The sequence below is a fragment of the Hyperolius riggenbachi genome, chromosome 8, assembly GCF_040937935.1.
Source record: "Hyperolius riggenbachi isolate aHypRig1 chromosome 8, aHypRig1.pri, whole genome shotgun sequence".
NCBI lineage: Eukaryota > Metazoa > Chordata > Amphibia > Anura > Hyperoliidae > Hyperolius > Hyperolius riggenbachi.
The window spans coordinates 59,117,228-59,189,316 of record NC_090653.1 but is presented as its reverse complement, the minus strand read 5'-3'; the positions used below and the strand labels follow the sequence as shown (position 1 = coordinate 59,189,316).

Sequence of the window (72,089 nt, the reverse complement as noted above, 5' to 3'; positions counted from 1 at the left end):
ATTGAGTTACATATAGTGTATTAACTACTGCATTATCAATGTAATTCTTTCCATCTGTCACAGATGAGATAGAATCTCTTTAGTGTACCTTGGTGTGAGTATACCAGTTTTTTATGTGGCAGGGAGTTGTTCACATATTTGATCCAGTTATCAAAGGAAGGTGGTGTAGGAGCAAGCCATCTACTAGCCGGATATTGAACAACACCTTTGTTAGGAATGTTTTAAGATAGGTTTTCCATACCTTCATCCTGTATGAGACCTAGGAGGGGCAGTACTGGGTCTGTATTCATGGGGCAGCCCATCTTATCATGTAAGAATATGATAATCTGACACCACCGATGGACATTAACATAGAAGATGGAAAAATGAGTGAGAGGGAAGTTGGCATTTAGGGCAAGAGTCAACTGCTGAGGATTCATCTTTCTCGTGGCCTCCCCGACTGAATTTATTTAGCTTAGCTGCCACCTCAGACATTCTCCCTCTGGTCATCTTGGTATTTTTGAAATGTGGAGAATCTGCAGAATGCAATAGTGCAGTCACCGCTTGTATTTACTGGGTAATTGCACAGTTTTTTCAGAATGTTATGGTGTCAGTGGCAGTGCAGGAGCTCAGCGGCAATGCTTCTTTCCACCAATGGTGGATGACCAAGGTAAGGCGGAGTTATAAAATGCTTTCTTTGCTTCTGTCTTCACAAGGGAAACACCACTGTTGCAAATTACAGATGCAGAAGAGTCTCAATCTTTCAAATGTAATATTAAACACTTAACACAGGAAGAAGTGAAGGCAAGACTGAATAAATTAAAAATATACAAGGCACCTGGCCCGGATGGCATGCATCCTCGAGTCCTAAGGGAATTAAGTTCAGTGATCGATGAACCCCTTTATCTTATCTTTTTTGACTCTCTTTCAACTGGCAAAGTCCCAGTGGATTGGCGTACAGCCCACGTTTTCCCATTATTTAAGAAGGGCAAAAAATCAGATCCAGGAAATTATAGACCAGTAAGCTTAACATCAGTTGTATGCAAACTATTTGAGGGGTTACTAAGAGATACTATACAAGAATTCATAGTTGAAAATAATCTTATTTCTCAGCATCAACATGGGTTTACTAAAGACAGGTCCTGTTTGACTAACATGCTCAGCTTTTATGAGGTAGTGAACACTAATGTGGATATTGGGAATGCTGTAGATGTGATTAAAGATGGCCCGAACCTCCGATTTTCGGTTTGCGAACTTGCAAAAAAGTTGCAAACCACAATAGACTTCAATGCGCAGGCGAACTTGAAAAACTACAACCACTGTTTCTGCATGGGAGACAAGAGGTTACAGAGGCTCGGGAGGGGGGACCCCGCACCATTTTTGGGGGGAAATTTCCCACACTCTGAACATAACAAAAAATTAAATTTAAAAAAATAAATCAAATTTTTACATTTTTTAAAATATTGTTTCCCACTATCTTTTAAACATATCCTGCAAATTTGGTGTTGCTAGGATGTAAGGGGCCTTTGCTATTAACTGCTAAAGTCGGCGGGAATTGTTTCCCACGATCTGTCATTGACCGGCATTTAAATGTACAGTGGTGTAAAAAACTATTTGCCCCCTTCCTGATTTCTTATTCTTTTGCATGTTTGTCACACTTAAATGTTTCTGCTCATCAAAAACCGTTAACTATTAGTCAAAGATAACATAATTGAACACAAAATGCAGTTTTAAATGATGTTTTTTATTATTTAGTGAGGAAAAAAAACCTCAAAACCTACATGGCCCTGTGTGAAAAAGAAATTGCCCCCTGAACCTAATAACTGGTTGGGCCACCCTTAGCAGCAATAACTGCAATCAAGCATTTGCGATAACTTGCAACGAGCCTTTTACAGCGCTCGAGGAATTTTGGCCCACTCATCATGTAATTCAGCTTTATTTGAGGGTTTTCTAGCATGAACCGCATTTTTAAGGTACACAACATCTCAATAGGATTCAGGTCAGGACTTTGACTAAGCCTCTCCAAAGTCTTCATTTTGTTTTTCTTCAGCCATTCAGAGGTGAATTTGCTGGTGTGTTTTGGGTCATTGTCCTGCTGCAGCACCAAAGATCGCTTCAGCTTGAGTTGACGAACAGATGGCCAGACATTCTCCTTCAGGATTTTCTAGGAAACAGTAGAATTCATGGTTCCATCTATCACAGCATGCCTTCCAGGACCTGAAGCAGCAAAACAACCCCAGACCATCACACTACCACAACCATATTTTACTGTTGGTACGATGTTCTTCTGCTGAAATGCTGTGTTACTTCTACGCCAGATGTAACGGGACACGCACCTTCCAAAAAGTTCAACTTTTGCCTCGTTGGTCCACAAGGTATTTTCCCCAAAGTCTTGGCAATCATTGAGAGATGTATTTTTAGCAAAATTGAGATGAGCCTTAATGTTCTTTTTGCTTAAAAGTGGTTTGCGCCTTGAATATCTGCCATGCAGGCCGTTTTTGCCCAGTCTCTTTCTTATGGTGGAGTCGTGAACACTGACCTTAATTGAGGCAAGTGAGGCCTGCAGTTCTTTAGATGTTGTCCTTGGGTCTTTTGTGGCCTCTCGGATGAGTTTTCTCTGCGCTCTTGGGGTAATTTTGGCCGGCCAGCCACTCCTGGGAGGTTCATCACTGTTCCATGTGTTTGCCGTTTTTGGATAATGGCTCTCACTGTGGTTCGCTGGAGTCCCAAAGCTTTAGAAATGGATTTATAACCTTTACCAGACTGATAGATCTCAATTACAGTACTTTTGTTCTCATTTGTTCCTGAATTTCTTTGGTTCTTGGCATGATGTCTAGCTTTTGAGGTGCTTTTGGTCTACTTCTCTGTGTCAGATAGCTCCTATTTAAGTGATTTCTTGATTGAAACAGGTGTGGCAGTAATCAGGCCTGTGGGTGACTACAGAAATTGAACTCAGGTGTAATAAACCACCTTTAAGTTATTTTTTAACAAGGGGGGGCAATCACTTTTTCACACAGGGCCATGTAGATTTGGAGTTTTTTTTTCTCACTAAATAATAAAAACCATCATTTAAAACTGCATTTTGTGTTCAATTATGTTATCTTTGACTAATAGTTAACGGTTTTTGATGAGCAGAAACATTTAAGTGTGACAAACATGCAAAAGAATAAGAAATCAGGAAGGGGGCAAATAGTTTTTCACACCACTGTATATGCTTTTTCCTTTGAACTTTTAAAATCGATTTTCTCAAAAAGTATAAGGTCTTTTTGAAAAAAAAAAATCCCCACTGTTCTTCTTAACATCCCCATGCAAATGTGGTGTTTCTGGCATTAACCTCCTGAGCGATAATCCCGAGCTGAGCTCGGGGTATGTCGCGCAGGAGGATTTCTCAGGCCCCGCTGGGCCGATTTGCATAATTTTTTTTTTGTTACACGCAGCTAGCACTTTGCTAGCTGCGTGTAACTTCCGATCGCCGCCGCTCGCCGCTGATCCGCCGCTACCCGCCGTTCCGCGCAGCCCCCCCCTCCCCAACCCCTTGCGCAGCCTGGCCAATCAGTGCCAGGCAGCGCTGAGGGGTGGATCGGAACTCCCTATGACGTCACGACGTCCATGACGTCGGTGACGTCATCCCGCCCCGTCGCCATGGCGACCAGGGAAGCCCAGCAGGAAATCCCGTTCTGAACGGGATTTCCTGCTTACTCTGATCGCCGAAGGCGATCGGAGTGGGTGGGGGGATGCCGCTGCGCTGCGGCTATCATGTAGCGAGCCCTGGGCTCGCTACATGATTTAAAAAATAAAAACAATTTAAAAATAGTGCTGCGCCACCTCTTGGGCGATATAATTGTATCGCCCAGAGGGTTAAAGGGGGCTTTGCTATTAACCCGTTAAAGTCGTCTGCGGTTGGAACATTTCCCACACTCAGTACAAGATCTTTAAAATTGATTTTCTCAAAAAGTATAACGTCTTTTTGAAAAAAAAAATGTTTCCTCTTGTAGTCACTGACCCCTTCCAGGTGTTTTCCATCACTTTTGTGGCCAGAAACAGTGTTTGTAGTTTTGAAAGTTCGCCTCCCCATTGAAGTCTATTGCGGTTCGCGAAGTTCGCGCAAAGTTTTTGTGGAAGTTTGCGTTCGAGGTTCGAAAACCTAAAACCGGAGGTTCGAGCCATCTCTAATCTCCCTCAGTCAGGCAATACATCTTTACTAACCTCCCTCCTGGAACCACGATCTCTGCTCTTCTAATTCCTAAAGGTATGGCACCCCTCATCCCGTCACTGTTGTCAAACATTCCTCCCCCCAACATCCATGCCTTGCTTACCTGTTTTTTATTGGTGGTAAGTGGCATCACTGTCTACCCACTTCACTATAAAATGACACACTATAGGCCACATACATTCTCGATACTGACAGGTAGAAAAGCCAATATGATTCGATCACAGCGAAAGAATCTGTCAGTAAAAATTGATGCATGTATGGCCAGCTTTAGATTTAATTGTGAGGGTAAGATGGGGGGACAAAGTAGAGAGTGACAGAGGAGAGAAAAGGGGAGAGGCAGAGAGGGGAGAAATGCTGAAAGAGAGGAAGATATTTGCCTTGCCTGGATTGCACTTATTTAGCTTTCCTGTATGACAAGCAGACACAGCCAGCCAGCTGTAGGGGAAAGGGGGGAAACAAAGGTGAATGAGGGAGAGAGACTGAGGATAGCATGAGATGGAGCAGAGAGCTTAGCTGTATTGTAGCCATATCACACAGAGGATACTTGCCTGTAATATGACTCCTGTCCCTGCCAATCTCTCACACAAGTGCTGCAAGCTACCCTTCTGGAGTCTAGGGACTGTCTGCAAGCAGCTCTCCTGGAGTCTAGGGACTGTCTGCAAGTTGCCCTTCTGGAGTCTAGAGACTTTCTGCAAGTTGCCCTACTGGAGTCTAGGGACTGTCTGCAAGTTGCCCTTCTGGAGTCTAGTGACTGTCTGCAAGCAGCCCTTCTGGAGTCTAGGGACTGTCTGCCAGAAGCCCTTCTGGAGTCTAGGGACTGTCTGCAAGCAGCCCTTCTGGAGTCTAGGGATTGTCTGCTAGCAGCCCTTTGGGAGTCTAGAGACTGTCAAATACTTTTCAATCAGGACAATACCTTATGTACAGTAGCTGTGCACATATAGGGCTTGATTCACAAAAGAGTGCTAACTGTTAGCACGGGCGTTTTCACGCGAATTTTCGCATTGCGCGCGCTCGCGAATTTTACCGTGAAACAATAACGTTTTCGCACGAAAACGCGAATTCGAAAATTCGCGCTTGCGCGCGAAACCGTTATCGTTTAGCGCGAAAATTCGCGATCGCGTGCAATGCGAAAATTCGCGCGGAAACGGCCGTGCTAACAGTTAGCACTCTTTTGTGAATCAAGCCCATAGTCACTTTAACAATGGTGAGAGACCAGATAGATGTTTTCAAATGGACCCTGCAGGCAAGCCTCTGCTCTGCATCATGTTCTGTATATTTACCAACTTGTCCATGCTTTAATTGCTCTGTAATTAGGAGTTTATTTCCCTCAGTCAGCCTGGTGGTTCACATTGCCTTATACACATTGCCTTCAACGAATGCACCAGGCACTAAACCATTAAATGAGAGGCAGCCTGGGGGGAAATCTCCCCCCTTCCCCCCTGGCCAGTCCTCCCATGGGAGTGTCACACACAGAGAAATGCAATAGTACCTCCAGAATACAATGAAATAATAATGCACTGGAGTGGTATGGGCGTGCAACTTAATGTAGCAACAGCAGTAGTGGGCACACAGTTTTGGGTGTCAGTGGGCTGTGAAGTGTCACACACACACAAAAACCACAGGAGACCAATGTGCTAGCCCTCAAAAGGACTGTTTGGGGTGCTTTCACAGCAAGCAAGGAACAAGAACACAGGCCTAGCTAATGCGTTCCCTACCTATCTGCAGCAAGTCTGACCCTGCTCTCACTAACAGTCAGCAGCCATCAGAGAATGAATCCAATATGGCCACCACAACTGCTTTTTGTAAGAGGGGTGGGGGATCCAGGAGGGGGTGCTAGCTGATTGGCTGCCATGTGTCTGCTGACTATAAGGTAAGGGGTTAAATTTTAGCTCAATGATGCTGTATAGGGGGTGGTTCGACCACACCAAATATTTGCTGCTTGCCGCAATTGTGAACAGCGGAAGTTCGCAGAATACTGTCCGCCAGTACTGTCAGTTATTACTAAAAGGACAACCGATGAGCAAGGTAACATCCATGTTTCCGTATGGCTAAAGTGAGTGATATTACAGTTTAACAATGGGCTGACCCGGAAGCTGTTATAAGGTCATCACCATTTTTAAAATGCAGGATGGAGAATTCTACTGATCACAGTGGAAAAACAGGACGCAGAAGAGGAGAAAGAGAATGATGAGAAGACTACATGAGAGGTAAGTATGACGTGGGTATGTTTATTTTGACTTTTCTGTTGCCACAACCAGTCCATTGGAGTTTTTATTTAAAGGCTTCTGCTGAGGAATCCACAGCAGCTCTGTGACAGGATTAATGTCACATGCAAGAGTTTTTCAGCATACATAACATAACTTGTTTAACCATTTAAGGATGATGCTAGTTGAAATCTGTGTCCTGTTTTGATGCTGTTGTGGCTGCTAGGGCATATATTTTAACTCACCGCGGTCGCCGGTACTCATCGATCTCGTCACTGTCTCCCCTGTCTCCCCACCGCAGCTCGCTCTCCCTGCTGTCTCTATAATGGCAGAGCCCTGTGAGCGGGCCAGGAACTGATTTCATTGGCTTCTACCCTGTCTATCAACGTAAGAAACTCCCATTTGGCTTACATTGATAGACATAGTCAGGAGCCAATGAAAGCGGCTCCTGACCGGCTCACAGGACTCTGCCCTCATAGAGATGGCAGAGTGGGTGGCCTGAGGATCCCGACATGCGGCATGGACAGCTGTTGTGGTGGGTATGTACAGCAATTTTTTTTCAGTATTCCCCGGGTTCTGGTACCAGCGGTCTCTGGTCCTTAGAGGACACCCAAAGCGAAAATGAACTAATGAAATAAATGATTGACTATCTTCCTTCTCCTAAAAATGACTTTTTAAGATATATATTTATTTTATGTTTAAATCTACTTTTTAAGTTTTTAACTGTTTTATTGTTTTTACTCAATGACACATTTATTGAAGTATGACAGAGCTAAAATCTATCAGCTATTGACACTTTATATCTCTTTCCTGCTCTCAGAAGCCATTTTCTGCTAGGAAAGTGTTTTCTAGTTGGAATTTCTTATCAGTGAGGGTCACCCTGTAGTCACTTACATACCTGATATTTTACTCTTTCAGGCAGAGAAAGAAAAAAAGGAACCCAGCATAGTTATTAGTGTGCTTGACCCTATACACCCATGTCTATCTCATCATGTCACACACCACTCTGGGTATCCTTTAAGGGGGCAGAGACCGCTGGTACTTAAGTGGTTCAATTACAAAGATGACATGGTTGGCTTTGGAACAGTATAAGCAGAGCCAGAGGTGGAGACGTTCTCTGGTACTTGCCTACATGTTATTTCTGAATTCATGCTTTGTGAAATATTTCTCTTGGGGAAACTTACATGTGCATGCAAATGGGGTGCTGAAATTCTGCAAGCTCTATTCACGTCAAAACTAAACAAGAACCGCCTGCTATGTTTTGATACAGAGGAACCATTATTTTGAAGTTCTTATTGATCCATTATTATGTTTATTTGTTATTCAGACTGTATAGAAGGAGGGATTCATGTGGCATCCTCATTAGCTAATTGCATATTCAGAAACCTTACCTTTCTGAAGTTAGGACAAACAGGATGTTTTGATTCACCTTTCTATCTGAAGATGTCATGGGATAGTTACTAGACTGTGCTAATGACTACTGAAGTAAGCCTGAACCCATATGCAATTCCATTTTCCTCCTGAGTTTTCTCCTAGGAGATCATTTTTCATCTTCTCTTTCAAATGCCCTACCATTAACAGTGTAAGAATGGCTGCAGTTTACATTTTCTCAGTGAAAAATGTGTATTTGTCTCCGCCCACATTTTGGGTACAGGGATGAAAAGTATCCTATATGTTATTCCAGGTAATGTACTATGTGTGTGCCAAATTTCATTCAAATCCGTTCAGCCATTGTTGCGTGATTGAGTAACAAACATCTAAACATTCACATTTATAACTACTTGCCGACCGCTCCACGCCGATTGGCGTGAACACATCTTCAGCCCCAGGACAGCTCCACGCTGATTGACGTGAACGGCTTTCAATGGGGCTAGCAGGAGATCGCGCAGAAGGCGGAGCTCCGCTTGGAGACTGGTAGATGCCAAAACCGCCATCTAATAAACCTGTACAGATCTAAGACAGCTCTGTACTGGGGACAGCTGTTTAACAAGGCTGTCCCCTCTGTAGTCTAGGAAGGGATTGCCTTTCATAGGCTGATCATGCTGATTGGCTGGCGGGGGGAGGGAGAGAGGGAAGGACGGGCACAAAAATAAATAAAAAATAGTAACATTTAATAGAAAAAAATCAGACCCCATTGACAGAGAGCTCTGTTGGTGGGGAGAAAAGGGGACGGGGATCACTTGTGTGCTGAGTTGTGCAGCCCTGCAGCGAGCTCTTAAAGCTGCAGTGGCCCGATTTAAGAAAAATGGCCTGGTCTTTAGGGGGGTTTAACACCTCAAGTGGTTAATTTTAGTGAGATTCCTGATCTGGAGGACCAAGCTTTTTGATGGACTTTGACCATCTTTGATGGTTATCTAATAGCTATTTATGTTCTCTAAATATGTCACAATTTTATAGCTTTACAGTACATGTGAAGATTCTAAACAAAAGGAAGTCGATTTTGAGAAAACATTTCTGGAAAGTGCTGGTCCTGGAACCATATACAGTGGCTTGCAAAAGTATTTGGCCCCCTTGAAGTTTTCCACATTTTGTCACATTACTACCACAAACATGATTCAATTTTATTGGAATTCCATGTGAAAGACCAATACAAAGTGGTGTACACGTGAGAAGTGGAACGAAAATCATACATTATTCCAAACATTTTTTACAAATCAATAACTGCAAAGTGTGGTGTGCGAAATTATTCAGCCCCCTGAGTCAATACTTTGTAGAACCACCTTTTGCTGTAATTACAGCTGCCAGTCTTTTAGGGTATGTCTCTACTAGCTTTGCACATCTACAGACTGAAATTGCAAAACAGCTCCAGCTCAGTCAGATTAGATGGACAGCGTTTGTGAACAGCAGTTTTCGGATCTTGCCACAGATTCTCGATTGGATTTAGATCTGGACTTTGACTGGGCCATTCTAACATGGATATGTTTTGTTTTAAACCATTCCATTGTTGCCCTGGCTTTATGTTTAGAGTTGTTGTCCTGCTGGAAGGTGAACCTCCGCCCCAGTCTCAAGTCTTTTGCAGACTCCAAGAGGTTTTCCTCCAAGATTGCCCTGTATTTGGCTCCATCCATCTTCCTATCAACTTTGACCAGCTTCCCTGTCCCTGCTGAAGAGGAGAAACCCCAGAACATGATGCTGCCACCACCATATTTGACAATTGGGATGGTGTGTTCTGAGTGATGTGCAGTGTTAGTTTTCTGCCACACATAGCGTTTCGCATTTTGGCCAAAAAGTTCCATTTTGGTCTCATCCGACCAGAGCACCTTCTTCCACATGTTTGCTGTGTCCCCCACATGGCTTGTGGCAAACTGCAAACGGGACTTCTTATGCTTTTCTGTTAACAATGGCTTTCTTCTTGTCACTCTTCCATAAGAGCCAACTTTGTGCAGTGCATGACTAATAGTTGTCCTATGGTGAGATTCCCCCACCTGAGCTGTAGATCTCTGCAGCTCGTCCAGAGTCACCATGGGCCTCTTGAATGCATTTCTGATTAGCGCTCTCCTTGTTCGGCCTGTGAGTTTAGGTGGACTGCCTTGTCTTGGTAGGTTTACAGTTGTGCCGTACTCCTTCCATTTCTGAATAATCGCTTGAACAGTGCTCCGTGGGACGTTTAAGGCTATGGAAATCTTTTTGTAGCCTAAACCTGCTTTAAATTTCTCAATAACTTTATCCCTGACCTGTCTGGTGTGTTCTTTGGACTTCATGGTGTTGTTGCTCCTAAGATTCTCTTAGACAACCTCTGAGGCCGTCACAGAGCAGCTGCATTTGTACTGACATTAGATTACACATAGGTGCACTCTAATTAGTCATTAGCACTCACCAGGCAATGTCTATGGGCAACTGACTGCACTCAGACCAAAGGGGGCCGAATAATTACGCACACTCCACTTTGCAGTTATTGATTTGTAAAAAATGTTTGGAATCATGTATGATTTTTGTTCCACTTCTCACATGTACACCACTTCGTATTGGTCTTTCACGTGAAATTCCAATAAAATTGATTCATGTTTGTGGCAGTAATGTGACAAAATGTGGAAAACTTCAAGGGGGCCGAATACTTTTGCAAGCCACTGTATTTATTTGTTATTCAGACTGTAGGGCTTCATGTGGCATCCTCATTAGCTAAATGCATATTCAGAAACCTTACCTTTCTGAAGTTAGGACAAACAAGATTTTTTTTATTCACCTTTCTATCGAAAGATGTCATGAGATAGTTACTAGACTGTGCTAATGACTACTGAAGTAAGACTGAACCCATATGCAATTCCATTTTCCTCCTGAGTTTTCTCCTAGGAGATCATTTTCATCTTCTCTTTCAAATGCCCTACCATTAACAGTGTAAGAAACAACAAGTCTTTCTACAATGCCTTGGCATGCTCCTGATGATGTTGCAGAAGGTCTCCTAAAGGGATCTCGTCCCAGACCTGGACTAAAGTATCCACTAACTCCTGGCCAGTCTGTGGACTGCAATGTAGCATTGGTGGATGGAGCAAGACATGATGTTGCAGACTCGCAGATGTGCTCAATTGGATTCAGGTCTGGGAAAAGGGAGTGCCATTCCATAGCTTTAATGCCTTTGTCTTGCATGAACTGCTGACACACTCCAGCCACATGATGTCTAGAGTTGTCTTGCATTAGGAGGAACCTAGGGCCAACCACACCAGCGTTTGGTCTCACAAGGGTCTTAGGGTCAGTCTGGCTACATCTGGCGATGTGACACATCATTACTGACCCATTGCCAAACCGGTCATGCTGGAGGATGTTGCAGGCAGCAGAATGTTCTCCACAGTGTCTCTAGACTCTGTCATAACTGTAACTTGTGCTCAGTGTGAACCTGCTTTCATCTGTGAAGAGCACAGGGCTCCAGTGGCAAATTTTCCAGTCTTAGTGTTCTCTGGCAAATTCCAAATGTCCTGCATGATGTTGGGCTGTAAGAACAACCCCACCTGTGGACATTGTGCCCTCATACCTCCCTCATGGAGTCTGTTTATGACTACTTTGGCAGACACATACACATGTGTGGTCCACTGGAGGTCATTTTGCAGGGCTCTGGCAGTGCTCCTCCTGTTCCTCCCTGGATAAAGGCAGAGGTAGTTGTCCTGCTGCAGGGTTCTGGCCCTACTATACCTCCTCCACATCTCCTGATGTACTGGCCTATCTTCTGGTAGCGCCTTCATGCTCTGGACAGACACAGCAAACCTTCTTGCCACAGCTCGCATTGTTGTGCCATCCTGGATGAGCTGTATTACCTGAGCCACTTGTGTGAGTTGTAGACTCTGTCTCATCCTACCACTAGAGTGAAAGCACCACCAGCATTCAAAAGTGACCAAATCAGCCATAAATCGTAGGAACTGAGAAGTGGTCTGTGGTCACTACCTTAGCAAGACATTCCCAATAAAGGAATGGTTAACAAATTGCATATAATGTCCATCTGTTGTCTTTTCCATTTGCACAACAACATAGGAAATTGTCAGTTTTGCTACCTAAGTGGACAGTTTGATTTCACAGAAGTGTGAATGACTTGGAGTTACGTAGTGTTTAAGTGTTTCCTTTATTTTTTGAGCAGTGTACTTAAAGTAAAGTTAAAGTAAGTAAAATAATTTTGATTGCACTTTTTACCAACTTTTAGGTGTGTTTTTGTAAAATGCTTAAAAGTTATTTTACAGAGAATATGAGAAAAAGTTAATTGCATATGGGTGTCTATGTGGTACTGATGGCACTTTCTGAATTTAGTTTGAGTCTGAGCCTATCTGCATGGAGTTTGTATGTTAAAGTGGACCCAAATTAAAAATTCAAGATTTCAGAAATATAATCTATTTTCTAACTTATAATAATAAATGGCAGCCTTTTTTCAGCTGCATGATGACAAATATAAAATATTTTACATTTATTGGAGGAACCTCTTCCTTCCTTTCCGGCAAACTGGTGGAGTAGGTGGTGTCCGGCAAAGGAGGAATTGCTAATGGCTGCCCCCTGTGTAACCCTAGTTATGCAAAGAGAAGGGTGAAAAGCATGCACTGAAATGCTCATAGGCTTGAAGTAGTGTTTATTTGTCTTTGTATGTGTCAGAGTGGTGCCGCTAAATATTTTGAATTAAAAAAATGTTTGGTTTGGGTCCGCTTTAAGTTAATTTGCTGCCCCTAAAATTGGCCTCAGACTATGCTAGGCACATATGGCTAGGGTAGAATTGGACTGTGATCCCCTCAGTCAGTCAGTGACAGGACTATGTGCTCTGTAAAGTGTTGCAGAAAATGTCAGTGCTATATAAATAATTAAATGAATAATAATAATATGTCAGGGCATTAGACTATGTCTATGATAGGATTAGATTGTAAGCTCCTCTGAGGACAGTCAGTGACATGACTATGTAGTCTGTAAAGTGTTGAAGAAGACAAAAGAGGTCAGTGCTACATACAAATAAATTATTATTATTATTATATGGTAGGACATTACATTATAACTATGGAACTATTAGAGTGTGAGCTCCTCCTGAGGACAGTCAGTGATATGCCTATGTACTCTGTACAGTACTGCAGAAGATTTCAGTGATATATAAATACATAATCATATGGTAGGGCATTAGACTATGACTATGGTAAGGATTAGATTACTATGTACTCTGTAAAGAACTGCAGAAGATTTCAGTAAAGTAATCTAGCAGGAATGGTGTTTTTTTACTAATCCTTGTAGTATTTACAGTTGAATTGAAAGCATTGAGGTTTTTGTCAACAGAAAATAAATTACCTTTTAAGTATTTGTTGCAACAACCGTGTTTAAAACGCAGGAACCTATTTTGAAATGATGTTATGTTGGGTATTTCCCTATGAATATGTAGCCTTTTCCAGTAACCTAGAGGGTGTACTGTAAAAACATTCATTTTTGGAAAAGTTGTTAGTCAAGTTTGTCAAACTACCCAGGGCCGGATTTGTACTTTCCAGTGCCCTAGGCCTGCAGTCACCAAGCGCCCCCCCCCCCCCCCCCCCCGAAAAAAAATTACAAAAAAATTGTCCAACACTGACTAGCGATCATTGGTTTCAATGGACTCATTTCAGTTGTGCTGCTCTGCCCCCCATTCAACAAATAATTCCTGTAATTTGCGCTCCTGCCCGAATGTGCACAGCAGCCGATAGTGTTCAGGACATGCATACTTGAGAAATGACGCTGATGTATGACTGGTACTGGTCAAGAATACATATGAGCGCTTTGAGTCCGACAGGAGAAAAGCGCTATACAGATGTTCAGATTATTATAACACTGTACCGGCCTCGGTTGCTGTGCACATCTGGGCAGGAGCGAGAAATTACAGGGAGTGCGAGTGGCCAGAGCATGCGCTGCTTCTTTGTCCTCTGTGCGACTGGCTGCAGTCAGAGCCACACACAGGTGACAGGGAGCACGAGTGGCCAGAGCATGCGCTGCTTCTTTGTCCTCTGTGCGACTGGCTGCAGTCGGAGCCACAAACAGGTGACAGGGAGCGCGAGTGGCCAGAGCATGCGCTGCTTCTTTCTCCTCTGTGCGACTGGCTGCAGTCAAAGCCACAAACAGGTGGCAGGGAGCACGAGTGGCCAGAGCATGCGCTGCTTCTTTGTCCTCTGTGTGACTGGCTGCAGTCAGAGCCACAGATAGGTGACAGGGAGCGCGAGTGGCCACAGCATGCGCTGCTTCTTTGTCCTCTGTGAGACTGGCTGCAGTCAGAGCCACAAACAGGTGGCAGGGCAGTGCGAGTGGCCAGAGCATGCGCTGTTTCTTTGTTCTCTGTGCAACTGGCTGCAGTCAGAGCCACAAACAGGTGACAGGGAGCGTGAGTGGCCAGAGCATGCGCTGCTTCTTTGTCCTCTGTGCGACTGGCTGCAATCAGAGCCACAGACAGGTGACAGGGAGCGCGAGTGGCCAGAGCATGCGCTGCTTCTTTGTCTTCTGTGCAACTGGCTGCAGTTGGAGTCACAGACAGGTGACAGGGAGCGTGAGTGGCCAGAGCATGCGCTGCTTCTTTGTCCTCTGTGCAACTGGCTGCAGTCAGAGCCACAAACAGGTGGCAGGGCAGTGCGAGTGGCCAGAGCATGCACTGCTTCTTTGTCCTCTGTGCGACTGGCTGCAGTCAGAGCCACAGACAGGTGACAGGGAGCGCGAGTGGCCAGAGCATGCGCTGCTTCTTTGTCCTCTGTGCAACTGCCTGCAGTTGGAGCCACACACAGGTGACAGGGAGCACGAGTGGCCAGAGCATGCGCTGCTTCTTTGTCCTCTGTGCAACTGCCTGCAGTTGGAGCCACAGACAGGTGACAGGGAGCGCGAGTGGCCAGAGCATGCGCTGCTTCTTTGTCCTCTGTGAGACTGGCTGCAGTCAGACAGGGCAGTGCAATGGAGAGAAGCTCATCCAAAACAGAGAAGAGGTAAGTAGCAAACATCCTGTCAGGACCCACTTTGGCTGTTCTGTTGTAATTAGAGTGGACCTGAACTCAGAACTTCCTCTCTGCTCTAAAAGATACACAACAACATAACCTTTAAATAAAAACATTTCTTTGTTACAGCTGATACAAATCCTGCAATAAATCTGCAGTGTGTCTACTTCCTGCTTTTATGGAAGCAGACATATTTTTAACATCCTGTGCTTTCAAATGAGCTTAGCTGTTTTGGCAGTTAGGTGACACAGTGTAGAGATTAAATTACAACTTGTGACACAGAGGAGGGGGAATTAGACAGGCTCTCTAAATACATACAGGGTACAGTTCTCTGTTTTCCTTCTGTCCTGTGCAAGAGTTCAGCTTCACTTTAAAGCATCTGAATGACATTTATTTATATTTGCTGAAAAATCTATGCATCTCTTTTGAATGCTGAATGTACATATGGTGGTGTGCTCTAACATATTGACAGTATACGGGAACAAAGTCTGAAGAAGGCTTATTTAAATTGCCTTTAAAACGTTTTTCAGGGTAAATGAGGCATGTAACATCATGTTTTTTTAATGATGTGGGGACTTAAAATCCCTTTCTCTCTCAGATGGGAAATTCGAGTTTGTTCGGATAGTGCTATTCAGATTTTAAAAATATCCGAATTGCTATTCAAAGTTCGGATAGTGGAAAAAGTTTAGATTATCTGGGTAGTTCGGATACCCAAATATTGGATGAGCACCACTGCTCAGGTGTATTTAAAATGACAATTTAGCAATGAAAGGGAAGAAAACAGCATTTTGTATCCTGCAGTCTCATAGATTTTAGGAGCTGGAGCACAGAAAATGAGTCAGGAAAGAGTTAACTAAGGAACAGAAGAGACCACTGCTAGCTAGGAAAAAAAAAGTCTTAACAACAGTCATAAATTAGAATTAGATAAATTAACATCTGCTGAGGTCAGTGTCAAAGTTGTAAAAAGAGGAGAAGAAACTGCAGAGCTCACTGATGTTTGGGAATGCCTGCATTAAAACTCAGCGGAACTTAGTTCTATCTGCTTTGTAATGTAAATCTCTGGTATTTCTCACATTGATCTGTAAGTCTATCATACAAAGAAAGGAATGGATTATCAGATGACCGTTATGATTGATCCTGATTGTTTTAACACATCAGGAAGTGAGAGAGAGATGCAGGGATTGGGAAACTCTGGAATTCAGCTATTAGTGCAGAGCAGGGCGCTGGATGGCTGCGCTGCGGGAACAGAGGAGATAATTTACTTTGACATATGACCTCTTCTCTCTCCAAGTCATGCCGCCCTTCTTATCTTATCTAATTTTATCGCCCTAGGCCGTGGCCTTTCTGGCCTTTCCAGAAATCCGGCCCTGAAACTACCTTGTCATTTACATATTCCAAAGGGCAAATAAATGTTACAAGCAGTCAGGAGTCAGCACTCAGCAGTGATCCCTAGGTGTAATCACATGGAAAGTCATCACAAAGGGTGACACTTGTATCCCTCTTGTGTGGTTTGGGATGAACGTTTGTAATTGTCCCATGCACAAATGTAGCGTCTCTCTCTACAACCTCCCACTATGGGGTGGATTCACAAAGCTTTTCTCTGGAATTATCTCATCTTACTTATTAACTGTCAATTGATTTCTCCTTATCTCTGTTAAGGCATTATCTTACTTAACGCCTGATTTATCTCTCCTTGTCTGACTTAACTTATGATTTATCTCTCCTTATCTGTCTTAGCTCATAATTAATCTCTCCTTATCTGTCTTTAGTCATGATGTATATCTCCTTATCTGATTTAACTCTCAATTTATCTCTCCTTATCTGTCTTAACTCATGATTTATCTCGCCTTATCTGATTCAACTCACAGTTTATCTTTCCTTATTTGTCTTAACTCATGATTTATCTTTCCTTGTTTGTTTTAACTGATGATTTATCTCTCCTTATCTGACCTAAGTCTCCTTTTCTGACTTGACTCATGATTAATCTCGCCTTGTCTTAAAGGACAACTGTAGTGAGAGAGAGATGGAGGCTGTCATATTTCCTTTTAAGCAATACCAGTTGACTGGCTATCCTTTGCCTCTAATATTTTTTTGCCATAGCCCCTGAACAAGCATTCAGCAGATAAGGTGTTTCTGACATTATTGTCAGATCTCACAAGATTAGCTGCATGCTTGTTTCTGGTATGATTCAGACACTACTGCAGCCAAATAGACCAGCAGGGCTCGTGGGCAACAGATATTGTTTAAAAGGAAAGAAATATGGCAGCCTCCATATTCTCCTCACTACAGTTAACTCATGATTAATCTCTCCTTATCTAACTTAACTCATGATTTATATTTCCTTATCTGACTTAACCCGTGATTTATCTCTCCTTATCTGACTTATGTCTCCTTTTCTGACTTAACTCATGATTAATCTCTCCTTGTCTTAACTCATGATTAATCTCTCCATATCTGACTTAACATATTATCAGTCTCTCCTTATCCGTCTTAACTCATGTTTAATCTCTCCTTATCTGAGTTAACACATTATTTATTTCTCCTTCTCTCATTTATGTCCCTTTTTTTGTCTTAACCCATGATTTATTTTTCCTTATCTGACTTAACTCATGAGCTATCTCTTCTCTGACTTAACACATGATTTATCTGTACTACTTCAAGATGTATCTCTTAGTGTTGATTAAACACCCAGATATTCGGGCTCGGCTCGGCCGAACATGGTCCGGATGTTCGGGATATTCGGCGGAACACCGAGCCCAATTTAAGTCAATGGGGACCCAAGCATGCCTGCAGGCCTGAAAAAACTTGCAAAATGAGGGAAACTTCTGCAAAATGGGTTGGAAATAGTGTGTGTGTGTGTGTGTGTGTGGGGGGGGGGGGCATTTTACACACAGATCTTAGGCTCAGGATAAAAGCAGGGACTGATGTTTGCAGAGCAGTTTGCCAATTATACTTGACTGCCAATAAAACAAATAAAACTCCCCAAAAAAGGCATACATGTATGGGGAAAAACTGCACGCTTAAGGCCAATGCAGTTTATCGCCATGCATTTATAAATTTTATACAAATGAGATCCTGAAAAGCTGTCCTAGTACCAATGGGACCGGCAACGCTAACCCAGCACATATGATGGAAGAGAAGGTACAGCAGAACAAGGCCACACTTTGTGACACAACCCAGGCCTTGCATGAGGACAAAATGCATGCTTAAAGCGAACCCGAGGCGGGGTTCTGACAATGAAATCTGCATACAGAGGCTGGGTCTGCCTATACAGCCCAGCCTCTGTTGCTATCCAGATCCCCTAAGCACCCCCTGCGCTCTGCGATCACCCTTAAATGTGATTACCTCTGTATTGTCAGTCTCAGCACTCCCCCCGCCTCCTGCATAGCTCCTGTCCACTCCCGCATCCCTTCCCTCCAATCAGTGGGGAGGGAAGTTACATGTGCGGGGACCGGAGCTATGCAGGAGGTGGGGGGAGCACTGATACTGACAATACAGAGGTAAACACAGCCCGCTGTGACACGCTGCGTGTCGGCAGCGCGGCTGTGATTTATGGGGATAGCAGAGCGCAGGGGGGGCTTAGTGGGGATCTGTATAGCAACAGAGGCTGGGCAGTATAGGCAGACCCAGCCTCTGTATGCGGATTTCATTGTCAGTACCCCACCTCGGGTTCTCTTTAAAGCAATGCATTTTGTCACCATACATTGATAAATATAATAGGAATGAGATAATCCTGAAAAGCAGTCCTACCAATGGGACCGGCAACGCTAACCCAGCACACAGGATGGAAGAGGAGGTACAGGAGAACAAGGCCACGCTTTGTGATACAACCCAGGCCTTGAATGAGGACAAAATGCAGGCTTAAAGTGAACCCGAGGTGAGAGTGACATGGAGGCTGCCATATTTATTTCCTTTTAAGCAACACCAGTTGCCTGGTTGTCCTGCAGATCCTCTGCCTCTAATACGTTCAGGCATAGACCCTAAACAAGCATGCAGCAGATCAGGTGTTTTTGACAATAATGTCCGACCTGGCAAGATTACCTGCATACTTTTTTCCTGGTTTAATTCACACACCACTGTGTCCAAATAGATGATTATGGCTGCCAGGTAACTGGTATAGTTTAAAAGGAAATACATATGGCAACCTCCATCTCATTCTCACCTCAGGTTCACTTTAAGCCAATGCATTTTGCCGCCATGCATTGATAAATATTATACAAAGGAGATATTCCTGAAAAGCAGTCCTATTCCTATCTGGGACCGGCAACGCTAACCCAGCACAGATGTTCATGGTGCTGCTTGGTCGGGGGGTGTTGCGAAGTCGGTTCCAATCCACAATGTATTCATTTTTATTTGTGTCAGACGGTTTGCATTTGCTGTGGAGAGGCGGATACGCCTATCTGTAACGATGCCTCCGGCAGCACTGAAACAACATTTGGACATAACGCTGGCGGCAGGGCAAGCCAGCACCTCTATTGCGTACAGTGCCAGTTTGTGCCAGGTGTCTAGCTTAAAGACCCAATAATTAAAGGGGACTGATGGATCGTTGAACACAGCTACGCCATCTGACATGTAGTCCTTGACCATCCTCTGCAGGTGAGCGGTGTTGGAGGTGGAACTGCACGAATGCTGTTCTGTGGGCCGCTGCCTGGGTGTCAGAAAACTTTGCCACACCTTGGACACTGCCGATATCATTCCCTTGTGGGCACTAGCTGCAGCTTGTGTTGTTCTTTGCTCCCCTCCTAGTCCTGGGTTAGCGGAAGTCAGTCTGTCAGCGTGGCTGGAGGAGGGTGCAAATCTCCTCACCAATTTCTCCACAAGGGCCTTCTGGTACTCTTGCATTTTTACCTGTCTGACACTTTCTTCAATCAATGTTGGAAAGTTTTCTTTGCACCGTGGATCCAGAAGGGTATAAACCCAGTACTCCACGTCCACCAGAATTCGGACAATGCGCGGGCCGTGTTCAATGCAGCCTAACATGAACTGAGCCATGTGTGCCAGAGTCCCAACAGGTTGCTCGTCATCATCATAATGTTCTATGCTTGCTTGTGATGCACCATCACCAGCATCATGCTCTCGTCTTCTCCTGCCCATTTCCACTGAATTGTGGAAGTCAAACATGCACGGCCATGTCCCTCGGCAGTAAAGGCAACCATGTCCTGCTCCAACTCCAGCTGTTCCTCATCCTCTTCATCATACAAGGGACCAGCAGTTCCTGAGGCAGATTGCCTGATGTGGATAATGTCACGCTGTGTGGTGTCCTCTCTGAATTCCTCCTCTTCCATCCTGATTGCGTCTTCCTTGATCTTCAACATTAATGTCTTCAGTAAACACAGCAGTGGTATTGTAATGCTGACTAATGAGTTATCGCCGCTCACAAGCAACGTGGATTGCTCAAAATTTTGGAGGACTTCGCAGAGGTCCAACATGGTGGCCCATTCTGAACCACAAAAGTTTGGCAGCTAAGTGCCTCGGTACTGCTCCATCAGGTACTGGACTACTGCACTCTTCTGCTCGCAAAGGCGTGCTAACATGTGCAGCGTTGTATTCCAGCGCATGGGCACATCACACACCAAGCGATGGTTGGGTAGACTGAATCGCTGCTGCAACTTGGTCAGTGCGGCCGAAGCAGTACTGTATTTGCGAAAATGCTTTGCCACTAGTCGCACCTTCTGCAGAAGATCCGCCACATCTGGGTATGTCCTCAGGAACCGCTGAACCACTAGGTTCAGAACATGGGCCAGGCAAGGGATGTGTCTCAGCTTTGGCAACTGTAACGTGCTAATGAGATTGCTCCCATTATCACACACAACCAGGCCTGGTTCCAGGTCCAGCGGTGCCAGCCACAACTGGATCTGTTCCTGTATTCCCTTCCAAATTTTAGCATCTTTGTGCTGCTTATCTCCAAGGCAGATCAGCTTTAATAAGGCCTGCTGATGCAACAGCTGTGCTGCACCGCTTCCACGCACCTATTGCTGAGTTAGCGCTGCCGGATGAGGTAGAGTTTGGAGAGGCGGTGAAGGAGAAGGAGCCAGAGAGGTAGGTGCTGTCATCAACTCATAGGGACGCAGGTCCGGCTATTTGAGGTGTTGGCAAAACCTGTGCCATAGCGGGTGAGGTGTCCACAAGGTTCACCAAGTGCGCCATAAGGAAGATGTAGCAACCCTGGCCAAACGCACTCGTCCACGTGTCAATGGTGAGGTGAACCTTGCAGGCAACTGCATTTTTCAGGCTTCGGGTGATGTTTGCAACCACGTGCTCCTGTAATGCTGGCACGGCACAGCGCGCAAAGTAGTGGCGGCTGGGAACCACGTAACGTGGTATGGCCATCAACATCATGGATTTGAAGCTCTCTGTCTCCACCACTCTATATGGTAGCATTTCGCAGGCCAGGAATTTGGCAATGCTGGCTGTTAGTGCCATGGCCCGGGGGTCGTTTGCTGGACTAGACTCCTCAGAACAACCTCTGTGCACCTCAATCCCATCTCTTCCTCATCTTGGCAGACCTCCTGTGATTCAAATTCCTGTGCACATTGCGAGATTTGGTTGTCTTCGTCCTCGCTTTGCCTTTCAGTAATTGGTGCATTTTTAGCATCCACTTCTTGTGAATCCAGGCACAACATTTGAGGCTGTTCCATTGACCTTTCACAGATACAAGGTTATACATCGGGGGGGGGGGGGGGGGATAGCTCCTGCGAATATCCCATTGTGTCGTGGAACAATTGGTCGGACTCGGTATGTGGCCATTGTGTTCATGGTGTAGCTGCCAGTTGTGTCATCTTTGTGCCCCCTGGCTCCTTGTAACTGGCAGAGGACCTCGTTCCTGACAAGGATGGGCTGGTGCTTAACCCGCTGCTGGACGCTTGAGAGGTCAACCAATCAACTACCTGGTCCCGTTCTTGTGGGTTATTGAGGGTTGTTTTTTTGCCTGTACAAGATAGGCGGTATTGAGTGGGTTTTCTTTGGTGCGCAAACTTGGCCTCTTCGTGAATAGTCAGCGGAAACACCACTTCCCCTGCCCCTCCCTCTTTCACTGGATTTCTTCATAGTAGTCGTTACTTGTTGCAAAGAAAAATGAAATAAACTTTTTGTTTTTTTATGGGCACAACTGTTCCCAGCTGGCACTGAAAGTACTTTTTTTTAAAAAATAATAAGAAACAGTAAAATTAAATAATTTTTTTTTTATGGGCACAATTGTTCCCAGCTGGCACTAAAAGTACTTTTTTTAACAATACTAAGCAACAGTAAAATTCAATAAACTGTGTTTTTTTAGGGGCACAACTGTTCCCACCTGGCACTGAAAGTGGTGTTTTTTTTATCACTAAGCAACAGTAAAATTAATTACATTGTGTTTTTTATGGGCACAATTGTTACCAGCTGGCACTGAAAGTAGTGTTTTTTTTTAACACTAGGCAACAGTAAAATTAAATAAATTGTGTTTTTATGGGCACAATTGTTCCCAGCTGGCACTGAAAGTAGTGTTTTTTTAAACACTAAGCAACAGTAAAATTCAATAAACTGTGTTTTTTTATGGGCACAACTGTTCCCAGCTGGCAATGAAAGTACTTTTTTTAACAATAATCAGCAACAGTAAAATTCAATAAATTGTGTTTTTTTAGGGGCACAACTGTTCCCAGCTGGCACTGAAAGTAGTGGGTTTTTTAAACACTAAGCAACAGTAAAATTAAATAAATTGTGTTTTTTATGGGCACAACTGTTCCCAGTTGGCCCTGAAAGTAGTGTTTTTTTTAACCATAATAAGCAACAGTAAAATTCAATAAACTGTGTTTTTTTATGGGCACAACTGTTCCCAGCTGGCAATGAAAGTACTTTTTTTAACAATAATCAGCAACAGTAAAATTCAATAAATTGTGTTTTTTTAGGGGCACAACTGTTCCCAGCTGGCACTGAAAGTAGTGGGTTTTTTAAACACTAAGCAACAGTAAAATTAAATAAATTGTGTTTTTTATGGGCACAACTGTTCCCAGCTGGCACTGAAAGTAGTGTTGTTGTTTTTAAACACTAGGCAACAGTAAAATTAAATAAATTGTGTTTTTTTATGGGCACAATTGTTCCCAGCTGGCACTGAAAGTAGTGTTTTTTTAAACACTTAGGGCTTGATTCATAAAAGAGTGCTAACTGATAGCATGGGTGTTTTCACGTGAATTTTCGCGTTTCACACGATTGCAAATTTTCATCTGAAACACTAACTTTTTCGCATGCAAATGCGAATTTTTGCGTGAAACCAATATCGTTTGCGTGCCCTAAGCAACAGTAAAATTCAATAAACTGTGTTTTTTTATGGGGACAACTGTTCCCAGCTGGTACTGAAAGTACTTTTTTTTCTCAACAATAAGCAACAGTAACATTAAATAAATTGTGTTTTTTATGGACACAACTGTTCCCAGCTGGCACTGAAAGTAGTGTTTTTTTGCACACTAGGCAACAGTAAAATTAAATAAATTGTGTTTTTTATGGGCACAATTGTTCCCAGCTGGCACTGAAAGTAGTGTTTTTTTAAACACTTAGGGCTTGATTCATAAAAGAGTGCTAACTGATAGCATGAGTGTTTTCACGTGAATTTTCGCGTTTCACACAATTGCAAATTTTCATCTGAAACACTAACTTTTTCGCATGCAAATGCGAATTTTTGCGTGAAACCAATATCGTTTGCGTGCCCTAAGCAACAGTAAAATTCAATAAACTGTGTTTTTTTATGGGGACAACTGTTCCCAGCTGGCACTGAAAGTACTTTTTTTTCTCAACAATAAGCAACAGTAACATTCAATAAACTGTGTTTTTTTAGGGGCACAACTGTTCCCAGCTGGCACTGAAAGTAGTGTTTTTTTTAAACACTAGGCAACAGTACAATTAAATAAATTGTGTTTTTTATGGGCACAATTGTTCCGAGCTGGCACTGAGAATATTTTTTTCCCTCAACAATAAGCACCAGTAAAATTCAATAAACTATGTTTTTTTATGGGCACAGCTGTTCCCAGCTGGCACTGAAAGTACTTTTTTTACAATAATAAGCAACAGTAAATTAAATAAACAATGTATTTTTAGGGGCACAACTGTTCCCAGCTGGCATTGAAAGTAGTGTTCTTTTTCTCAACAATAAGCAACAGTAAAATTCAATAGACTGTGTTTTTTATGGGCACAACTGTTCCCAGCTTGCACTGAAAGTACAGGTTTTTTTTAAAACACTAAGCAACAGTAAAATTCAATAAACTGTGTTTTTATGGGCACAACTTTTCCCAGCTGGAAAATGGGCACAGTTGCTGCTGACAGTGGGCTGGCAGTGGTGAGGCAGGTGCACTGTGGCTGGCCTGGCAACAAAAAAATGGGCACAGTGGCTGCGGCAGTGCCTGCTGGCAGTGGGCTGGCAGTGGTGAGGCAGGGGCACTGTGGATTCTGCCAGTGGTGAGGCTGGGGCACTGTGGCTGCTGGCTGCCAATGCCTGGCAGTGGTGAGGCAGGTGCACTGTGGCTGGCCTGGCAACCAAAAAAAAAGGGCACAGTGGCTGCTGACAGTGTCTGCTGGCAGTGGTGAGGCAGGGGCACTATGGCTGCTGCCAGTGGTGAGGCTAGGGCACTGTGGCTGCTGGCTGCCAATGCCTGGCAGTGGTGAGGCAGGGGCTCTGTGGCTGCTGCTGGCAGTGAGTGAGGCAGGTGCACTGTGGCTGGCCTGGCAAAAAAAATGGGCACAGTGGCTGCTGGCAGTGCCTGCTGGCAGTGGTGAGGCAGGGGCACTGTGGCTGCTGCCAGTGGTGAGGCTGGGGCACTGTGGCTGCTGGCTGCCAATGCCTGGCAATGGTGAGGCAGGGGCTCTGTGGCTGCTGCTGGCAGTGAGTGAGGCTGGGGCACTGTGGCTGGCCTGGCTGGCAGTGCTGGCACCTAACCGCTAGCTCTGTCTCCTACCTACCCCAAGCTAGTGCTGGCACCTAACCGCTAGCTCTGTCTCCTACCTACCCCAAGCTAAATTCCCATGTGAATGGCGGAGCGACCGCGCATTTGGGTATTTATATACCCGAGCCACGTGACCCACTCGGCCAATCACAGCTATGGTCACAGCCAGCTAGGCTGTGTGACCATAGCTGTGGAAAAAGCATTGTTGCCGCTTATTGGCTGCCTGCAAAGGCACCAATAAGTGAGGGGAGGAGACCGAGCATGCGGTGCTCGGCAGTGCTTGAACCGAACCCAAACACCCCAATGTTCAGGGAATAACGAACAGTGCCGAGCACTGTTCGATCAACACTAATCACGACTCGTTATCTGAATTCAATTAGTGATCATCACTCGAATTCGAATTGAATTCTATGGTCGTGATCACAGCCGAATACGGATTTGACCCGGACCCGCATTCGAATGTACTCAAATTGAATTTGGGTACATTCGAGCAACACTGCTAATAATCCTTTAGGTGAGAGTATATAATTTTTTTGTTTGTATGTATATTATTGCGATATGGATATGATTAATATATTACTGTTGTGCTTCACCAGGTTTTGATGATCTAAGTAGAATAGATTTCATGAGTGAGCTCAAATGCCCATGTACGCAACTATTTCCCTTAAGCGCTGCTTGTCCGTATACGTACCTCCTTATTTGCATTCCAGCGTGGTTCCGTATTCCAACGAGGCTGATTGGTGTGCTTTTACACGGGCCCTCAGTCGGGGAGTGCTGTGACGTCACGTCTGGTCTGCTGACGACACCCCCGGCCTCCACTACTTAATCTGGCACTAGTACGACAGGAACTTCACGGATTCCCCCGCTCTGTGAAAAAGCGGAATGATGGCCACGATACAGATGGAGCAGTCCCCAGGGAGTTTCCACCCAGGCATACCTCTGCCACTTTATACCCTGTTTGCTCGGCTAAGATTCTCGGCTATTTTACCTCTGTGTTGTCCACACATGCTCACGTTTGATCTCACTCTTTAGATGCCAGGTTTATTGGTAATACTTATTGGCACTTTATATATATCTGCTTTGTTTTTTTATGTAATTTTTTTTTGTTTACACTATTGCACTTTATTAGCTGAGATTATGAACCTGGGTTATTAGCCCAGGAGAGCTCTGCATAAAAGCATCCTGAGTGCTAGCATTAATATCATATGATTCTTCATTTGCTTCTATTGCTATATACAGTACTAGCCGACCCGCGGCGTAGCATACGCCACATAAGAGGGTAGAGGGCAGGAAGGGGGTATTGGGCACAGCGGTGGGGAGGGGGGTTGGACCCCCAATCAACTGGGTCCCCCATGTGTGCTCTACCTCCAGCTTAAGCTCGGCAGGAAACCCCCCTCACCTGGGTCCCCCATGTGCACTCCCACTCCAGCTCAGCAGGAACCCTCCCCCCCCTCACCTGGGTCCCCCATGTGCACTCCCCCTCCTGCTTAAGCACAGTAGAAGCCGCCACTATTAGTAAGAGGCAGCGGGCGGGGATGACTCACCTCTACTGTACTCCATCGTGCGTTCCACTGTCGTCACTTCCTGCAATGCCGCACACTGTATTGGTGTAATTTGCCTTTTTAAAACAGAAGGAAATCTGCAATAATGCAGCTATAAGTGAACATTTGTGGTTACCCACAATGCACTGCTACTAAATATGAAAATTACCCCTTTTCCCCCTTGGTAAGCCAAGTAAGCATCCAGAGCCGCTGGTGTATAGCAAGCATATAGCTTTAAATTTTACACAGTCATATCAAACCCACATGTAGACAGCCTGTTTCAGACTTTTGGTCCCCATCAGTACATGGCAGGGATTGATATGGCTGTATGAGATAGGGCTTGGACCAGTACAACAAAGTAACCAAGCAGCTCAGGGTGACCAAAACCACTTGTAATGTATAAGAGGAAAAAAGGGACCAAAAAGACATCCTACTAAAAAAATCAAAGCTTGGTGTAATTTGCCTTCTTAAAGGACTTCCGAGGCCAAAATCTGCCCCCAAAACGTAAAAAAAGTTAACTACCTGCATGACTTTGTAAGGCAAGGAGGACGCCGGCCGCGCCCTCCATGCCGTTCCGCCTGGTCCCCTCTGCTCAATAGCCCCCCGAAAGGCTGTGACCCCACGGTCCGGGTCAGTATCTGCAGCCTGCATAAAGATGGCCGCCGGAGCTGGTCACGGCTGCGCAGTCCGCATAGCCGCTACTGCGGCTGCGCAGCTCTAGGGCCAACCCTCCGATCCACACTGCCTGTTACGTGGATCGGGGGTCAACCCCCGATCCACGTAACAGGCAGCGTGGATCGGAGGGTCGGCCCCAGAGCTGCGCAGCCGCAGTAGCGGCTATGCGGACTGCGCAGCTTTGGCCAGCTCCGGCGGCCATCATTATGCAGGCTGCAGATACCAACCCGGACCGTGGCATCGCAGTCTTTCGGGGGGCTATTGAGCAGAGGGGACCAGGCAGAACGGCACGGAGGGCGCGGACGGCGTCCTCCGTGCCTTACAAAGTCATGCAGGTAGTTAACTTTTTTTACGTTTTTGGGGGCAGATTTTGGCCTCGGAAGTCCTTTAAAACAGAACAAAATCTGCAATAATTCAGCTATAAGTGAATATTTGTGATTACCCACAATGCACCGCTACTAAACATGCAAATTATTCCTTTTCACCCTTAGTAAGCCAAGCAAGCTTATAGCTTTAAGTTTTACACAGTCATATCAAACCCACATGTGACAACCTATTTCAGACCTTTGGTTCTCATCAGTACATAGCAGGGACTGATATGGCTGTATGAGATTGGGCTTGGACCAGTACAACAGAGTAACCAAGCAGCTCAGGGTGACCCAAACTACTAAGAATGTATAGGGGGATAAAATAGACCAAAAATCCCTCCTACTAAAAAAAGCAAATCTTGGTGTAATTTTCCTTCTTAAAACAGAAGCAAATCTGCAATAATTCCGCTATAAGTTAACATTTGTGGTTACCCACAATGTACTGCTACTGAATATGCAAATTTTCCCTTTTTGCCCTTGGTTTGATATGACACTACTTCTTCTTCTTGCTTGGACCAGCCCCTTCTTCTTGCTTGGACCGGCCCTGGGGGCAGGGCGCTACTTCTTCTTCTTGTTTGAAGGTTGAGGCACTTACTCTATTATATATATAGATATGCATATTATGGATTGGGTGTTCATGAGTTTAGGGCTACTCTTTTTAATTGTTTTTAACAATGTTGTAGTGGTTTATATTGAATAATATTTCTCTATATTGCATAAAAAAATGGTGTAGTACTAGTTTTCTGGGCTGAATCCTTTTGTGTTTTCTAAAGGTATATTACTGTTGTTTTTGCAAAATTATTTATTTCCAAATAATATATTATCCCCATGCATTGCACTAGTGACATAATTTACATGATGGAATAACCAGGACAAATGGGGGAATTAAATGTGTGGGTTTTATCTATGGTTTCATGGTATGGGGGTGATTATCTGTGAGCCAATCACAGTGATTACTGAATGACCGCATTAAAAAAGGGTTCTGGTCTTTTTGTAGGGGCCAGTGTGGCATGGTCTGAAAATAGTTAATGTATGATTTAAGTAGTGCATCTTACCTCTACCTAGTTCCAGTAGCTAAAACTTACTCAGCATGCTTATGACTGCAATGCGTTGGGGGTGGGGGGATTGATCCCCCAGGGAAAACTATGAGGACTGCTAGACCACCAGAAAAAACTAGAAAGAAAGAGGCACCACTAGGGAAAAAATAAGGCCACTTAGTAGGCCTTAGTAAATATTTTTTTGTTGTTGTTGAACGTAACATGGTGCTGCTGATTTTGCAAAAAATGTACTAAGTAAGATTGGGGCCAATTTGCTGCTAGATTGAGCTTATAAATTGTGCATCCCTCATCCCTATTCTACCTAAGAGAATAATCAATTACCCTACCTACTAATCACTTCCTACCCATTTTTACCAGTGATGAGCAAAAATGCTGATATTCTTTTTGCATTGATTTTCGCAAAAATGATATAAAAATTGACTTTCAAGCAAAAATGCCACAAAAAATCATTTTGCAATAAGTTTGTAAATTTTTGCATGTTTTTTTTTTGTGCTAAAAATAAAAAAAAAATTTGCGCTGTTCATGACTTTTCACAAAAAAAAAGAAAAAAAGAAAAAATATTTTCTTTGACCATATTGCAAAAAATATTAGCCCATATGCCTTTTTTACCTGAGTTATCTCCTGGAAAGTTCTTTAACCACTTTACCCCCGCCCGTACGAGAAATCCGTACTTTCCGCGTTCCCGACGCTGTCCGCGCTCCCGCTCATAAACACGCCGCCCGCCGCTAGTAAACACACCGCCGCCCGCTCGCCCGGAGATCAATGAACGGGAAAATCCATTCCCGTTCGTTGATCTAAGCCCCACAATGATCCGCTGCTCTCCTATGGGCAGCGCGATCATTGTGAGAAAAAACTCACGTGTCCAGCCTCCTTATACTTCCTCCAAGCTTCCGGAAGGAAGCTTGGAGGTCGCATTAAAACAAAAAGTTACTGTGGACATCTTGTGGCCAAATAGTAAACTACACCCTACACATTTTTCACATACAAATAAATGATTTTTACACAAAAAATTAACTCATTACCTCCCACACTCCCCATTTTTTTTTTGTAATTAAAAAAAATTTCAAAAATTTACAATTAAAAAAAATACATAAATAGTTACCTTAGGGACTGAACTTTTTAAATATTTATGTCAAGAGGGTATAACACTGTTACTTTATAAACTATGGGCTTGTAATTAGGGATGGACGCAAAACTGCACCTTTATTTCCAAATAAAATATTGGCGCCAAACATTGTGATAGGGACATAATTTAAATGGTTTTATAACCGGGACAAAAGGGCAAATAAATTTCATGGGTTTTAATTACAGTAGCATGCATTATTTAAAAACTATAATGGCCGAAAACTGAAAAATAATTATTTTTTTCCCCACATTTTTCCTATTTTCCCATTAAAACACATTTAGAAAAAAATAATTCTTGGCATAATGTCCCACCTAAAGAAAGCCTAATTGGTGGCGGAAAAAACAAGATATAGTTCATTTCATTGCGATAAGTAATGATAAAGTTATAGACGAATGAATGGAAGGAGCGCTGAAAGGTGAAAATTGCTCTGGTGCTCAGGGGGTAAAACCCCTCAGTGGTGAAGTGGTTAAAAAATAACTTTTCAATGAAAAAAGTACCCAAAGGTTGGTAAATAAAAGTACTATCAAATATAGTTTGAGTCTTTTCTTGCTTGGCTGGTGATTTAAAGGGCATATTATGGCAAGGTGGGAAAAAAATCACCTAGGAGAAAAAAAAATAATTGCATATGGGACTATGTATTTTCTCAAAGTCAAAAATAACTTTTCGATGCAAAAATTACTTTGGTGAAAATTTGCAAGCAGCGCTGATTTTTAATATTAAAATATTGTAATACTGGTACAGTCTATGTTAAGGAGAAATTATGTGATTGTATGTGTTGGATGATAGTCAACATTTCTTATATGGTTACAATTACATAATGTCGATTCATATTAGGGTCAGTACCATGAATTTTGTGCATAGAATTTCATGAAGTGTTACTGTACTGATCTCAGTTTTTAACTGGTTGTTTATTGTTGACAAGTTTGCATAATTCGGTTGTATGAGATTTAAAAAAAAAAACAAGATTAGCACTTTTTGTTTTAAAACTATATTGGGTATAACTGAAAAAATAGACTATATAGTGTATTTTTCATTTTTTTACCCTACAGCATGCATGAAAAATAAAATGATTCTTGGAAAAAAAAAAACTGCACTGAAAGAAGGTCTAGTTTGTCCCACAAAAGGCTGATTAACTCTTGGATAGGATATACTACTACAGCATTGAGAATCTTACCAAGTTTGACCTTATCTGGGACAATTGGAGACTCTATAGACAGCTTGATATACCCACATGATCCACCTTTTGTCAGGACTTCCCCTTTGTATATGACCCTAGTCCCTTGCTTGATGTCAGGTCCTATATATATATATATATATATATATATATATATATATATATATATATATATATATATATATATATATATATAGTTGGTTATATGATATATTATGGTATGTTTCATTCTGTTTGGTTTTCTTTTTGTTTTTCTTTTGATTTGGTGCAGGGCTGGGGAGCTTTACAACTTACAAGATTTAATTTCTGAGGTAATCCCTGGAATCTCAGTAGGGTGGTTTCAGTCCCCCATTTTCCAGGAGAATCAGCTCTACACTTTGCATGTGTCTATTTATGCTCCCCCTGCTTTTTCTTTGTTTACATTTTTGTACTATTTGTCATAACCTGTTTATGTACACTGTTCAATTTTTCATGCTACAACAAAACCTCTTTTAATAAAAAAAAAAAAAGCCTGATTAAATAAGGACAATGCTAAAATGTTAGAGCTGCTCTGGTCCATATGGTGTAAACAACCTCTAGTTGATATAAGTTGTTAAATAAGAGTAATTGTAAAGGTGGCGATCATGCAAAAAAAAAAAATTACAATATCTATAGCTGTAGGTCCGATTTTAGGTTCGCGAACCTCGAACCATGCGAACCGCAATAGACTTCAATGGGCAGGCGAACTCTGAAAAATACAAACACTGTTTCTGGCCACAAAAGTGATGGAAAATATGTTTCAAGGGGTCTAACACCTGGAGGGGGCATGGCGGAGTGGGATACACGCCAAAAGTCCCAGGGAAAATTATGGATTTGACCCCTCCCCTTTTTCAGGGTTTTATCCTCCAGGGAGATCTTCCTGTCTTTTGTATATAATTAGGATCCAGTTAGATAGTCCTTAGAAATACTGCATAGGCTACGGTGTCTTCAGCTCTGGGGATAGACTGTGGAGTTGAATATTTATGTATTTATTTGTTTATTTATACTGTTTTGTTTCTTGATTTTTCATAGTACATTTGCCTCCTCTTGCATGTTGATGACTGGCCCCAATGGAACACCTTTGGATTTAATTCCAGATCCAGATGAATACAATGGAAAACCGTTTTTTTGTTGTTATTTTTTTTTTTACATATGTATAAATTTGGTCTTTGACCACTAGATGGCTCTGTTTGCCTGTATTCATTTGCTTGTTGTACAGTTGATATCCAGGCATATCAGTACTGTTTGATCGTTTCCTGGTTGAATATATAGATATATAAATTTGAGTATAAATATATGTATATTGTCTATTGCTTGCAAGTTGATCTTGATCGCTTCCTCTCACAGCTTCCTACTTTCTCTCTGGTCCCCCTCTCCCTTTCTTTCATGCATGTTAACTTAGCGCATTGCGCTTTATGCGTTAGTTTATTGCTACCATGACGATGCATCCCCATGTGACTGTACGTTTCTAGGGAACTGAACGCTGCGCTCCAAGTGATTACGGCTTCCATCTCTATGTACGTGTGGCCACGTACATTGACGAACTCTGATGGTACATCCCTTCCTGTTACGTACTTGCTATTAAAGACAGGGATGCGCTGGCGTTCAGTATGCCCGGTAGAAACCGCCGTGAGCAGCGAATGGCAAAGGCAGGTCCAGGTCACACTGTCCTTCCTCCTCTTGCATTGCGCTGTGGTGAGTCCTCTTTTTTTTTCACGCTGTGGTGGTCTTTCCCTCATTCCGGCTGGATCACGGTCACTTCATTGCTTCATTCACTCCCTCCTTTTGGAGTTCTTCTTCCCTTTGTGCACTTTTTGCTGAACTTATTGCAGTCTACCTCTTTTTCACCCTATGCACTTTATTCATTATTTTGCACATATGTTTATGATATTTATGGATTCTCCATAAGCTCTTGTCACTTTACCCACCCCATGCCATACTGATGCAATATACTCTTGAGCAGAGGAAGGGGTTGCGCTCATTTATGAATTGGTACAATATGAATTATTTATTAATGTGTGATACCTGGACTTCTTGATTTTAATTGTTTTTAACCCAGTCTTGTGTAACTACAAACTTTAATAAAGTTCATTGTCTATTATAGATTTATTTACGTGTGGTGCGGTTCTTATGAGGATTTTTGCTTTATTTGGGATTATGTTTAGTGGTTTATGATCCTCTTCTGCACACACTACATTTCTGTGTGGGATTTAATGAGCTTCTGTGACCTATCTCTTGTACTGGTGCTGCCCTTATCTTTGAGGTATACTTAGTGTACTGCTTCACACTGACAGACCAAACTCACTGTGTAACGCAGTTTATGTAGTGATGGCCGTGCTGCACTGGTGGGCACTGGGCACCATGGCGAGAGTGCAGGCCATGGCAGTTTTCAAGCCCATATGGTCGCCGGGCTGAGGTAGCTCAATGACAGAACAACAGTGACTCTCCCACTGATGGAATTTGGTCTGACAACAATTAAGGAACAACCGTATTTTCTTGGGTGTGCCCCCCAACACACTCATATAGGTAATTGCTTCATTGTGATACGCAAGCCCCTTCACCGTGGCAAGGTAACGATCACGAAGAGGAATTGACACATGTACGTGCCTTTTGTTTTGTTGTTGCAGCCGCAGTGCAAACAGAAAAATTAGGCAGGCATGTACACGCACCAGAAAAAAATATTATTGTTCTCGTTAGCGGCCGCTGCTAGCAGCGGCCTTAAAAATTCAGGAAGCCACCTGGAGTCCTGGACCCTGTTGGTGGTGGCGGAGAAGGCAGTCAAGCAGCCTGCAGGCAGAGATGCTGTGTGGGGACCGACTTAGTCTTGGGGCAGGCAGTCACACGGTGTGCAAGCAGAGATGCTGTGTGTGGGGACTGACTTAGTCTTCGGGCAGACCTGACCATGCTTTGCAGATCAGGCATCCGTGGTCAGATGGACCCTTGACCCAACGCTGTGAGCCAGAGATGACACCACTTGCCTTTCAACATCACGGTACAGTTTGGGTATCGACTTTTTTGAGAAATAATTGTGTGATGGTATCTTCCACTGCGGTGTGTGGCTTTGCTTTTGTGTGCTGCTTTTCCTCAGGTAGTCATCCCATTGCAGTTTGTGCTTTTTCATCATGTGCCTTCGTAAGGCAGTTGTCCCTACGTGGGTCTTTCCAATTTTTGGTGGCAGAGAGTACAGATGGCATCGCGTTCTGATCTGAGGCAGACACAAAAAAAATTTCCACACTGCAGAGCCCTGGGATGATGGCACTTTGATGATGGCTGCTGACTGAATGTTAAATGTCAGAATCAGAGCAGGAGGAGAAAGATATGTCACGCTTCCGTGCGGAAGCTGAGAAAGATGAGGTGTTCTGTGTTAAATAGTCAACTACGTCCTGACAATCTTGGTAGTTGATGGCATGTGCCTTCTGAACACTGAACTTTGGTTGCGGGCCACATGAAATCACATCAGTATGACCTCGAACAGACCTGCCGGGTGGCCTGCCTTTGGCTCTGCCTCTGCCTGTTGTTTTGTCCATATTGGGGGGGGGGGTGAAGTGAAAGGTATGCACTGGCTTGACTAATACAATGTGCAGTCACACAGATGCAGTGAAAGGTATACACTGATTGCTGGTATAATACAATATGCAGTCACACAGATGCAGTGAAAGGTATACACTGACCGCTGTATATTGATGACATGAATACATTTGAAATCCTATAACAAGAATCTGTTATGGAGGGCAAGTCTGCCATTCATTCAAGTGAAAGGTATGCACTGACTGGTATAATGCAATGTGCAGTCACACAGGTGCAGTGAAAAGGTATGCACTGACTGCTGGAATATAAAACAGCGTGATGTCACACAGATGCAGTAAAAGGTATGCAGTGACTGCTGGTATAGCAATGTGCAATGCAATGTGCAGTCACACAGGTGCAGTGAAAAGGTATGCACTGACTGCTGGAATATAAAACAGCGTGATGTCACACAGATTCAGTGAAAGGTATGCAGTGACTGCTGGTATAGCAATGTGCAGTCACACAGTTGCAGTGAAAGGTATGCAGTGACTGCTGGTATAACAATGTGCAGTCACACAGATGCAGTGAAAGGTATGCAGTGACTGCTGGTATAATACAATGTCAAGTCACACAGGTGCAGTGAAAGGAATGCAGTGACTGCTGGTATAACAATGTGCAGTCACACAGATGCAGTGAAAGGTATGCAGTGACCGGTATTATAATACAATGTGCAGCAGTCACACAGGTGCAGTGAAAAGGTAGCCACTGAATGTGCTGGGCCTGGCACAGTATATCAATTAGCAAGGGTCAGCTGCGACAGACAGGGCTGTATATGCAGTATCAGTGGGCCACACACACACACACACACAAAAAACACATGACAAGAACATTAGCTCTCAAAAGAGCTGTTTTGGGGTGCTTTTAAGCAATAAATATAAGCAAGGAGCAAGCTAACAGACCTCCTAACTATCGCTTTCCCTATCTCTCCAATGTCTCTCCCCTCTCTCACTAATATCAGCAGCACACAGAGTGAGAAAATGGCCAACGCTGTTGCCTTTTATAAAGGGAGGTGGGGGCTCCAGGAGGGAGTGCAGCCTGATTGGCTGCCATGTGTCTGCTGACTGTGATGTAGAGGGTCAAAGTTTAGCCCAATGATGTAGTATAGGGGGCGGGTCTTGACACAAACTTGCGTTGTTCGCATGAACAAGTTCACGTTCGAACCATTTGGGCCATCTCTATTAAGCTGTTGCTTACTTTTAAAAAGGCAGCAATCTAAAAACAACTGTTATTTTGAAGAAATAAAAGCATTTTTACTCATGAAAACCTTAACAATCTTTAATAAATAGGCCCGTATTAAATAAAAAATGCCATAGAATTTTTAGTTTGAGCATGTACACATTGATGTTTCTAATGAGTAGCTAGTTGACAGTCATTAATTAAAACTAATTGGATTGCTGTAGGGCTGCTCCCAAGAGATTTGAATAGCATATATAAGATATATGAATAGCAGATTCTAAAGTAAAGCACACTTGTACATAATGGATATCTTGAGGTGACAACAGGAGAGGAATTACATGAAATAATGCTCATTTTCTACCTATAATTTCATGTGTGTATGTATGTGTGTGTGTGTGTGTGTGTGTGTGTGTGTGTGTCCGTGTGTCCGTGTGTTTGTATCTGACATACATTCTACATTCCTTCCTGCTTTCCATTGTGGTCTTTATTCATTGTTGTGCGGCTGCTATTCAGTCATTTTGGGACTCTTTGTGCCCCTTACAGACCTTACCCCACCAAGGCCCTATATTGCCTCTTGAAGCTTGCCCAAACTCATGTTTGATGCTTCCATGATACTATCTAGCCCACAATCTATCCCAGCATCAGAATTATCTCCAATGAATTCTGCCTTCTAATTATGTGTTTAAAGTATTTCAGCTACAGCTTTTCTCCTTTTAATGAACAGTCATGGTTAATTTCTCTAAGGATTGACTGATTGAGTCCTTCTCCAGCACCAAAATATTCTTCTATGCTTAGCTTAATTATGATTTAACTTTCACAGCTATTACCATACACTACTTCTGGAAAAACCCTGGCTTTGATTATACAAACCTATATCAGTTAGGTGATATCCCTGCATTTTTTTACATTGTCATAGTTTGTCATTGTACTTACCGGTAGCAGTTTTATAACCAATAGTACTTTAAATAAGTATCATTTTTTTTTATCTTCTGTGGTATTAAAGTCAATGAAAAAGCAAAACAATGTATGTTTTTTTTTTATCCTTTCTTTCTCAGAAAAAACTTTTCATTTGTCTTACCCAGCCACATGAATCCTGCTGTGAAAATTTAGGCTTTCTTTGAGTGGTACGTTTTGCAAAGAATTATTTTATCCTAAATCCATTTTAACAGGAAGATTAAGAAAGAAATGGAAAACATTCATTATTTCTAATTCTTTGGCCATTATAGTTAGAAATTAATGCATGCTACCATAATTAAAACTCATGTATTTTATTTGCTCATTTGTCCCGGTTATTACACCGTTTAAATTATGTCCCTATCACAGTTTATGGCGCCGATATTTTATTTGGAAATAAAGGTGCATTTTTCAATTTGCATCCATCACTATTTACAAGCTTATAATTTAAAAAAATATAGTAGTATACTTTCTTGACATGCATATTCAAAAAGTTCAGGCCCTTAGGTAACTATTTATGTTTTTTTTTATTGTATTTTTTTATTTTTTTTAATTAAAAATTTTATTTGGGTAATTTTTGGTGTGGGAGGTAAACAGTTAATTTTAAATGTAATTTAATGCATTTATTTAATAAAAAATGTATGTGGGTGTAGTTTTACTATTTGGCCACAAGATGGCCACAGTCAAAAAGTCCTGGAAGATTACGATTACGATCTTGCTTCCAGGAAGCATTAGGAGGACAGGAAACTTTTTCTTCCTGCAGAAATACCACAGCTTCTGATAAGAAGCCGTCGTTTTTTTCTGCCGTGGACAGAGATCAACGAATGGGAACTATATTCCCATGCATTGATCTCAGGGCTAATGGCAGGCAGCGGGGGCCCATGGCGCCGCTGCAGCAGCAGAGTCTATCTGGACGGATATAGACTTAAGACTTAAGAACACTTCTTTCAGGATATAACAGCATATTCATATGTACTGACCCACTACAAGGACACACTTCATAGATCATTATAAACATAGAGTATTGATAATATTCATCTTATCTATGCGTATTCACTATGTCATTACTTTTCATAATTTTCTATGGCATATTTTTTTTTATCTTATCGCAGCAATTCCCATGGGATGCAGTGAACACAATTGTAAACAGTCCAAGACTGATGTTGATGTTACAATGATGGACAATTTTTGTTTTATGGCAACACCACTCGAGTATTGGCCAGTCTGTCTTTATTAATATTACTACTTGCTCCATCCTGATCAACATTGGTATTTATTTTCCATGACCCTAGAGAACAGATCAGTTTAAACAGATTGTTGAACTTGTGGCTCATTTTCAGAAGCTCAGAACATTAATATTCCATAGGTAAGTGTCTGCTGGGCACATCTAAAGAGACCTTTTCCAGAATAAATACAATGCTGTAACAGAAGTTAATATTTGCTAATCTTGTATTTTAAATAAAACATGTATTGAGAAAAACCTCCCCTGGGGGGAACTCGCCTGGGGTGTGGGAAGCCTCTGGATCCTATTGAGGCTTCCCACATCCTCCTCGGCCCCACGGCAGTGGAGATAAAGCCCCCCGAACAGCGGGGATGTAAATATTTACCTTCCCTGCTCCATCTCAGGCGCAGCATCGGCTCTCCGCCTCGGAGATAGGCGGTAATAGCCAATCCCTGTCGGGCTGCTCTACTGCGCAGGCGCAAATCTCCTGCGCCTGCACAGTAGAGCAGACCCGGCGGAGATCGGCTATATTCACCTATCTCCATGTGGAAAGCCGCAACAGTGCCCCCGCAGGAGCCAGGAAAGGTAAATAAATCAGCGCTTATCAGCGCTTGTCAGGCTTGTCGAGGGAGGATTCCTTGAAACTTTGGGGGAGCCAGCGCTGGACTGCCAGCAGCTACAGGGGAGGGGGAAGCCTCATTGGGAACCTGAGGCTTCCCCATCCCGAGGTGAGTACCCCCCAGGGAACTATTTTTTGATACATGTTCTCTTTAATGTTTTTGCCAAGGAGAGATATTTAATATAGCAATTAAAACCACTGGAAACCCCCAAGATCTTAAATTGTTTTTATATAAATGTAGAATAAATTTAGTCAAACGTAAAAAAAAAAAAATCAGACTTATTTTAAACAACCTTTTCCCAGATGAGATGGAAAGACAAAATCAAACCATGGTGTCATTTTTCATCATCAAAGGAATTTCAGAAGTTCCATCAATTCAGAGTGCAATCTTCTTTCTGGTTCTTCTCATTTACCTCTTCACGCTTGGAGGAAACATAACCGTTATTTGCTTGGTCTGTGTAGATCACCATCTCCACACTCCCATGTACTTCTTCCTGGCAAATCTGTGTATTATTGATATGTGTTCTACAACAGTATCTCTACATACAATTCTACTTATAGGTCTGACTGAAAACTCCACAATTTCCTACCTCAGCTGCATGGCCCAAATTTATTTCTTTGGTTGTTTTGTTAGCGATGAGCTCTTGTTTCTTACTGCTATGAGTTATGACCGATATGTGGCTATCTGCAAACCTTTAAGATACAAGGCTATTATGAACCAGAGAGCCTGCGCTCTTCTGGCCTCCATCTGTTGGATGCTTGGCTTTATTGAAATAATACCTTATTCAGTTTTGGTGACTGAATTTTCTTGTTACAAGTCGAACATTGTCAACCACTTCTTCTGTGATCTTGTCCCTGTTATAGAGCTTTCTTGCAGTGACACCACCATTCTGCAGACTCTTTTTATAGTTGAAGGGGCTGCAATTCTAGCTTTTGGCCCCTTTCTTCTGACAGTTCTATCCTACATTTTTATTATCACCACTATACTAAGGATTCGCTCCATTGCTGGAAGACAGAAAGCCTTCTACACTTGTTCTTCACACCTCACAGTTGTCATCCTTCTTTATACAACCTTGATCTACCAATATTTGAGACCTATCTCATTAGACAGCATGGCGTACAATAAACTACTCTCCCTGTTCAACACAGCAGCTGTCCCTGTATTAAATCCTCTGATTTATAGCCTAAAAAATAAAGATGTCAAGTCAGCTTTAAAGAAGAGGATGGATCTTTTTAGGCATGGATATTAAATTTAATTTAACCTCACTGGCGGTAATCCCGAGCTGAGCTCGGGCTGAGTTTTCCCTGCTTAGAGCGGTAAGCCTGAGCTCAGCTCAAGTTGGCCCAAACCATCGCGTGTTGCATATCCCTGGGTCCCCCACGCGATCGGCGCTTGTCAGCGGGACCCAGGCATCTCCACCAGGCTGCCGGGATCCCCTTTATCATCATTCGTCATCCGGGATCCCGGCTAGTCAGGATGGCCAAGTGGTGCTGTGTGTGGCTGTGCGAGTGACGTCGGGTGGCGTGACGTCATCGGGGGGTGGGGCAGGTGAAAAAAATTAAAGTGACCCGATCTGCGCCGTCTGATCCCCTATCTGGACACGCACACACACACACACACACACAAACACACACATATATATATATATATATATATATATATATATATATATATATATATATATATATATATATATATATATATATATATATATATATACAGTGGTGTGAAAAACTATTTGCCCCCTTCCTGATTTCTTATTCTTTTGCATGTTTGTCACACTTAAATGTTTCTGCTCATCAAAAACCGTTAACTATTAGTCAAAGATAACATAATTGAACACAAAATGCAGTTTTAAATGATGGTTTTTATTATTTAGTGAGAAAAAAAAACTCCAAATCTACATGGCCCTGTGTGAAAAAGTGATTGCCCCCCCCTTGTTAAAAAATAACTTAAAGGTGGTTTATTACACCTGAGTTCAATTTCTGTAGTCACCCCCAGGCCTGATTACTGCCACACCTGTTTCAATCAAGAAATCACTTAAATAGGAGCTATCTGACACAGAGAAGTAGACCAAAAGCACCTCAAAAGCTAGACATCATGCCAAGATCCAAAGAAATTCAGGAACAAATGAGAACAAAGTACTGTAATTGAGATCTATCAGTCTGGTAAAGGTTATAAAGCCATTTCTAAAGCTTTGGGACTCCAGCGAACCACAGTGAGAGCCATTATCTACAGATGGCAAAAACATGGAACAGTACAATAATACAATACAATACAATAACATTTGTAAAGCGCTTTTCTCCCATAGGACTCAAAGCGCATAGCTGTGTCTCAGATTAATACAGGGTTTCAGGCTGGGTTGTGTTACAGAGGAGATAGTCAGATGTTCATGAATGCCAGACTGAAAAGGCACAGAGGTGCTCATTCAATACTTGGATTGGATACAGCTTTTTTGAACTCCTGTATAGCCTGAGGAAGCGGTGCTGTGGCCCGCGAAACGCGTTGCATCTTTAGGAGTTACACTGTTTAATAAATGCATTCTACTCTACCTCAGAGTTTTGTTTTCCACTGCTAGAGGGAGGTAAGTCCACCTTACCTTCCCTCTTTTTACTGTTTTTAAATAATAGTGTTTTTACTCTTTTTGGCGCCTCTGTTCTATCTGCGTTTGATACATATTACTTATCCACCCTTGGTGGAGGGGTACGCCCCCTTTTTTCTCCTGTCTACAGAGAGCGACTTTTATACCCGAGTGGGGTCGGGTACCAATTCTCCCCACCTGCCTTTCAAGTGGTTGCCTGCTGGTGACCCTTTTTTGTGAGTATATTTCTGCACGAACTATCTAGACAGATTTTCTCTGTTAAAACTATATTGCACTATTGGGCTCTCGGTGCCCTGTTTTTTCTTTTGTTTTACAGACTGAAAAGGTAGGTTTTCAGTTTAGACTTAAATGTTTCCAGGGATGGGGCTGTCCTGATTGGGTGTGGCAGGGAGTTCCAAAGTGTAGGGGCAGCATGACAAAAGGCTCTGTCTCCAAAGGTTTTGAGGTGGACTCTGGGGGTGACCAAGGTGTTACGTCCTTTTGATCTAAGATTGTGGGGGGTGTGATGTAGTTGCAACAAGTCCTTCAGGTATCCAGGGCCCAGATTGTGCAAGGATTTGAATGTCAGTAAGCCAATCTTAAACAGAATTCTCCATTTTTATCGGTAGCCAGTGGAGTGAGCTCAGGGTTGGTGTTATGTGGCAATGGCGGGGTTGGCTCGTTAACAGCCTTGCGGCGGCATTCTGTACTAATTGCAGGCGGCGTAAGTCTTTCTTATGCAGGCCTGTGTAGAGGACGTTGCAGTAGTCTAACCTTGATGTGACGAAGGCATGAACTAGGGTTGGAAGATCCTCTGAAGGAATTAGGTGTTTAATCCTTGCAATATTCCTTAGGTGAAAGAAGGAATGTTTCACAACAGCTGAGATTTGATTCCTGAAGCTTAATTTCCCATCAATCAGTACTCCCAGGCTGCGCACACAGTCTGAGTTTTTCAGGTCTGAGCTCCCTATCCTTAGCGGTGTTGGTTGAGACTGGAGCTGCTTTGCTGTTGAGCCCTGGCCCTCGATAACAAGAACCTTAGTTTTGTCAGCATTAAGTTTTAGCCAATTATTATTCATCCACTCCTGAAGCTCAGCTAAGCATGCGTTTATTTGTGGAGTAGGGTCTGTGACATCAGGTTTGAATGACAAATATAGCTGGGTGTCATCAGCATAGCAATGATATGTCAGGCCATGTCATTGATGAACCTTCCCAGGAGTGGCTGGCCGACCAAAATTACCCCAAGAGAAAACTCATCCGAGAGGCCACAAAAGACCCCAGGACAACATCTAAAGAACTGCAGGCCTCACTTGCCTCAATTAAGGTCATTGTTCATGACTCCACCATAAGAAAGAGACTGGGCAAAAACGGTCTGCATGGCAGATATCCAAGGCGCAAACCACTTTTAAGCAAAAAGAACATTAAGGCTCGTCTCAATTTTGCTAAAAAAACATCTCAATGATTGGCAAGACTTTTGGGAAAATACCTTGTGGACCGACGAGACAAAAGTTGAACTTTTTGGAAGGTGCGTGTCCTGTTACATCTGGCGTAGAAGTAACACAGCATTTCAGCAAAAGAACATCATACCAACAGTAAAATATGGTGGTGGTAGTGTGATGGTCTGGGGTTGTTTTGCTGCTTCAGGACCTGGAAGGCTTGCTGTGATAGATGGAACCATGAATTCTACTGTCTACCAAAAAATCCTGAAGGAGAATGTCCGGCCATCTGTTTGTCAACTCAAGCTGAAGCGATCTTGGGTGCTGCAGCAGGACAATGACCCAAAACACACCAGCAAATCCACCTCTGAATGGCTGAAAAAAAACAAAATGAAGACTTTGGAGTGGCCTAGTCAAGTCCTGACCTGAATCCTATTGAGATGTTGTGGCATGACCTTTAAAAGGCGGTTCATGCTAGAAAACCCTCAAATAAAGCTGAATTACAACAATTCTGCAAAGATGAGTGGGCCAAAATTCCTCCAGAGCGCTGTAAAAGACTTGTTGCAAGTTATCGCAAACGCTTGATTGCAGTTATTGCTGCTAAGGGTGGTCCAACCAGTTATTAGGTTCAGGGGGCAATTTCTTTTTCACACAGGGCCATGTAGTTTTTGAGCTTTTTTTCTCACTAAATAATAAAAACCATCATTTAAAACTGCATTTTGTGTTCAATTATGTTATCTTTGACTAATGGTTAACGGTTTTTGATGAGCAGAAACATTTAAGTGTGACAAACATACAAAAGAATAAGAAATCAGGAAGGGGGCAAATAGTTTTTCACACCACTGTATATATATATATATACATACATATATATATATATATATATATATATATATATATATATATATATATATATATATATATGTATGTATATATATATATATATATATATATATATATATATATATATATATATATATATATATATATATATACAGTGGGTTGCAAAAGTATTCGGCCCCCTTGAAGTTTTCCTCATTTTTTCATATTACTGCCACAATCATGAATCAATTTTATTGGAATTCCACATAAAAGACCAACACAAAGTTGTGTACACATGAGAAGTGGAACGAAAATCATACATGATTCCAAACATTTTTTAAAAATAAATAACTGCAAAGTGGTGTGTCCATAATTATTCGGCCCCCTTTGATCTGAGTGCAGTCAGTTGCCTATAGACATTGCCTGATGAGTGCTAATGACTAAATAGAGTGCACCTGTGTGTATTCTAATGTCAGTACAAATACAGCTGCTCTGTGAGGGCCTCAGAGGTTGTCTAAGAGAATATTGGGAGCAACAACACAGTGAAGTCCAAAGAACACACAAGACAGGTCAGGGATCAAGTTATTGAGAAATGTAAAGCAGGCTTAGGCTACAAAAAGATTTCCAAAGCCTTGAACATCCCACGGAGCACTGTTCAAGCGATCATTCAGAAATGGAAGGATTATGGCACAACTGTACACCTACCAAGACAAGGCCATCCACCTAAACTCACAGGCCGAACAAGGAAAGCGCTGATCAGAAATGCAGTCAAGAGGCCCATGGTGACTCTGGACGAGCTGCAGAGATCTACAGCTCAGGTGGGAGACTCTGTCCATAGGACAACTATTAGACATGCACTGTACAATGTTGGCCTTTATGGAAGAGTGGCAAGAAGAAAGGCATTGTTAACAGAAAGCATAAGAAGTCCCGTTTGCAGTTTTCCCCAAGCCATTTGGGGGACACAGCAACCATGTGGAAGAAGGTGCTCTGGTCAGATGAGACCAAAATGGAACTTTTTGGCCAAAATGCAAAGCGCTATGTGCGGCAGAAAACTAACATTGCACATCACTCTGAACACACCATCCCCACTGTCAAATATGCAAATACAGGGCAAACTTGGAAGAAAACCTCTTGGAGACTGCAAAAGACTTGAGACTGGGGCGGAGGTTCACCTTCCAGCAGGACAATGACCCTAAACATAAAGCCAGGGCAACAATGGAATGGTTTAAAGCAAAACATATCTATGTGTTAGAATGGCCCAGTCAAAGTCCAGATCTAAATCCAATTGAGAATCTGTGGCAAGATCTGAAAACTGCTGTTCACAAACGCTGTCCATCTAATCTGACTGAGCTGGAGCTGTTTTGCAAAGAAGAATGGGCAAGGATTTCAGTCTCTAGATGTGCAAAGCTGGTAGAGACATACCCTAAAAGACTGGCAGCTGTAATTGCAGCAAAAGGTGGTTCTACAAAGTATTGACTCAGGGGGCCGAATAATTACGCACACCCCACTTTGCAGTTATTTATTTGTAAAAAATGTTTGGAATGATGTATGATTTTCGATCCACTTGTCACATGTACACCACTTTGTTTTGGTCTTTCACGTGGAATTCCAATAAAATTGATGCATGTTTGTGGCAGTAATGTGACAAAATGTGGAGAACTTCAATACTTTTGCAACCCACTGTATATATATATATATATATATATATATATATATATATATATATATATATATATATATATATATATATATATATATATATATATATATATATATATATATATATATATATACAGTACAGGGGCACAGAACAGACAATCAGCACCAAGAGTGGACGGGACAGGTGAAAGTGTAGAGGAGACACTGTGTGTGTGTCTGTGTGTGTATGTGTGTGTGTGTATATATATATATATATATATATATATAAATATATATATATATATATATATATATATATATATATATATATATATATATATAGTGCTGATTATCTCTGCTGTGCCCTTGTAGTGTATATATGTATGTATGAGAGAGAGAGAGAGAGAGAGAGAGAGAGTTTTGCCTGTCTAAGTGCTCCTCATTTGTCTCTATCAAGTTTAATTTTATCTCTCCCCTGTGCCACCTTACTGTCATGGCAGAGATGGCAGATACGCTCATTTCAAAGCACATGATGTTACCATTATAGCCATTTGGTTCCCAACTGCTTCTGAGCTAAGTGCTTCTGCCTTACTGTTACTAACATCTGCCTGGATTTCGACTACTCTCTGCCTGCCTTTTTTGTACAGTTTCATAATTTTTTAAGTTTATTCATAAATTTAATTATTTCAACAATTTTGTGTTCCGGTCTTTTATTTATATGCAGAATTGTCTACCAGGCTTTTATTCTAATATATTTTGGTGAGTTACGACTTAAGAATTGGAGGCTGTAACGATCGGTGGGCGCAGAGAGTATCTGATTACCGATGATCTGCAGTATCACCGGAAATACAGATATATACCAGATTATAAGTGATCTGCAGTCTCACCGATAATCCGATATACAAACTAACCTCTGTTCACCTGAGTAGAGTGTAGTGTTTGGTGTAACTGTAACACTTAGAGGACAAGGCCTCAATGCAGCAAGGAGTACTGCACAGATTCCTTCCGCAGACCTGAGCTCTCCAAGACGGGAGGAGTCAGACTGACAGTAGGAAGGTATATCTGAAAGTGACCCTCAGGAGGAAGGATCGCTAACAGAGCGAGGAACCGCCTCTAACGGTAAGGTCGGTTCTCGAGGTCGGACAAGCCAGGTCGTAAACACACAGACAGATAAAGTACAAGATCAGCAGACAAAGGCAGAGTCAAAGTACAGGCAGGGTTCGGCAACGGGGTATCAGATATAACGAGGTACAAGATCAGAGTTCAGAAGGGTAGTCAAGGCAGGCAAAAGTCATAACAGATAATCACAATCAAACTAGTACTTTAGCTATCAACAGAATCTAGCTAAGTGTAGGATTACAGCTCCAGCTGGTCCCGGCACACTTGCGGATCTGACTACGGATCTGGGTGCTCCCACGTGTGTGATCGCACGCCAGACAAAGAGCAAGTGAACAACCAGCAGTATATATACTCTAGGACCTTTCCAGGACCTCCCTAATTGCTGGTCCAATGGGAGCAGTGGAATTTGTCAGCTGACCCAGCTGGTCAGCCGACTCCCTTCTAACAGCTATTTAAACTCTGCCTCTGTGCTCGCGCGCGTGTAAGTCTGAATCTTGGTGGACTATCAGTCCCAGCCACACCAGTACTGTCTTGCAATGTATCCAGTGAACTGAGTGCGGGAGCCGCCTCCAATGCGGATTCCGCCGCTCTGCCTAAGCGGCATGCGGCGTTTTTTCCGCGTTGTGACGCAATGCTGGACGCGGAAACAGCCGCCTCGCCTTGAGAGACAGCGGCTTTTCCGCGTTTCATCACAGTACCCCCCCCCCCGAGGAGTGGACTCCGGACAACTCCTACCAGGCTTCTCGGGGTGTAAGGCATGAAACTCTTTCCTCAACTCATCCGCATGCATGCGAGTCCCCGGTACCCACTGTCTCTCCTCAATGCCATATCCCTTCCAGTGTACCAGATACTGTACCGAGTTCTGGACAATGCGAGAGTCCAAAATTTTCTCTACTTCGAACTCAGGATGACTATCCACCAGGACAGGAGGAGGAGGAGTAGGGCCCACATGGACTGCTGGTTTGAGCAGGGATACGTGAAATGATCTCACCCCACGCATGCTGGCGGGGAGATCAACGGTATAAGTGACGTTGTTGATCTTTTTGGTCACAGAAAACGGACCCACAAACCTGGGGCCTAGTTTGGCAGAAGGCTGCTTCAGGGTCAAGTGACGTGTGGACACCCAGACTAAATCCCCTGGCTGAAACTTCCATTCCATGGAACGTCTCTTGTCCGCTTGACCCTTTTGACTTTGGAACGCTTTCTGCAAATTATCTCTAACAATTCCCCAATTGTCCCTGAGTGACCTCTGCCAATCCTCCAGCGCTGGGAATGGAGAAGAGGCAACTGGCAAAGGGGAGAACTTGGGCGACCTCCCTGTCACAATCTGGAACGGGGAAAAACCAGAAGAAGAACTCTTTAAATTATTCTGCGCAAATTCTGCAAAAGCCAGAAACTTCACCCAGTCATTCTGTGCCTCCGCAACGTAACATCTTAAAAACTGTTCTAAAGACTGATTAATTCGTTCAGTCTGCCCATTCGTCTGTGGGTGGTAGCCTGACGAGAAAGACAGCTTCATGCCCATTTGGTGGCAGAATGCCCTCCAGAATTTAGAGATAAATTGGACTCCCCGATCGGACACAATGTTCTCCGGAATGCCGTGCAGCCGGAAAATGTGGACGATGAATAGGTCAGCCAATTCTTGGGCCGAGGGGAGTCCTTTCAAAGGCACGAAATGGGCCATTTTGCTGAAGCGGTCGACTACCACCCAAATGACCGACATGCCTTCAGACCTGGGGAGCTCACCCACAAAATCCATGGACAAGTGGGTCCATGGTTCACTCGGGGCGGGCAAAGGCTGTAAGGTACCGACAGGTGCCTGCCGGGAGGGTTTACTTTTGGCACATACCGCACATTCCCTGACATATTCCTTGCAGTCTGTTGCCATAGAAGGCCACCAAGCACACCTGGCAATCAGATCCTGCGTTCTGGCAGCACCAGGGTGACCAGCACTCTTATGGGCGTGAAACATTTGTAAGACCTGTAGACGAAAAAACAGTGGGATAAACAAGACCCCCTCCGGTTTCCCCTCAGGGACATCCTGCTGAAAGGGACCCAAAACCTTTGTCCAATCCTCCCAGGTCTCTGTGGCTGCTAACACCAGCCTCTGCGGGATGATGGACTCAGGAGCGGGGGGCTGTGCTGTCTCTAATTCGAAACATCTGGACAGGGCATCTGCCTTGATGTTTTTGCTGCCTGGAGTGTATGTGATAATAAATCTGAACCTCGTAAAAAATAACGACCAACGGGCCTGTCGGGGACTTAGTCTCTTAGCCCCCTCGATGTATTCCAGATTCTTGTGATCAGTATACACCGTGATCGTGTGTTCTGCCCCTTCTAACCAGTGGCGCCATTCTTCAAATGCCAATTTAATGGCCAGAAGTTCCCGGTTGCCTATGTCGTAGTTTTTCTCTGCCGGTGAAAACCTCCGAGAGAAATAGGCACACGGGTGCAACCTCCCCTGCAGCCCAGAGCGTTGAGACAGCACAGCCCCTACTCCAACTTCTGAGGCATCAACCTCCACAATGAATGGGTAAGAGGTGTCTACGTGTCTCAATATGGGTGCAGAGCAAAACAATTTTTTCAAGTGAGAAAAAGCTGCCACAGCCTCAGGAGACCAGTGGTTGGTATCTGCCCCCTTTTTTGTGAGACTGGTAAGAGGGGCAATTATCGTAGAGTATCCCTTTATGAACCTCCTATAGTAATTCGCAAAACCTAAAAATCTTTGCAGGGGCTTCAACCCCACTGGCTGTGGCCATTCCAGGACAGCTGTGACCTTGGCAGGATCCATTGACAGGCCTGAGGTGGAGATCACATACCCTAAAAATGTGACAGTGGTCACCTCGAAAATACATTTCTCCACCTTGGCATACAGCATATTTTGCCTCAATTTGTCCAACACAAATTTAACGTGGACCCTGTGCTCGGGGAGGTTGTTGGAATAGATTAGTATATCGTCAAGGTATACTAGTACAAATCTACCCAACACCTCCCTGAATACCTCGTTGATTAATTCTTGAAAGACGGCTGGCGCATTGCACAACCCGAAGGGCATCACTAAGTACTCGTAATGCCCGTCGGGAGTGTTGAAGGCCGTCTTCCATTCATCACCCTTTCTAATGCGGACCAGGTTGTATGCACCCCTCAGATCTAATTTTGAAAAGATCTTAGCGTTCGTGACTTGCGTAAATAAATCGTCTATCAATGGTAACGGATAACGATTCTTCACCGTGATTTTATTCAGGCCACGGTAGTCGATGCATGGTCGCAGCCCTCCGTCTTTTTTCTTAACAAAAAAGAAACCGGCCCCTGCAGGCGACCGGGAGGGGCGAATGAACCCTTTGGCTAAATTGTCACGAATGTACTCCTGCATCGCTATTTTCTCTGGTCCAGACAAATTATACAAGTGACCCCTAGGGGGCATACAACCGACACGGAGATCGATGGGGCAATCGAAAGGGCGATGAGGAGGTAACTTGTCAGCAGCTTTGGGACAGAATACATCCGAGAACTCGGAGTATTGCTCGGGAACCCCCTCCACATGCAACTTGGTCTGACCTAAAGTCACCTTCCCTAGACACTGTTGGGAACAGAAGTCTGACCAACTAGTTAATTGTCCTGTAGCCCAATTAATCTGTGGCGAATGGAGTTGCAGCCAGGGCATTCCTAAAACAATTGTGGAGGTGGTCATATGTAATACAAAGAAACTTAGACTTTCATTATGCAGAACCCCAATAGTGACTTCCACCTCTGGTGTCTGAGACAGCGGACGGTCCCTTTGCAGCGGGGAGTCGTCCACAGCAGTAACCTGGATAGGTGGTTTTACTGAGGTGAGCGGAATGCCCAACTTTTCTGCAAACTCTGAACTCATAAAGTTAGCCGCGGAGCCTGAATCAACAAAGGCTTCTGTGGCTTCAGATTTGTCCCCCCATGTAATCATACAGGGAAGGAGCAAACGTTTTTCGTTTAAGGGTATGAGCCGGGCACCTAGGGTGCTACCCCCTACCACTCCTAAACGGTAGCATCTTCCCGGCTTGTTAGGGCAGTTTTGTACCATATGCCCCCCTTCAGCACAGTACAGACACAGCTGTTCGGTCATTCTCCGTCTTCGCTCTACCTGGGTCAATTTTGACCGAGCAATCTGTATTGGCTCGGATGGAGGCAAGACGGGAGAAGGTGCAATAGTAGGAGGTGGAGTCACTGGGACCGTAGTGTAAGATACCCCTCTGACACGGGAACTACCCCTGGTCTGTTTTTGGTAGCGCAGCCTGCGGTCGATTCGGATGGCCGCTGAGATGGCCTCATCGACTGTTCTAGGCTCGGGCTGGCTTAACATCAAATCAGAGACCTCATCGGACAGCCCTGACAAGAAACGATCTAATAGGGCATAAGTGTCCCACCTGGCCGTAACTGACCACCTCCTAAACTCGGCCGCGTAATCTTCGACCGGACCTTCGCCTTGACGCAAAAGCTTGAGCTTCCGCTCAGAAGTCGAAGCAAGGTCCGAATCATCGTAAATTACTGCCATAGCGTTAAAGAATTCCTCTACAGAGGTAAGAGCTTTGTCTCCGGCGGGCAGGCTATATGCCCAAGACTGGGAGTCACCGGACAACAAAGTCTTTATAAACGTGACCCTCTGGGTCTCAGTACCCGAAGATTGGGGTCTCAACTCAAAATAGGACAATACTCTACTCCTAAAATTCCGGAAGTCAGATCTGTGGCCGGAAAAGCTTTCAGGTACAGGCATACGTATGTCAGAGCTAGGAGAGGATCGCACATGATCCACTGATGTCTGGAGGATTTGTACAGACCCTGATAGGGCATCAATAAGAGTCATGTGGGTGCCCAGTACTTGATTGATGTTGTCCACCGAAGTGGCAAGTACACCCAGACAATCAGTGTTTGCGTCCATTTTGTATTTGGTCTGGCGTTCTGTAACGATCGGTGGGCGCAGAGAGTATCTGATTACCGATGATCTGCAGTATCACCGGAAATACAGATATATACCAGATTATAAGTGATCTGCAGTCTCACCGATAATCCGATATACAAACTAACCTCTGTTCACCTGAGTAGAGTGTAGTGTTTGGTGTAACTGTAACACTTAGAGGACAAGGCCTCAATGCAGCAAGGAGTACTGCACAGATTCCTTCCGCAGACCTGAGCTCTCCAAGACGGGAGGAGTCAGACTGACAGTAGGAAGGTATATCTGAAAGTGACCCTCAGGAGGAAGGATCGCTAACAGAGCGAGGAACCGCCTCTAACGGTAAGGTCGGTTCTCGAGGTCGGACAAGCCAGGTCGTAAACACACAGACAGATAAAGTACAAGATCAGCAGACAAAGGCAGAGTCAAAGTACAGGCAGGGTTCGGCAACGGGGTATCAGATATAACGAGGTACAAGATCAGAGTTCAGAAGGGTAGTCAAGGCAGGCAAAAGTCATAACAGATAATCACAATCAAACTAGTACTTTAGCTATCAACAGAATCTAGCTAAGTGTAGGATTACAGCTCCAGCTGGTCCCGGCACACTTGCGGATCTGACTACGGATCTGGGTGCTCCCACGTGTGTGATCGCACGCCAGACAAAGAGCAAGTGAACAACCAGCAGTATATATACTCTAGGACCTTTCCAGGACCTCCCTAATTGCTGGTCCAATGGGAGCAGTGGAATTTGTCAGCTGACCCAGCTGGTCAGCCGACTCCCTTCTAACAGCTATTTAAACTCTGCCTCTGTGCTCGCGCGCGTGTAAGTCTGAATCTTGGTGGACTATCAGTCCCAGCCACACCAGTACTGTCTTGCAATGTATCCAGTGAACTGAGTGCGGGAGCCGCCTCCAATGCGGATTCCGCCGCTCTGCCTAAGCGGCATGCGGCGTTTTTTCCGCGTTGTGACGCAATGCTGGACGCGGAAACAGCCGCCTCGCCTTGAGAGACAGCGGCTTTTCCGCGTTTCATCACAGAGGCCTAAAAGTATTGAAAAAAATGTAACGCTTTTGGATCATAATTCCAGACAGAAATGCACCACCATGGAGGTTAACTAAAATGTGTGTGTGTGTGTGTTTCTCCTAAACCAGCAGAGAGGTAGTGTTTTGCCATTCTCAGGCCGCTTTCTTAAGTTTACTACAGTGAGGGTTTTATATAGACTAACCAGTGAAAAATGACATGTACATGGAGGATAGTAGTGATGCTCGGATAGTACTTTTTAAAATCCGAATTGACCCCAATCCGGATACCTAGATATCCAGATCCGGCTCGGATATCCGAATCCGGCCTTTTAGATATCCGCGTGAACGCGGATATCCGGTCGCATTATCTGCGGATATCTGGCCTATTTGGATATATGGATAGAAAAACCGGAAGTGCCCTTTAAATAGCTTTAAAAGGGGTTTTAAGGGTAAATGAGGCATGTATCATCATTATTTTGCAAAGGGAAACATTAATTGATGATGTGGGGACTTCGAATCCCCCCCCCCAAAAAAATGACTGTCAATTAACATTAGGCCTAGATTCCAGACAGCGGTCGTGCAGCCCACATTGTGTCCAAAGTCCAACCGCACAACTGGGGCATGACAGTTTTCAGTCAAGACACCTCCAAAAATTGATGATGCAATTTTGTTTTGGGTTAAATATAGGTGGTATCAGTGGCCTGTGGCACCCTGTCCTGGCGGTGGGAGCTGCACAGGCAGCAGGAGCAGGGCAATGCAGCAGCAGCAGGTGTAACGTGTGCCAGCCAGGAGCATGACGGACGTGGTACGTGGCACTTGCCAAGTGTCACGTGACAAGTGCAGAGTGACAGACAGCAGAGGAGAAGACACTAACTGGTGCACACTAACACATTAATGAATTAACAATAGTGTAGTGATAGTGAAGGGGTTAATCATAATCACTGAGCTTATCACTGTGTACAGACCTTGGCCCAGCAGCAGCACTGCAGCTGTACAGCACACACTCTAACTGCCACACTATGAGACATCAGTCAAGCTAATTAACGATTACTATAGAGTAGTGAAGGGGTTAATCAATGAACAGCTTTAGGTTTATAACTGTGTACAGCCCTTGCTAGGCCAGCAGCACTGCAGCATGTCTCTCAGGAAGCATTCAGCAAGCCACAACGATCTGTCTCATCATGGCAGCCCTCCTTATTATACAAGGGGGGCTGACCAGTGTTCCTTTCTGTGATTGGGTGCCAGGGCTTAGGCTAGGAGGCCTCTGATTGGCTCAATGAGGTCAGGTGGGGCTGGCCAGGGTTCCCCTCTGTGATTGGTTGCTAGGGCGTCTGCTGGGAGCCCTCTGATTGGCTCCAGGACGTCATCACCTTAGTTACAGTATTTCGGATCCGGATATCCGCGGATATCCGCAGATATCCGGGTCATGCGTCAAACTATCCGCAGATAGCTATCCTAATATCTATAGCTATCCGGGATCCGGAGTCTGACCCGGATAGCGTAAAAAATGCTCGGATATCCGGGTTACTCGGATATCCAGGATCTAGATGAGCATCACTAGAGGATAGGACTGATACAGTATGTTTTAGCTGTTACAACATTGGATTATGTATTTTTATAGTTGGTTATGTTATTTTAATAGTAAGACTCTCTCATTTAGTATTATCCCCCACCCCCCTACTGGAAATAATTGCAATGGCTTTACTAAATGCATGCCTCTCTCCTCTCGGAGAAGCATGCAGCCATGGGATCAAGTATACAGGAGGTGGGGAAGGGACATTCTAGAGGCTGGAATGGGTGTGTGCAGAAATTCCCTTCCAGCTAAGAATACTTGTAAAAATTTTCAGAAAGGGTGTGCGGACACCAGGAGGAACAGATCAGCACCGAGAGGACACACAGGTATGCAATAGTGAAGGGTGCATGCCTCTGTGTTACATCTCATAAGTAAAAAAAAGTTTCAGGTACACTTTAAGCTCTATATTTATTTAAAGTTTATGGAGGTTTTTCACTGCAATTTTTTCCCTGGTAAAAGGTGCTGGAGAAAAAGCAGACCATATAAAGTCAATTTAGTAAGATAAGAGACTGCAGCTGTTATACTTTGACACAATGTGACTGCAACGCCAAAGCAGCATGCAGTGCATCCTACCCTACAGTAGAGCAGTTAAAATGTGCAAAAACAATGATTTCCCGAAATCTTTAGGATATTTTAATACTTGGTGGGCAGGTCACTTGAGTAAATGATCAAATATATGAGTGGCTATCTTTTTTTGTAATTACAACTGGACATGCACATGTGCAGTGTATTAAATTCAGAAAAACAGAACTAAAGATGTATTACAAAAAAACTAAACTGAATATAATTATACATGTTTTTAAATTATTTTTAATGCCAGGTGTTTTTGTTTTATATTTTTTTTCAAGGTGTGGGGGTAATTCATTTTTTAAGCCTTCATTATAAATAAGTATGATGATAATAATTTACCTGTTTATCTAAATTGTGGTGGATATCTGGGGCCCTCTCATAAAAAAAAAGAAAAGTAGGCAGCAAACTTTTACCCATCTTCATTACCTATCTCTTCCTTTTTGCACAAGAGTTGGACACGTCTTTGTCCTTTACTTTGTGACAAAGGCCCTCTGCAAAGTGAAGAAGGCTGTTCCTCCGTTTCTCTTTTTTTTTTTTTCTTTTTTTTTTTTTTTTTGCAAGCCCCTGCCCCTCCTCCACACCATATTAAGAACCATGTAGGCATGTTGAGCACATGGAGAAGGGCCCTACACTTGTTGGCTCAGCATTTATAGGCAATCCCAGCCCACATGTAGGAGAAGGGGTAAACATGCTTTTTTGTTTTTGTTTTGTTTGTTTGTTTTTTTTTTTTTTTGGGGGGGGGGGGGGGAGAGTTGTAAAGATTTTTTTGTAAAAATTCTCACCAACAAAAATGTTTTAGAAAATGTGTTACTTACTAAAGATTCACGTTTGCATCAAAATGTGAACCTTTAGCGCGTTCGACCCGCCCCCTATACTACATAATTGGGCTAAACTTTGGCCCTCTACATCACAGTCAGCAGACACATGGCAGCCAATCAGCTGCACTCCCTCCTGGAGCCCCCTTCCCTATAAAAGGCAGCAGAGTCGGCCATTTTCTCACTCTGCCTGCTGCTGTTATTAGTGAGAGAAGGGAGAGAGGTTGCTGCAGAGATAGGGAAAGTTTAGTTAGACTCTTGTTAGCTTGCTCCTTGCTGATATTTGTTCCTGAAAAGCACCACCAAAAAAGCTCTTTTGAGAGCTAATGTTCTTGTGATGTGCTTGTATATCATAATGAAGCAATGATCTATATGAGTGTGTTGGGGGGGCACACCCAAGAAAATAAGATTGTTGCTTCATTGTGGACAGACCAAATTCGATCAGCTATACTGTACAGTCACTGTTGTTCTGTCATTGAGCTACCTCAGCTCGACCATATGGGCTGGAAAGCCACCATCACCTGCACTCTTGCCAACGTGCGCACCAGCATGAACATCTGTTTGCGGTGCGTTACACAGTGAGTTTGGTGTGTCAGTGTGAAGCAGCAGTGGTGCTCAGCAGAGCTCGAATATTCGAGTAGCTCGAATATTCGAGCTCTTTTTCAGCTATTCGAGCTCGGTATTCGAGCTCCGAATAGCTGGAGCTATTCGAATGGGCTATCCGAGTACACTCGAATAGCCCATTCACTATTCGAGCTATTCGAGCAACTCGGCGCTATTCGAGCTCGGTACCGAGCTCGAATAGCGTCATAGCCCAGATTGATGTCCTTAGAGCCAATCAGAGGGCTCCCAGGCCCTCTGACGGCAGCCAATCACAGAGGGGGACCCTGGCCAGCCCCTACCCTATAAATAGCGGCCGCCATGTTCCGTTTCTCCATGCTTGCCTGAGACTTGTACAGAGAGAGAGTTGCTCCTTTGTGCTTTGGCTTAGCAAGTGCTCTATTGTGATCATTTACCTAGCGTTTTTGCTCACCTACACCTGCCATATACACCTATATTGTTGTTAGTTAGATAGACATTGTATTTTAGTTAGTAGCTTGTGTGTTACATTAGAGACAGGCAGCTGCTGCAAGCTTACAGGTTTAGGCCTCAGGGGGGCCTTGCCTCTGTGGGCAGCTGTCCTCTGTTTATTTCTCTCATCTATACCAGTATTTCTGCTGTCCTTTACTAATAGTATTGTAGTTATACTGTACTAGGAGTAGGACACTCACTGACTGTCACTGTTTATAGGCTACTAGCTAGCTCTTGCGTGTGTGCACTCACTCACTGTCTGTGTGTACACACACTCTATTTCCTTCTGATTACTGATAGATTATTGTTAGTTAGTTGTACTTACTTACTACTTACTCTTACTGTACCCGTAGGGACACTCACTGTCACTGTTCATATAGGCTACTAGCTCCTGCGTGTGCGCACTGCACTCACTGTCTGAGTGTACACACACAACACACACTCTATTTCCTTCTGATCGCTGATTGATTATCGTAATTAGTTAGTTCTACTTACTGTTACTACTTACTCTTACTGTACTAGGAGTCTAGGACACTCAGTCACTGTCCATAGGCTACTAGCTCCTGCGTGCGTGCACTCACTGTCTGAGTGTACACACACCCACACTCCATTTCCTTCTGATCGCTGATTGATTATTGTAATTAGTTAGTTCTACTTACTGTTACTACTTACTCTTACTGTACTAGGAGTCTAGGACACTCAGTCACTGTGTTCATAGGCTACTAGCTCCTGCGTGCGTGCACTCACTGTCTGAGTGTACACACACCCACACTCCATTTCCTTCTGATCGCTGATTGATTATTGTAATTAGTTAGTTCTACTTACTGTTACTACTTACTCTTACTGTACTAGGAGTCTAGGACACTCAGTCACTGTCCATAGGCTACTAGCTCCTGCGTGCGTGCACTCACTGTCTGAGTGTACACACACCCACACTCCATTTCCTTCTGATCGCTGATTGATTATCGTAATTAGTTAGTTGTACTTACTGTTACTACTTACTCTTACTGTACTAGGAGTCTAGGACACTCAGTCACTGTGTTCATAGGCTACTAGCTCCTGCGTGCGTGCACTCACTGTCTGAGTGTACACACACCCACACTCCATTTCCTTCTGATCGCTGATTGATTATTGTAATTAGTTAGTTCTACTTACTGTTACTACTTACTCTTACTGTACTAGGAGTCTAGGACACTCAGTCACTGTGTTCATAGGCTACTAGCTCCTGCGTGCGTGCACTCACTGTCTGAGTGTACACACACCCACACTCCATTTCCTTCTGATCGCTGATTGATTATTGTAATTAGTTAGTTCTACTTACTGTTACTACTTACTCTTACTGTACTAGGAGTCTAGGACACTCAGTCACTGTGTTCATAGGCTACTAGCTCCTGCGTGCGTGCACTCACTGTCTGAGTGTACACACACTAAATTTACTTGTGATTACTACTGATTATTGTAACTGCTAGTTGTACTTCCTGACTGTTACTACTTACTTACTGTACTAGGGGACACTCACTCAGTCACCTCACCAACCAACCCACTCCATTAAAGTACCCCACTTTTCACCCGCCCTTTTACAAAACTTTTGTCTATACGCCCAAAACATTTAAGATGTCTGGAAGTGGCAGCCAGCGCGGTTTGGGCAAGGGGAAGGGCAGCAAGGGAATCAGGAGGAGAGGGAGCAGCATTGTGGCAAGCCGCGGCCGCGGGCGCGCCACCATGCACAGTTCCGCAGCAGCAGCAGCAGCGTCAGTGGCTAACATTCCTCCCATAGCCACTGGCCGTGGACGCCTTGGGCGCCGCCCAGCAGGAGCATCTGCAACTCACGCTGCAGAGACACAGCAGCAGCAGCAGCGTGTAGCACCTGCTCCCATTTTCCTCCAGCCGGGTCGGAAACGTCCCATTGAGGAAAAGGATGCAGACACTGTGGTGCAACTCATGACGGAGGATGAGCAGCCCGCCATCAGCTCTGCATCCGAGGCCTCCACCCTCACCACCACCACCACCCCTGTTCGCAGCAGCCGCCCAGCAGGGTCTGGGGAGGAGGCCAGTTCACCGTCACTCGCCGACCTGTCATTCAGCAGTCTTTTGACCCCAGGCATCATGAGTAAATTGTCTGCTGTTGTTGGCGATCTTGAGGAGGAGATGCTGATGGGCACTTTGGGGGATGAGGGATTGGACAGCAAGACTGTGGCGACAGTCAAGCAGCCCATCCATGCATCAGGAGAGGAGTTTGGGGGGTCCTCATCCCAGCAGGACATGTTTCAGGAGGGGGAGGATGATGATGACCCGGTGACAGACAGAGACTGGGTGCCACCACCTCCAGGGGATGTCGTCCTCAGCAGCTCTGAGGAGGAGGAGGAGGATGCGCTTGTGGGCCTTGCAAGGAGGCGCATCATTGCAAGCATTGGCAGCGTCCCACAGCCTGCTGGTGTCTCAGGCTCAGCAGCAGCAGCAGCAGCATCAGCCAGTACCACCCCCAGCCGCACCCAAGCCCCCCCCCCAACCACCACAGGGAGACAGGCAGCAGCGCTTCCATGCCGTAGGGGGAAGTTTCTGTCACCAATCTGGCGGTTTTTCACCATGCCCACTGTGTACAGCAAGTACGCCACTTGCAACCACTGTCAGCGGAAGTTGAGCAGAGGTGCAGACCCCTTAAAGTTCAGCACCAGCTCGCTCATCAACCACCTTGCGGCTAAACATTTCCACCAGCATGAGGAGTTCCAGAGGCTGAAGGCATCTGCTGCTGGCAGTGGCACCACACCCATCACTGCACAGCCTTCAGCAGCAGCAGCAGCAACAGCAGCCACCCGCCCTCCTGCTCCTCCAGCAGCACCAGCAGGAGTGCGGAAACGCACTGCTCCTCCCCCCTCTGCAACTCCTGCCGCCGACACTGAGGCCTGTTCTGGCAGCCAGTCCTCAGTGGCCTCCTCTGCTGTGTCTGCTGATTCCCGTGTCAGCAAAAGGCCACGCCAGAGCCTTTTGAGCGAGTCCTTCCAGGGGGTGGTTAGGGCTCTGCCTCCCAGCAGCCGTCGCGTGCGGCAGCTGAACGGCTTGCTGGCACGGGCCATGTGCTCCCAACTCCTGCCATACACGCTCGTGCAGGAGGGGAGCGACATTCGTGCGCTGCTTGCTTGCGCAGCCCCAGACTGGCAGCTCCCCAGCAGACACTTCTTTGCCCGCAAGGCCATTCCTGCACTGCACCGCTTTGTGATGGCCAATGTGGAGCGAGGGCTGGAGCACGCGGTTGGTGAAAGGGTCCACGTCACCATGGACTCCTGGAGCAGCCGCTTCGGGACAGGCCGCTACCTGTCCTTCACTGTCCACTGGGTCAGCTTGGTGGAAGGGGGTGAGGATGGGAGAGCAGCAGCGGGCACAGCAGCAGCAGCAACACAGTGGGTGGTGCCACCCCGCAGGCTCAGGGGAACTGCAGCAGGTTCCTCCGATCCTCTGCCATCCTCCGGCACACCTGGCCAAACCCCCCGCCTCAGCAGCAGCGTGAAGGCCCGCCACTGCCAAGCGCTGCTGCACTTGGTCAGCCTTGGGAAGACCAAGCTGACGGCAACCCATGTGTTGGCCAAACTCCAGGAGCAGGAGAGGATTTGGCTGACTCCCAGAGGCCTCAGAGTCGGAGAGGTGGTGGCCGACAATGGGGCCAATCTGGTTGCCGCAATAGACAGGGGAAACCTGACCCACATCCCCTGTCTTGCCCACGTGCTGAACCTGGTGGTGCAGAAGTTCCTGCGCACCTACCAGGGGATGGGCGAACTGCTGGAAACGGCAAGGAATGTTGTGCGTCACTTCCGGCGCTCGGCTGCAGCCTGTGCGAGCCTGGAAGACGTGCAAAAGGAGCTGGATCTGCCACGCCATCGGCTGATCCTTGACGTTCCGACTCGCTGGAACTCCACCCTGGCGATGTTGGAGCGTCTGGTTGAACAGAGGCGCGCTGTCAAACAGTACCTTGCCCTGGCCACTGTTTCCGCAGCTCAGAGAAGGGACAAGACCAGCAACTTCCCGTCCATCGTCCCCGATGATGACTGGAGGCACATGCAGCAGGTGTGCTTAGTGCTGGCTCCCTTCCTGCAGGCCACAAACATGGTGAGCAGGGACCATGCTATGGTCTGCGAGTGGGTGCCCCTGGTTTCTCTGCTGAACAGGGCCCTCGATGCTTTGCTGGAACAGGGAGCGGCAGCCTTGGACCAGCAGGAGCGGCAACCAGCTGCGCAGTCCACCTCTGAGGGGGAGGAGGAGGAGGACTTGGTGGAGGTCCCTGACCTGGCTGCTGATGAGGGGGATCAGCACAGCGCAGCTGAGTTGGTGCGGGGGTGGAGAGAGGATGAGGCGGCAGAGGAGGAGGATGAGGACAGCACTGACGTCGATGTGCCAGCAGACGTGGCCCGCCTCTTCCCAATGGCAGCGCACATGCTGACGTGCCTGCGCAGGGACCCCAGGGTGATCCAGATGAAGCAGAGGGAGGACATCTGGATCAGCATGATGTTGGACCCACGCCTCAAGGGGAAGTTGAGCCAGTTCCTGCCGCCTGCAGGAGGAGACCCAGCGCAACAAATAAGGAGCTTGCAGCAGGCCCTTGTTGAGCGCTTGGAGGAAGCCTTCCCCCAGCCTTCCACCCCCACTGTCCAGCAGCCAGCACAGAGGCAGCAGCAGGTGCCTGCATCCAGCAGCAGCAAGCGCCCCACAGACCTGCTGTCTCTCAGCCACGAGCTCTACAGGACTGTAGAGGCTCCGGCAGCAGTGACTAGAGAGGAGATGCATGCAGCAGCATCCTCCTCCGGTCACAGCCAGCGCCTGACCCGCATGGTGGCTGACTACATGGGGTCGTACAGCGGGCTTGACAGCGATGCCCCTGTTGATCCCATGGAGTATTGGGTCAAGCGCATGGAGATCTGGAGCGAGCTGGCGCAGTACGCCCTGGAAGTGCTGTCCTGCCCCCCTTCCAGCGTGCTGTCCGAGCGCTGCTTCAGTGCAGCTGGTGGCGTGGTCACCGAGAAACGCTCACGTCTGTCTCACAAGTCTGTGGACAGACTGACGTTTCTCAAGATGAACCAGGCGTGGGTGGAAGGCGAGTTCCTGGCCCCTGTTGTCGGCGAGAGGGGGACATGAACTGGCTGCCGGAACCATCGTTAATGTGCCTTACCACCCTTTACCACCTCCTGGCTCCTGCTCACTAAGCCAGCCTGGTTCACTTTGACTATTACGTCGCCTGCAGCCACACATTTTACACCTACAGTGGGCTGCTGTGTACTGCCCTTCTGCTGTCTGTCTGTGTTTCCCACTGCCAGGGTACACAGAATTACCTTCTTCTGCTGCCACTCTGCCACCAGCTATTACGTCAAACAATAGCTATATTGGTTGCAAAACCAAAAACCAAAAAACCATAAAAAAAAAAAAAAGGTTTAATTTTTCTGAGGTGCCCGGGTTGAAAACTGTGTTGTCCCAGTTGTGTATTGGACACAATGTGGGCTGCACGACCGCTGTCTGGGACCTCCTGTTGTGTTTATTTACAGCCCTGGTATCACCGCTAGGTACCAGGGCTATTATGTCACGCTGCCTACCTGCTGCCACACTCACACTGCTCCTCCATACCTCCTCCTGCTGCTGCTGCTGTCTGTCTGTGTTTCCCACTGCCAGGGTACACAGATGATTTACCTTCTGCTGCCACTCTGCCACCAGCTATTACGTCAAACAATAGCTGCTCGCCTACTCCTCCATTCCTCCTCCTGCTGCTGCTGTCTGTCTGTGTTTCCCACTGCCAGGGTACACAGAATTACCTTCTGCTGCCACTCTGCCACCAGCTATTACGTCAAACAATAGCTATATTGGTTGCAAAACCAAAAACCAAAAAACCATAAAAAAAAAAAAAGGTTTAATTTTTCTGAGGTGCCCGGGTTGAAAACTGTGTTGTCCCAGTTGTGTATTGGACACAATGTGGGCTGCACGACCGCTGTCTGGGACCTCCTGTTGTGTTTATTTACAGCCCTGGTATCACCGCTAGGTACCAGGGCTATTATGTCACGCTGCCTACCTGCTGCCACACTCACACTGCTCCTCCATACCTCCTCCTGCTGCTGCTGCTGCTGCTGTCTGTCTGTCTGTGTTTCCCACTGCCAGGGTACACAGATGATTTACCTTCTGCTGCCACTCTGCCACCAGCTATTACGTCAAACAATGGCTGCTCGCCTACTCCTCCATTCCTCCTCCTGCTGCTGCTGTCTGTCTGTGTTTCCCACTGCCAGGGTACACAGATGATTTACCTCCTGCTGCCACTCTGCCACCAGCTATTACGTCAAACAATAGCTGCTCGCCTACTCCTCCATTCCTCCTCCTGCTGCTGCTGTCTGTCTGTGTTTCCCACTGCCAGGGTACACAGAATTACCTTCTGCTGCCACTCTGCCACCAGCTATTACGTCAAACAATAGCTATATTGGTTGCAAAACCAAAACCAAACAAACCATTAAAAAAAAAAAAAAGGTTTAATTTTTCTGAGGTGCCCGGGTTGAAAACTGTGTTGTCCCAGTTGTGTATTGGACACAATGTGGGCTGCACGACCGCTGTCTGGGACCTCCTGTTGTGTTTATTTACAGCCCTGGTATCACCGCTAGGTACCAGGGCTATTATGTCACGGCGAGCTGCCTGCCTCATTGACTGCCTGCTGCCACACACTCATCCTCCTCCTCCTACTGCTGAATTTACCTCCTGCTGTCTTTGTGTTTCCACTGCCAGGGAGCACATACAATGGCGCTTCCAACATGCGTGCGCCCACCAGCTATTTGTTACGCTCAAAAATAGCTGCATTTCTTAAAAAAAAAAATTGAAAAGAGAAATACGTGAAGAAGAAGAAGACGATATTGAAAAGGAAGGAGAAGATGAAGATGAAGAAGAAGAAGAAGATGAAGAAGAAGATGAAGAAGATGATGAAGAAGAAGATGAAAAAGAAGAAGAAGATGAAGAAGAGGAAGAAGAAGAAGATGAAGAAGAAGAAGAAGATGAAGAAGAAGATGAAGAAGAAGAAGAAGAAGAAGATGAAGAAGATGATGAAGAAGATGAAGAAGATGAAGAAGAAGAAGAAGAAGAAGAAGAAGAAGAAGAAGAAGAAGAAGAAGAAGAAGAAGAAGAAGAAGAAGAAGAAGAAGAAGAAGAAGATGATGATGATGAAGAAGAAGAAGAAGAAGAAGAAGAAGAAGAAGAAGAAGAAGAAGAAGAAGAAGAAGAAGAAGAAGAAGAAGAAGAAGAAGAAGAAGAAGAAGAAGAAGAAGAAGATGAAGAAGAAGAAGAAGAAGAAGAAGAAGAAGAAGAAGAAGAAGAAGAAGAAGAAGAAGAAGAAGAAGAAGAAGAAGAAGATGAAGATGAAGAAGATGAAGAAGAAGAAGAAGAAGAAGAAGAAGAAGAAGAAGAAGAAGAAGAAGAAGAAGATGAAGAAGAAGACAATATAGAAGAAGAAGAAGAAGATATAGAAGAAGAAGATCGAGAAGAAGAAGAAGAAAGATAAAGAAGAAGAAGAACAAGTATATACAGTAACACTACTGAACAAAATTAAGGACACAACTTCTCTTTCCACATTTTTTTTTAAAGGAACATCCCCACATAATCACTTGCTGTTGTTACTTGGAAAAAAAGAGGTTTCTTGCATCATTCACCCTCAAAACAAGTGTTGGAAGCTATTTAAGGCCAATTCGAATAGTCAGCTCGAATAGTTAGCTAGAATACCGACTCGAATAGTGAGCTCGAAGTCCGAGGTCGAATCGAATAGTAAAAATTATTCGACTCGAATATTCGACTGACCTCGAATAATTTACTATTCGAATTCGACCAAACTCGAATTTTAAAAAGGGGTATTTGAGCATCACTATGAAGCAGTACATTACTTACACTACCTGATCCATGTATACACACGCAAGATGTTTTCAAGCACTTTAGGCCTCCAATTTAGGAATGCAATGGGATTTCTGCCTTTTAGGGACTATAACCCTGCTCTGTGTCAAATCTGGAATTTTCCTGGGGACTTAAGCCATGTATCCCACACCGCCATGCCCCCCTCCAGGTGTTAGACTCCTTGAAACATCTTTTCCATCACTTTTGTGGCCAGAAACAGTGTTTGTAGTTTTGAAAGTTCGCCTGCCCATTAAAGTCTATTGCGGTTTGCGAATTTCGCCTGTTTGCAAACTTTTGCGGAAGTTCACGTTCGAGGTTTGCGAACTGAAAATCGGATGTTCCAGCCATTTCTATTACTTACATATTATCCCATTGACCGCACAAGAGCCTTCTGTAAAAAATGTATTTTCTTCCTTTGGTGAGAAATGCTTTTGAAAAACTGAAAGCCTCTGGGTTTTTCGTGTGCCTAGTCCAAAGTCAGTGTGGCACACAGTTCCTGTGTTAGGGAGTGTTGAAGGGTGTCCTCCGTGCATGGCTGCAGAGAGAACATTTAGTGAAGTACCATACAAACCTGACAAGATGAACAGCAGCAACCAGCTGCCTCTCAGTTCGCTCACTTTAAAGCTCTGTAAAAGCATTTTGGGGCGAATGATCCTTCTTATTCCGGTGTCCCTAGCACTGCCAGTAGGTCTTCTTCTTATTCCTCTTCACAATGGATCAGTACATTTTCAAATCTCAAACACCTGTGATTGCTTTATTATAGCAAATGTGAAAGCGGCCCAGCTATGTGCCCTTTCCTAGTTTTCCTTTCTCTGCATTTTTTCTGACCTCTCTCTGCAGTAAGGTACAGGGGTCCCCCTCCAACACCCCTAACACAGGAAAGATAAGCTGCACCAACTCAGTCAGGACTAGAGATGGTCCGAACGGTTCACATGCGAACTTATTCGCGTGGACAATGCAAGTTTGCGTTGAACCGCTAACTTTTAGCGAGTTCGACCCGCCCCATATACTACATTATTGGGCTAAACTTTGGCGCTCTACATCACAGTCAGCAGACACATGGCAGCCAATCAGGCTGCACTCCCTCCTTGAGCCCCCCCCTTATATAAGGCAGCAGCGTCGGCCATGTTCTCACTCTGTGTGTTGCTGTTTTAGTGAGAGAAGGGAGAGAGGTTGCTGCAGAGATAGGGATAGCTTATTTAGGTTGTCTTGTTAGCTTGCTCCTTGCTGATATTTGTTGCTGAAAAGCACCACCAAAACAGCTCTTTTGATAGTTAATGTTCTTGTGATGTGTTTTTTTTGTGTGTGTGGCTCACTGACACTACATATACAGCCCTGTCTGTCGAAGCTGACACTTGCTAATTGCTATAGAAACTGGGTAGACCAGCACCCAAATGGGGACAGACGTGTGCTAGAGTGGAAAGACCCAATAGCCCTCAGAGGGTCAGCAAAGTCCAACACGAAAAGTCCACAGCACCACGTCAGTAATGTATAGCTCTTTTATTTAAAAGAAAGACAAAGAGATAGCCATAACAGCGACAGATGCTGTTTCGGACAAGGTCCTTCCTCAAGCTGTATCAGGCTCTCTCTGAAATACAATGCAAATGCTACTCCTATATATACTAGTCATGACCAATCAGGATGCAGAGAGTACATGGAGGACCTGATGGGGAACTGTACAAAAGCCAGGTAAGCTACACCCACTCCGATCAGAGACCAATCACAATCAGACCTAGTAATTCAAATGTTTCCTTACCTCCTCCTTCCAACTGCCAAATATGGAGAGGACCTGATGGGGAACTGCAGCTCACTCCCCGTATGTCATGCCAAAACACTTCCTGGAACGTCATGATGACCTCATGACGCACGCATGGACGCATGCGTAAACGTAGGTACATGCGTAAAAAAATCCGCATGACTACATGCGTACATGTGTCTGCGCATGCGTAAAAATATCCGCATAAATCCCAAAAATGGGAAATAGAAAAATACAAGACGGCATAAACACCAGGTATATGGGTAAAAAACGCACTGTGTAAAAAATGGTAATGGCATGACAATTGAGAATATCAAAGACCACCAAGGCCATACTAATATTCATAAGCCAAAATAAGTCCACCCATGAAGAATTAATAGCTGAAAACTGGGCCTATCTAAAACTATCAAGGATCAAAATACAGGTTCCCCCATATCACCTCTGCACCCCAACTACATAAAAGAGACACACATCACATATATTAAAGCCCTAGATGTAAACCAACAACTAATTACTCTGAAAGAGAAAGAGATTGTGGATCACAAAATATCACCAGCATACTATCCCCCAACTCCCACCCATGACCAAGCTAGACCAAGTATCCAAGACAACGCAGCTAAATGCAAAAAGAGAGATCATAGTCCCTGTTCAGTCCACTGTTACCCAAAGCTCCCAGGCGTTTAATCCAGAAAGCTTCCCTCCTGAGGAGATCCTTTGCTCTATCTCCCCTAAAATCTCTGGGAACCCCATCTATGACCTGAACCCCCTGTATCTGTCTTTTTTTGGATGTCTGTATATGATTTTTGAAGAAGCCACTTTGTAAGTAAAAAATGTTGAGACGGAAGGTGCACGTTTTTTTGCTGTTTCTTGATCTGATCCATATCATTTGTTTTCTGTATATGTTTACACAGAGCACACATCTCCGTGGCTACTATTTTCACAGACTGTGGGCTCGCAGGTGAGCGGAAGATCCATTACCTGTGTTAACCCTTGGCTCACTGACTATTTTTAGTGGGAAGTGCCACACCATACTTTTACACTGCTAGAGTTGTTCCGAACGGTTCGCACATGAACTTATTTGCACGAACATCGCGGATTTGCATTCATGGCAACACATAAACTTTATGGCGGTTCAATCGGCCCCCTATACTACATCATTGGGCTAAACTTTGACCCTCTACATCACAGTCAGCAGACACATGGCAGCCAATCAGGCTCCACTTCCTCCTGGAGCCCCCCCCCCCCCCTTTATATAAGGCAGCAGTGTCGAGCATGTTCTCACTCTGTGTGCTGCAGTATTAGTGAGAGAAAGGAGAGACATTGGAGAGATAGAGAAAGCGATAGTAAGGAGGTCTGTTAGCTTGCTCTTTGCCGATATTGTTGCTGAAAAGCACCACCAAAACAGCTCTTTTGAGAGCTAATGTTCTTGTGATGTGGTTTTTTTGTGTGTGTGTGGCCCACTGACACTTGCATATACAGCCCTGTCTGTCGCAGCTGGTTCTTGCTAAATGCTATACTGTGCCAGGCCCAGCACATTCAGTGCCTACCTTTTCACTGCACCTGTGTGTGTAACAGCTGCACATTGCACTGTAATACCAGTCACTTTATACCTCTTACTGCACCTGTGTGACAGCATACAGTTTTATATTCCAGTCACTGCATATCTGTTCACTACACCTGTGTGACCGCACGCTGTTTTATATACCAGTCCATGCATACCTGTTAACTGCACCTGTGTGACAGCTGCACATTGTATTGTAATACCAGTCACTGTATACCTTTCACTGCACCTGTGTGACTGCACATTATATTATACCAGCAGTCACTGCATACCTTTTCACTGCACCTGTGTGACTGCACATTGTATTATAGCAGCAGCCACTGCATACCTTTTAACTGCACCTGTGTGACTGCACATTGTATTATAGCAGCAGTCAGTGCATACCTTTCACTGCACCTGTGTGACTGCACATTGTATTATAGCAGCAGTCACTGCATACCTTTTCACTGCACCTATGCGACTGCACATTGTACTATAGCAGCAGTCAGTGCATAACTTTCACTGCACCTGTGTGACTGCACATTGTGTTATAGCAGCAGTCACTGCATACCTTTACAAGGTATTCAGTGTATTCATCTCATCATTATACACATTGTGTTATAGCATCAGTCACTGCATACCTTTTCAAGGTATTCACTGTATTCATCTCATCATTATACAGCAGGGCCTCAAAAGAGTGCTCCTGTATTGTTATTTTTTGTCACTACCTCCCTGTCCATTAAGGAAATCTTTGAGCGGAAGAAGCCAATGTCTGCCAGTCACCCCCTTGCCCGGTGTCTGACAACTGGCTTAGCGGAACTGTTAGCTCGCCAGCTGTTACCATACCAGCTGGTGGACTCTGAGGCCTTCTGAAAATATGTGGCGATTGGGACACCGCAGTGGAAGATACTAGGCAGCAATTATTTTTCTAAAAAGGCGATACCAAAACTGTACCGTGATGCTGAAAGGCAAATGTTGTCATTTCTAGCACACAGCATTGGGTCAAGGGTCCATCTGACCACAGATGCCTGGTCTGCAAAGCATGGTCAGGGCAAGTACATTACTTATACAGCACATTGGGTCCTTCCTTGGATGTGTGGTGATAGCTGTTTCTCAGGCTTCCACTCTGGACCCCTGGACTACTGGGTGCCCAGGCTTGACCTGTGGCCAGAGCTGTCACAATTTGCCATCCAACTTCTGGCTTGCCTCAAGCGTCCTGTCAAAAAGGACCTTCAGCGCAGCTGGAGGCTTTGTCAGTGAGAAGAGAAGTCGCCTAGGTCAAAAAAGTGTTCAGTACCTCACCTTTATCAAAATGAATGAGGCATGGATCCCAGAGGGCTACTGCCTGCCCAAAGACTAAGTCAGCCCCCACACAGCATCTCTGCCTGCCTGCCAGCCGCTGCTGCCTTTCCCAAGACTAAGTCAGTCCCCACACAGCGTCTCTGCCTGCAGGCAGCTTGACTGCCTTCTTCGCCACCACCAACAGGGTCCAGGATGCCAAGTGGATTCCTAAATTTTTATTTATTTATGAAAAAGAATAATAATTTTTCGCACTGCGGCTGCAACAACAAAACAAAAGGCATGTACATGTGTCAATTCCCCTCCATGATTGTTACCTTGCTGCGGTGAAGGGGCTTGCGTATCACAATAAAGCAATGACCTATATGAGTGTGTTGGAGGGCACACCTAAGAAAATAAGGAAAATAAGGTCATTGCTTCACTGTGGACAGACCAAATTCGATCAGCTGGACAGTCACTATTGTTCTGTCATTGAGATACCTCAGCCTGACCATATGGGCTGGAAAGCCGGCATCACCTGCACTCTCGCCAAAGTTTGCACCAGCACTGTCATCTGTTTGCGTTGTGTTACACAGTTATTTTGGTCTGTTAGTGTGAAGCAGTACACTACTTGCACTACCTGATCCATGTATACACACGCAAGATGTTTTCAAGCACTTTAGGCCTCCAATTTAGGAATGCAATGGGATTTCTGCCTTTTTTGGGGTTATAACCCTGCTTTGCGTCAAATCCGTAATTTTCCCCGGGACTTTTGGCATATATCCCACTCCGCCATGCCCCCCTCCAGGTGTTAGACCCCTTGAAAGATCTTTTCCATCACTTTTGTGGCCAGAAAAAGTGTTTGTAGTTTTGAAAGTTTGCCTGCCCATTGAAGTCTATCGCGGTTCGAAAATCGGAGGTTCAAGCCATCTCTACTCAAGACCTGAAGTTAAGGAAAGTTGAAACTCTCAGTTGATTTTGCCAAGCAAGTAAACAGACTTTTCACAGGAAGCGGCCACACTAGGATCTCCAACATTGGGTTCTCTTGCACCGTCGGCAGGATAATACGCAAGTGCTGAAAATGTTTATAAAACCTTTCTGCATGTTCTACAATGCCCCCGCCACAGCATTGACAGCTTTAAACTTCTGAGCACTGCAGCAATTACCAGCAGGAGATCAATGGCGGAAATCTCTTTGTCAACTCCTGATCTTCCACCAACAGCCTGAAATGTGTGTGTGGCACTGGCCATATTTTAATTAGTAAAGTCATCAGGGGCGTAACTAGACATCACTGGGCCCCCCTGCGAAACTTTGGATGGGGCCCCCCCCACAAAACTTTGGATGGGGCCCCCCTCCCCCCTCTCTTTCTGCACAGGAAAACTGAGGACCAATGTGTTTTCCCCATGCAGATAAAAACATTTAGAACTGAAGAGAGAGGTATATGGATGCTGCCATGTTTATTTCCTTTTAAGCAATACCAGTTGCCTGGCAGCCCTGCTGATCCTCTGCCTCTAATACTATTAGCCATAGCCCCTGAACAAGCATGCAGCAGATCAGGTGTTTCAGACTTTAAAGTCAGATCTGACAAGACTAGCTGCATGCTTGTTTCTGGTGTTATTCAGATACTACTGCAGAGAAATAGACCAGCAGGGCTGCCAGGCAACTGGTATTGCTTAAAAGGAAATAAACATGACAGTCTCCATATACCTCTCTCTTCAGTTCTCCTTTAAAGGAAACATCAGGCAATTTATGCTACCCCTAGATCTACTTACCCGGGGCTTCCTCCAGCCCCTTGCAGCCGACAAGTCCCTCTCTGTTCCCAGTACATACATACACACACACACAGCTGTATTATTTTACTACATGAGAGCACATGCTATGTGGAGGAACAACAATGACATGCTGAACATAAGATATAGTATCAATGTAACTTTGGCAAAACATTCAGAATGTCACTGATTGATACTGCTATTATGGGATCTTATGAGAAAACAAGCTCTCAATGAGGCAGTGACAGTCAGACATCAATCTCTACTACATTGTGTTGTAAAAGTATTCAGAGGCCATAAAGTCATTAGCCCCTGTGGTAAGGATCTAGGAATCTTTCTGCTGAAAGGGAAAGTCTACAAACAAAGGAGTCACATTTTGAAAAAAAATTGTAAAGTCTTTGTCAAGTCTTTAGAACTTTGCAGCAGTGAGAGACAGATGTTTTTTTATGACCCCTAGGGAGCAGGGACAGTGTACAAATTCCAAAGTGTGTATGAGTCCTTATCTGCGTGGTGGACACATGCAGTCAATATAACAATGCTGTGAAAGCAGAATACGTTTTTTTTTCTCCATGCCCTTAGCTGTCAGTCTCTCAAACTTTTCCCCCCACGGGCCCCCTGTGGTGTCTGAGCCCCCCTGCGGAGGCATCCCTTGCAGGGTCTATTGTTACGCCCCTGAAAGTCATGATCGCTGTTTTTCAGCAATTATAGATGTATGCATCTTTATAAAATCTTCAGGGAGGCAGGAAAATGGGGCACATATGAGAAGTAGGCAAATCGAGAACCACTATGCCTTTTACTCTATAAAATATTATTATTAAATATCGTCTATTGGGCACAAAACTGGAAAACTTAGGCACCAGGCAGGCCCCGCACCCATGTATACAGAATTTTTTATTTTCAGAATTAGTGTTTTGAAGAATATCATTATGAAATTTTTTTGCACAATTATCTTTTTTTGTAAATCATCATTCTGTATTTTTTTTTAATCATTTTTACATTTGTTTTCAGAATTATAGTTTCATTAATTATTGTTTTGAAATGTAATTCTACTTTTTATAATTTTTTTTTACATTTGTATTGCTAATTATATTTTGTGAGGTTTTAGGGTTAGGCACCACAAGGGGGGTATTAGTGTTAGGCACCACCAGCGAGGTCTTAGGTTTAGTCACTACCAGGGTGGTCTTATTGGCGTGCCTTTATTTCATGTACGCAGCTTTACGTCCTGCTTGGTTCTACCAATATTTCTATCAATAAAGTGTTTATCACATGGGCACTAAGTAAAAAAATACACCCCATATTGTCACTTGAATTAACAGAATTTACTTCAAATTACTCCCTATTGGATGGTGATTATAAGGCAGTTATCTTCCAAATCTTGTACTGAATTTACAACCAATGCACTTATAAATCCTGCTGACAATGTAATATGCCAACTTGGCTTTGTTTAAAATTTCTTCTCCCCATTGGTTCACTATCTGGAGCAATGAAAATCCTCATTGATCCAGACAGTGCACCGATGGGGAGTCCTGGCAGGAGCTTCAAAGAAGTTTTTCAGGGGCTCAGAGACTATTACAGTGATGCGAGTTGTGGCAAGGGGCGGCAGATGTTTGGTAGCATTGCTGGAAGAATTGCACAGGGCAAGGGGTGTCTGGATGAGCTGCAGGTGAGGGGGAGAGGGGGGTGGCACTGCGTGGATGGGCTGACAGGGAGCTTTGGGGATCGCCTTATTGAAGGAAAACCACAGATGCAGCTGCAGTAGATGTGCGTTAATGTGTTTAGACCTTCTTTCTGCAGGTCTAAAATAACGCTCATGTCTAACGGGAAGCAATGGTTCCCAGAGGCATGAACAGTGTAATACAGGGATGCCCAACTCCAATCCTTGATGGCTTCATCCATGCCAGTGTTCAGGATGGACAGAGAAAATGTGTTCTTCTTCATGATCCACACCTTTCCTAATTCAGTCCCATCAATAAAATTGAGCTTTGCCAAAAATGTGTAAGGATCTCAGTCCTTTAAGACTGGAGTTGGGCATCCCTGGTGTAAAACAAACAAATGAGGGAAGCACTCTTGCTTGGAAATATACTGT

At 44.5% G+C, this 72,089-nt stretch overlaps 1 protein-coding gene across 1 annotated transcript; it reads left to right on the top strand.

Moving 5' to 3' along the window:
- The first annotated feature begins 38,503 nt into the window (after window positions 1–38,503).
- On the top strand, window positions 38,504–39,445 carry LOC137527328 (olfactory receptor 5V1-like). The gene has a single exon (XM_068247837.1). The coding sequence runs from the start codon at window positions 38,504–38,506 to the stop codon at window positions 39,443–39,445; it is 942 nt and encodes a 313-aa protein (XP_068103938.1).
- The last annotated feature ends 32,644 nt before the right edge of the window (window positions 39,446–72,089 follow it).

Coding starts and splice junctions, on each gene's coding strand:
- LOC137527328 (XM_068247837.1), top strand. CDS start 38,504: ATGGAAAGACAAAATCAAACCATGGTGTCATTTTTCATCATCAAAGGA.